Source organism: Hevea brasiliensis, unplaced genomic scaffold, assembly GCF_030052815.1.
Source record: "Hevea brasiliensis isolate MT/VB/25A 57/8 unplaced genomic scaffold, ASM3005281v1 Scaf11, whole genome shotgun sequence".
NCBI lineage: Eukaryota > Viridiplantae > Streptophyta > Magnoliopsida > Malpighiales > Euphorbiaceae > Hevea > Hevea brasiliensis.
Window position 1 is genome coordinate 357,385 of NW_026614597.1, and position 72,089 is coordinate 429,473.

Consider the following 72,089-nt stretch of genomic DNA (forward strand, 5'->3'; position numbering starts at 1 on the left):
CTTGCTTTGTTTGAAGTAATGTTGATTTTCTGTAGGGAAGTAAAAAATGTTTTTAATGAATTTTGAATTTTGTAAAAAAAAAAAAAAAAAAAAAAACTAAAGGTCCTGGTTCGGACAAAGGATACAGTGGCATTTGGGAGCCAAAATGAAATCTGCAGAAGGATAATCGCATCAATTTTATCATGGCATCGTTCGATAGTCTGACTGTGAATGACTGGATTGAATGCGCATCTATGATACCTGTCCATATGGCACATCCAATTTTTCACATAACCCTGGCGAGGGGGTTCCTACAGGAGTTATACTATTCATTCACAATTTTGCTAAACAATGGCTCAAAAATCATTCTATTAACTGAGTAATTTATACATAGCATTCTTTACATCGGCCTAGGCTCAGGGAGGTTCTTTATAATGAGATGACATTTTCTGAGATACTCATACAACCTTTCTTCTTGTCTGGAAGGGTCGAACACTTTCAGAGCATACTTGGATTCAGGTAGGAGTTCTTGTTTTCCCTATGCTATCATTCTCTCCAGCTGGTCAAAATTCTCTTCACTCTGATGAGAGCGACTTGCCTTTCTTTTTCCTTCCTTTCTTTAGCACATTCTTTCAGAATATCGTTGATAAGCAGTGCTTGTTCCTTCAGTTCAAGCTTCTTCTTTTTGCTTTCTTGTTTATATTCTTCCATGAGTATCTCCTGATATTTCATTTTCTCCTGAAGGTTGCTATTCTGCACTTCTGCTTCTTTTATTACAGCTTGGAGAGAGCTTTTTTCCTTTTCCCACCATATCTCTTGCTCTTTGAACCCCATCTTTTCGGCCCTTGTCTCTTCCCTGAGCCTTCTTACTTTTCTCTTGAGGATCTGCTGTTGGTCCTCCAACTGCTTTATTTGTTCTTGCAGTTGCGAGTTTTCAGTGTTTGCCTTTTGTAGGGAGTTGGCTAAACGATCACCATCTTCCTCTAAAAGGACGTTTCGGCGAGGGTTGCTGTCTTCAAATTTTGATGGATCTGCAGTCAGGTGTTCTTGATCCCTGTCAGCCCTCCATTTAAGATAATCGCCCGTGGCACTCGAGCCTTTAGGCGACCTCTCCATCAGAGTGATGTTTTCCCAAGATCTGCGAGCTATTTTCAACCCTTCCTCTTCCTTGAGCTCATGGTAGAAATGACCTTGGTGGTATTCTTTGACGTTGATTCTGAACTGAGTTGAGCCTAATTGTCTCATTACTAATGCCAGAGTGTAACTTGTGTATCCAGTCACTCTGATTAGGGATTCTGATTGATTATCCCCCGTGCTGACCAAAATGGATTGACTCGACGTCCACAACTTCCACCAGCAGTAGTCATGGCTATTGAAGCTCAAAATCCGTTCTTGCCACTGCGGCTCATCCTTCGAGCTGATTACTAATCGGGTCATTTTCTCGATGAGAGGCTGGTCAAGGTACAAAGTCAATCCCTTTGTCTCCACAGGACACATATGACTGATAATCCAGAGATGCAACAATTGAGAACAACACTTAATGGACCCCTTGCCTTCTTCTCTGCAGTAAGTAAGGGTTAAGAAAGTCTCGGCAAGAATTGCCGGTACTGGATTGACCTTCTATTTCTCCACTGCCCAGAACATTTCCACAACATCGCAGGTTATGATTCCGGAAGGTCCAGGGAACAAGATCAGGCCGTAGACTGCTAAAGCGAGCATCAATGAAGCTTGATCCCACTATTCATCTTGGATGCATTGATCTAACCCCTTCTTGAGATAAGTCCAATACCAACCATGTGTGTTCCCTTTGACAGTTTCCCTCACCTTTGCTTCTTCTGGTGGAATCCCCAGCATATGTGCGAACCGTTTCCAGGTCTGCCTATGCTCGAGGTGTAGGTAAATCCAATTCTGCGCCGCATAAGGGATTTCTAGCAATGCTTAATATTCTTCCATAGTGGGAGCAATATCGATGTCATTGAAAGAGAACACCCCAAACTTAGGATTCCAAACTGGCAACATGGCCTTTAGTGCCGGGACTTGAACTTTAACTCGCATCAAGGTTGCAATCCTCCCATATTTCTTCTCAAATTGTGCTTTGACTTGATCGAGAAATGACTTCCAACCATTGGCCAGACCCTCGAGACTGTTCATTCTGACTTCAATCTTGCTCAGGTCCAATGGAGGTAATGAGCTAGTATCACTTTGTAGGGGCACTGAACTATTTTTGGGCCATGGTTTAGCATTCTGTTCTGATTTAAGAACTTCTTCTGCTGACTGACTCGAGGATGCCATATAAAAAATGATGCTTATCCTTTTACAGACCTTATTTTGGTGATGCCTATAGGAAAAACTTGTTAGCAGGATAAATTCAGGTAATCTTAAATTATACTGTTGGCAGAGTGACACCTACACATTTATCAAAGTAGGAAAGTGTGTAGGTTTTCTTAACAGTATGATTCAAGATTACCCTCAAAAATAAAGACTAAATAAAACACAAACAGAATAGAGTAAGAGTAAGTATGCCCCTTTTGTCCTAAAATAAGGAGAGTCCTAGTACCGGCTAGGTACTACATAATTGGATAGTTCTATCTTATAAGGTAGCTTGCTACGGCTTTCAACTATCATGACAGTTTAGCTCAAGGTCTAATCTTCTAAAAGCCACAGGTTCCCAAATTGCCCTCATCAGAAGTGAGAGCCCCATTCTATCCCCCATGATACTGTCGGGAAAGTTCCACGGGTATCACAGTGAATAGAACGAGTTTCAATTTGAGCAGAAGCCTTCACGGATACTAATGGGGTAAAACCCACGGGTACCGCTACATGACTCCCTCCTACTTTCCTAAAAGGGTAAGAAAGCCCGGGTATAGGGCTGAAGTGTGTGAGGACATCGTGTGAGTGTTCAGTTTGTGAAGGGACACCTTTACCTCTTCCCAGTATGGGGAAATTTTCTCTTTTTTTATTTTATACGAAGAGCGTTGTAGGAAGTAAAACAAGCAAGACAAGCAAAACAGTTAGCAGGAATAACAATAATTAACGCATAAAATTTTACGGAGTGAGCCCACCTAACTATGATTTGATCGCAAAATTAAATCTACTTTTGGACCTCTGGACTGGGGTTAGGTCAAAATGGTCCCCAGTGGAGTCGCAAGGTGTTTTGCGGTCGCTTGGACGAACACTCACCGAAGTGGGAAAGAGTGAGGAGTCGCCACTTTAATTTTGAGGGAAATTAAAGAAAACCATTTGCGAAAACAAATTAAAATGAAACCACTTCAAAAACAGATATTCTAGGTTCGAGGTCCGTAAACGGGTGGGGAAGGTGTTAGGCACCCCACCTCGTCCCTCAATGAGGGTAAGCAGATTTAACTTTACGTTCTTTATAAATTAGAATTGATAGTTAGGAGGGTTTGAATGGAAATGTTAATCCTTTTGACAAAAAGGAATATTTGATTTTTCACTAATTCGGATTACCCAGATACATAAGTAAATGAGACAACCTTAGTGAGTTGCTGTTGCGTATTAGTTTTATTTTAGGGGATCATTTTATGTATTTATTAAAATTTAATTTGGGAATCGGATAAGAACTCTCCTCGGATCTCCTTTAAATATTTATGAAAATTTTGGTTGAGAATCGGATAAGAACTCTCCTTCGATCTCTTTAAAATATTTATTAAAATTTTTAGGTCAGAATCGGATAAGAACTCTCCTCCGATCTCCTTAAAATATTTATTAAAATTTTTAGGCTTGAGAATCGGATAAGAACTCTCCTCCGATCTCTTTAAAATATTTATTAAAATTTTTAGGTGAGAATCGGATAAGAACTCTCCTTCGATCACTTTAAAATATTTATTAAAATTTTTAGGCTTGAGAATCGGATAAGAACTCTCCTCCGATCTTATTAAAATATTTATTAAAATTTTTAGGCTTGAGAATCGGATAAGAACTCTCCTCTAATCTCTTTAAAATATTTATTAAAATTTTTAGGTGAGAATCGGATAAGAACTCTCCTCCGATCTCCTTAAAATATTTATTAAAATTTTTAGGCTTGAGAATTAGATAAGAACTCTCCTCCGATCTCTTTAAAATATTTATTAAAATTTTTAGGTGAGAATCGGATAAGAACTCTCCTCCGATCTCTTTAAAATATTTATTAAAATTTTTAGGCTTGAGAATCGGATAAGAACTCTCCTCCGATCTCTTTAAAATATTTATTAAAATTTTTAGGTGAGAATCGGATAAGAACTCTCCTCCGATCTCTTTAAAATATTTATTAAAATTTTTAGGCTTGAGAATCGGATAAGAACTCTCCTCCGATCTCTTTAAAATATTTATTAAAATTTTTAGGTGAGAATCGGATAAGAACTCTCATCCGATCTCTTTTATTTTAATGGGAGTCGGATAAGGACTTTTCCGACCTCTCGAAGTTTGATTACAGTTACACCTCGTAAGAGCCTAAAACTAAGGGTTCTGGCATTCAAAGATGCTGGGGATCGGAATAAGGCTTCTTTTAACTCATTTGTACCTTGTGACTAGACAGGGGATATCAAACTGAATTTTCCGACCTTCCTATGTGGTCGCCTTACCAGTACCTTTTGATACCCGATCTATTCCATTTATTTATCTAAGGTTTGGTTTTACTCTGCCTTGTGACGTCTTACCCAATTGTCTTTTATGTTATTCTAGTGATGCGGCCTTACTATTGTAACATCCCCGCTGTACGTATTCTGTACGTTCAATTGCTCCAGTAGTCAAATAATAGTCCAGGTAAGTCAGTATGTCTGGAACTACACTTCGGTGATAGTGAACAGACATATAATGATCAAATAAATAAAAAGAAAATACAAGAAAAATCAAACAAAAATGAAAGAGAGAAAATGAAGCTAAGTTAAACGAGCTTAGATCAGTAGCGATGGGTGACAGACCGGAAGGCGTTTGACCCGAGGAACGCTGAAACCCTCTGAATTTAATTTTGAGACACAGATAAAGGTTTATTGAAATGTAATTGACACTAGAAATATCAAAGAAAAATTAATAAATTAGTACAAAGAAAAACGAAAAATCGAGAAACAGACAAAAATTAGTGTTACCGAAAAATCGAGAATGTAACCCGAAGTGGGGTATTTTGGTCATTTGACACCTAATGTTGCCTTTTGACCTCAATGTCCATTAAAAATAAATGATATTACACCTTAGAAATGACATGAAAAATTAAATTATGATACATTATGTAAATTGTGAAAGAAAAGAGGTAAATGTGTAAATAAAGGAATCTTAACCTAATTAAACATTAAACAACTCATAAGTGCTCCACTAACTAAATTATAAACTACATAAAATAAGCATTAGTGGGCAGAATTGGGTCATCTTCAACCTTGAGAAAACCTTGCCGAATTGCTCCTCCCAAAAACCTCCATGGCCACCATGCATGAAGCTCTCTCTCTCCACCATCAAGCCATCCTTTCCACTTCTTTCCTTCATTAAAGCTTGCCTATTCACCTTGGGGAAGATATTGGCAACAAGAAAAACTAGATTTGGTGAAGTTTTGATAAGCATCAAAAATTGTAAGTGTCCAAAATCCCTCCCTTGCTTTAGTAAAGCTTGTGTTTAGGTTGAGGTGAGTGTTTTGGTGAAGAGAAATAAAAGAAATAGTGAGAAATGGACTTGTCCATTTTCAGCAGCCAGGAACCCTTGTTGAGCTTGAGTTATTTTTACTTCTAATGAATGAAAATGAAGCTTGATTGATTCAAATGAAAGTTAGAGTAAGTTTGTGCATAAGTATGTACATGTAGTGTTTAGATTTAAGGTGTGAAATGGAACCTTGAAGCCTTGAGCAAACTGCCATGTTTGGCAGCCCCTAATAGCATGAATTTGTGTGTGAATATATGGTTATTAATGATATATGTTGATTTCAATTTGTGGGCAGCAAGTGTAAGTGATGTTGAAGTATGAATATGTTGAAGTATATGTGTAATATTAACATTGAAGTATGTTGAATTTTGGTGGAAGTGAATGTTGAACTTAATGATGGATAGTGTACATTGAGCACTTGAACATTCTGCCCAGAATTGTTGCTGAAATTGTGTACAATATATGTATAGAAGTGTTGTTGATTGAATATTATAGTAATGAGGAGGAGGAGGAACATTAAATTGGAAGTGTATGAGCTTTGTGCAGGTTGTGTATTGAAGGCAGCACCTAAATGAGGCCATAAGTGCCAAACTATGAACCCAATTGGTATGAGGCCAATATGAGGTGAAACTAGACACCAAATAGGCCAACTTTCATGTAGAAAGGTTGCCAAAATTCTGCCTAGAAACTGACCTTAATAAGTGACCAAATCCAGATTAGTGCATTTGAGGCCTGAAAACTGACCATTTGGGCAGCAGTTAGTGTTTAGGCCATAACTCACTCAAAACAGGTCCAATTGACCTGAAATTTTGACCATGAATAGTTAAGACCTATATCTACATGTCTTATGAAGACACCAAAGCCCAGAAATGACCAGAACCAAGTCAAATGGCTTGCACAATTTCGGGCACAAAAACTGCCGAACCAAAAGTGACCTAAAAATTGACCAAATTGTGCACTAAAATTGCAATCTGTCCAGCTTTAGCAAATTGACCATATCTCGGTCTACACAATTCGGAATGACCTAAAATTTTGCCCCGCGTGCCATAAGACATAGAGCTACAATTTTTCTTCTTTGACCAGAAGCTAAAAACCAAAGGAAATAGAACTTTAAGCTAGACCAATCTAGCACACAAAAATTGAGAATTTGACATTTTGCATACAATGATGCTTGAAGCATTTTGGCAATGAATGCCAACTTGTAAAAATGGTAAATTGCACTATATTAGCAGCATATTGAGATTTAAATTGTGACATATTGATGCTAGAAACAACTTATCTATATTACCTAAAAAGGTCAACACATGCATTGACTTGTGAATTATATAATAGTTAGTAAACTCCAAAGATTGAAGAATTAAACAATTAAATTATAATGTGCCCTAGTTTGCCTAGTTGACTAGTATGGATAGGTTGGCTTGCCAATAGGATTCGACATTGCTCAGAAATGGTTTCATGCCATACGTGTTTTTACGGCTTATTATGCCGCACTGTGACTTTAATAACCTACGGCTATACATATTGTGTATTTATTTTTGGCTTATCGCCAGATTGACTATATGGCTTTTTAGCCACGCTATTTGCACACCGGGAGACACTTTGTGACCGATGGTGTGACGCCCGAGGTACTAGGTACCCGGTGCTAGTATATCCGCTTATCCATCACCGTGATATAGGCTACACGGCAAGAATTCAAGTACTATTAAAAATCCAAATACATAAATTCAGTCTTCTGACATACAACACTACCAAAATTAGCAGATATTGAAATGTTAGCAAATAAAGGTAGAATCGGCAATTGTGAAGAACACTGATGCCATAAATTTATTTACTTTATTTTAGTGTATATTTCTTTATATTTGGCACCACTAAGCAAAATTGCTTAACGCGTTGCTTTTGTAACGCGTCGGTATTGGAGACACAGCTGGGGAGCCCAGCAGACCTACTACCGGGTGAGACATCATATCTGCACAGAAGTCCAGAGTTATCTGCACTGCATTGCATACATGGTAGGACTTAGGATATCTTGTATTTTGTATTTTTGTTGTATATTTGAAATTCAGCCCTGTATTTTGTAATGTTATGAAAGTTCTAAAGTTTATAATATTTTGTACATATTAAATAACATGGAGATTTTCTGTATATATTTAAATTATTATGAACTGTATTATGGAACCGTTTAATGACTGTAAAAGTCTATTGACCTTACTGAGAAATAGATACTGTGAAATATTTGAGATTTTGATATCATAATATTAAATTGTTTTCAACAGGATTGGAAGGACAGTTTGTCCTAAATATAAACGGCACCTTGCCAAATTTTTATTACCAGTCTTGAAACACTGATTTTAACAAAGTATGACAATAGTATCAACATGATATGAATATTACATAAATGACTTCTTAAAATCAAATTGAGTTCAAGAAATGAGATAATCACAGACTAGGTGTTTCGGCATGCCGTGTAGCATGCCTTACTCGGCTATACTGTAGACGGGTGAGGGGTGTTACATTTAGTGGTATCAGAGCACGGTTTATGCATTTCTGGACCTAGATAGATTGCACATCATGCATTGCATTGTAAGTGTTAAGATGACTCTAATGCAGATCTTTTGATTTGTTTTGTTATTTTGATCAGAATATGGACTCCACATCGCAGAGAGCGGTCGATGAGGAAGTGGAAAGTCATGTTCCATCTATGACTGAACCAGGAGACAGGAGGGAACCTATTCCACCAGTACCAAATGCATCAGCCACATTTCAAAGAAATGGTGAGTTCTTTAGACAGATGGCGGGAGTTATGCCACCACCACCACCTCCACATCAAAAATCTCATATGGAGAGACTCAGAAGTTTGGAGCAGAGACTTTACGGGCAAAAGAGAAGATGATTCACAAATGAAAACTGGTTGGACAGAATCGAAGAGTCTTGAAACAACTTCATTGTACTCGAGCAGAATTTGGAAGTCAGATTATCACTGCAAGATGATGCATACCGGTGGTGGGATACAGAACTAGTGAAGTGCCACGAGCAGATAACTTGGGATTTCTTTCTCACCGAGTTCAAAAGAAGTATGTGGGCGTGTATATTTGGAAGAGAAGAGAAGGGAGTTTATTACCCTACACTGCAGACAATGACATGGCTGAATATGAAAGAGAATTTGTCGATCGAGTGCTATGGGCGGGAAATAGTCCCTAATGAGGCAGATGCAAGAGATTTGAGGAAGGACTCAATGATAACATTAAAGTAATGATTACAGCCTTGGGATTACTGAGTTTGCCAAGTTAGTGGAAGTCGATCAAGGTTGAAAAAGTTAGAATGAATGAGCGAGAAAAGAAGGGACAGATACAGAAAGAGGTCGTGGTCAAAGCAGACATCTTACGCCCTAGTAACAAATTCAGAGGTTCGCCTACTCGAGTTTTAGTAGAGCACCAAGTCGGTTAGTCACAGAGGCCCAAATCTCAGTTTGCACCAAGGAGAGGCCAGTCCACCCCTTCAATGGCTAGCTCTCCAGGGACAGGGTACAGGGGACCAGCCCCAACGATATCTATTGCTTGCCCACATTGCCAAAAATGGCATAAGAGTGAATGTTGGAGGATGATAGGTGCATGTTTACGGTGTGGATCTACAGACCACCTAGTCCGAGATTGTCCTCGCAGAACTGCTACATCCACTCAAGATCAATCGATAGGCTGCCCTCCGGCTCCAAGGGGTAGAAGGTAAGGCCGAGGCAGCGGTACTTCACGTAAACTCGTGTCGAGTGCGTGGAGAGAGCAGATGCGTAAAACCAGCCAAAGCCTATGCTATAAGGGCACAGGAGGAACAGGATGCTCGGATGTCATCAAGTACGTTCCTCCTTTATAATACTTGCATGCATTAGTGGATCCTGGATCTACTCATTCATATATTTGTATCAAACCGCCGTAGAAAAGGGAATACCAGTGGAGGAAAGTGACCAAGACATCCTGGTCACAAATCCGCTAGGCCACAGTGTGGTAGTAAACAAGGTGTATAAGGGCTGTCCATTGAAGATTCAAGGGAAAGAGTTCTTAGCAGACTTAATCGAACTGCCTTTCCATGAGTTTGATGTGATTTTGGGAATGGACTGGTTATCCCATCATCAGGCAATAGTAGATTATAAATTGAAGAGAATCTCTCTAAAAACTGCTGAGAACGAAGAAATAATAGTTGTGGGTGAAAGGACAGATTTCTTGTCCAATGTCATCTCAGCTACAGTTGCAAGGAGATGGTTGAGAAAAGGGTGTGAAGCCTATCTGGCACACGTGGTTGACACTAGGTAGGGTAAACTTAACTTATCTGACATACCCACAGTAAGGGATTTCTCTGAGGTGTTTCCAGAGGAATTGCCTAGTTTACCACCAGAAAGGGAAGTTGAATTTGCTATTGAGATTATGCAGTGCATACCCAATTTCAATTGCTCCATATAGGATGGCACCGCTAAATTGAAAGAGTTAAAAATCCATATTCAATAATTACTAGACAAGGGGTTCATACAGCCCGAGGTGTCACCGTGGGGAGCTCCAGATCGTTTGTAAAGAAGAAAGATGGGACACTAAGGTTATGTGTTGACTCTGGCGGTTAAACAGCAGTAATGATGAAGAACAAGTATTCGTTGCCTAGAATTGACGATCCGTTTGATCGGTTGAAGGAGCCGGTGTGTTTTCTAAGATTGATCTCGCATCGTATCATCACTAAGGGTTAAGGATGCAGATGTGCCTAAGATCGCATTTAGAACCCGGTATGGGCATTATGAATTCTGGTGATGCCATTTGGGTTAACAAACGCGCTCAGAAAGATTCATGGACCTTATGAACCGTATCTTCCATCCATATTTAGATCGGTTCGTAGTGGTCTTCATTGATGACATCCTGGTGTATTCCAAGGATAAAGCAGAACATGATGAGCATTTGAGAATTATTCTGCAGACTCTAAAAGAGAAGAAACTGTATGCTAAATTGTCCAAGTGTGAGTTCTGGTTGAATGAGATTGCATTCCTTGGACATGTAGTATCAGCTGAAGGGATTAGAGTGGATCCCAAAAAGATTGAAGCAGTGATGGAATGGAAGCCTCCCAGAAATACAACTGAGATCAGAAGTTTCTTGGGGTTAGCTGGATATTATAAAAGATTGGTAAAGGGATTTTCCCTAATAGCTACTCCAATGACCAAATTACTGCACAAGAATATGAAATTTGACTGGAATGACAAGTGTCAAGCCAGTTTTGAGAGGCTGAAGGCTATGTTGACAGAGGCACCAGTGTTAACACAGCCAATGTCTGGAAAAGACTTTGTAGTCTATAGTGATGCCTCACACAATGGGTTAGGGTGTGTACTCATACAAGAAGGGAAAGTGGTCGCATATGCTTCTAGGCAGTTAAGGCCACATGAAAAGAATTACCCTACTCATGATTTGAAGTTAGCAGCAATTATCTTCGCATTGAAGATATGGAGGCATTACCTGTATGGAGAAAAATGCTACATATACACAGACCATAAGAGTCTGAAGTATCTGCCAACCCAGAAGGAACTTAATTTGAGACAGAGGCGATGGATTGAATTCCTGAAAGATTATGATTGTGTGATTGACTACCACCCTGGGAAGGCAAATGTAGTCGCTGATGCTTTAAGCAGAAAATCTATTGTAGCATTAAGATCTCTGAATGCCCAACTATCCTTAACTCATGATGGAGTTATTTTGGCTGAGTTGCAAGTGAAGCCGAATCATGTATACAGGATGGGCGTAAGACGGATGAGAAATTAATGGTCATATGGGCAAAATCACCGAGGAAGGAAGCGAATATGAAGTGAAGGAAAATGGGTGCCTGATTTATAAAGAAAGAGTATGTGTACGGATGATAAAGAGTTGAAAACCAGTATTCTGAAAGAAGCACATAATAGTGTGTATGCTATGCACCCAAGAAGCACAAAAATGTACCATGACCTGAAACTCCAATACTGGTGGCCAGGTATGAAAAATGACATAGTTGACTATGTAACTAGATGCTTGACATGTCAGCAAGTCAAAGCAGAACATCAAGTTCCATCAGGTTTGTTACAACCCATAAACATACCTGAATGGAAGTGGGACCGAGTCACTATGGACTTTGTCAGTGGTCTACCTCTCACTCGTAAGAAGCATGATGCGATGGGTGATTATGGATAGGTTGACCAAATCGACATTTTCTACCAATCAGAACTGACTACTCGCTGGAAAAGCTAGCAGAATTGTACATCAGTGAGATAGTTAGACTATATGGAATTCCACTTTCCATTATATCTGATAGAGACCCGAGGTTTACATCGAGATTTTGGAAGAAATTACAAGAATCCTTGGGCACACAACTCCATTTTAGTACGGCTTTTCATCCTCAGACGGATAAACAGTTAGAAAGAATAATCCAGGTAAATTTTGAAACTCATTAAGTTATTGCAAACAATAAACTGATAATAATGATAGTAATAACTGAATATCTGTGATAGGTCCTCGAGGATATGCTGAGAAGTTGTGTTATTGAGTTTGAGGGAAGTTGGGACAGATACCTTCCACTGGCAGAATTTGCATATAATAATAGCTATCAAGCTAGCATACAAAGGGCACCCTATGAAGCACTGTATGGGAGAAAATGCACAACACCTGTATGTTGGACTAAGTTGGGTGAAGATAAGCTAGTGGGGCCAACCCTGATAAAACAGACAGAGGAAAAGGTGAAACTGATAAAGGCCAATTTGAAAATCGCCTCAGACTGACAGAAATCTTATGCTGACTTGAGGAGAAAAGACATTGAGTATGAAGCTGGCGAGAAGGTATTTCTCAAAGTATCACCGTGGAAGAAAGTGTTGAGATTCGGGAAAAAGGGAAAATTAAGCCCTAGGTTCATTGGCCCATATGAAGTTATTGAACGTGTGGGACCAGTAGCCTACAGATTAGCCTTACCACCGGAGCTAGACAAGATACATAATGTGTTCCATGTCTCGATGTTCAGAAGATATAGATTAGATCCTTCACATGTTATCTCAGCAGAAGAAATTATGGTACAACCTGACTTGACATATGAAGAAGAACCAATTAAAATCTTGGCACGAGAGATAAAAGAGCTCAGAAACAAGACAATTCCACTAGTGAAAATCCTATGGAGACACCACAACACGGAGGAGGCAACATGGGAGAGCGAGGAGACAATGAGACAACAATTCCCTCAGCTCTTCACATCAGGTAAATTTCGAGGACGAAATTTTTATTTAGAGGGGAAGAGTTGTAACATCCCCGCTGTACATATTCTGTACGTTCAATTGCTCCAGTAATCAAATAACAGTCCAGGCAAGTCAGTATGTCTGGAACTACACTTCGGTGATAGTGAATAGACATATAATGATGAAATAAATAAAAAGAAAATACAAGAAAAATCAAACAAAAATGAAAGAGAGAAAATGAAGCTAAGTTAAACGAGTCTAAGAGTAGCGATGGGTGACCGCAACCGAAGGCCGTTCTTGACCCGAGACCGCGGGGAACCCTCTGAATTTAATTTTGAGACACAGATAAAGGTTTATTGAAATGTAATTGACACTAGAAATATCAAAGAAAAATTAATAAATTAGTACAAAGAAAAACGAAAAATCGAGAAACAGACAAAAATTGGTGTTACCGAAAAATCGGGAATATAACCCGAAGTGGGGTATTTTGGTCATTTGACACCTAATGTTGCCTTTTGACCTCAATGTCCATTAAAAATAAATGATATTACACCTTAGAAATGACATGAGAAATTAAATTATAATACATTATGTAAATTGTGAAAGAAAAGAGGTAAATGTGTAAATAAAGGAACCTTAACCTAATTAAACATTAAACAACTCATAAGTGCTCCACTAACTAAATTATAAACTACATAAAATAAGCATTAGTGGGCAGAATTGGGTCATCTTCAACCTTGAGAAAACCTTGCCGAATTGCTCCTCCCAAAAACCTCCATGGCCACCATGCATGAAGCTCTCTCTCTCCACCATCAAGCCATCCTTTCCACTTCTTTCCTTCATTAAAGCTTGCCTATTCACCTTGGGGAAGATATTGGCAACAAAAAAAACTAGATTTGGTGAAGTTTTGATAAGCATCAAAAATTGTAAGTGTCCAAAATCCCTCCCTTGCTTTAGTAAAGCTTGTGTTTAGGTTGAGGTGAGTGTTTTGGTGAAGAGAAATAAAAGAAATAGTGAGAAATGGACTTGTCCATTTTCAGCAGCCAGGAACCCTTATTGAGCTTGAGTTATTTTTACTTCTAATGAATGAAAATGAAGGTTGATTGATTCAAATGAAAGTTAGAGTAAGTTTGAGCATAAGTATGTACATGTAGTGTTTAGATTTAAGGTGTGAAATGGAACCTTGAAGCCTTGAGCAAACTGCCATGTTTGGCAGCCCCTAATAGCATGAATTTGTGTGTGAATATATGGTTATTAATGATATATGTTGATTTCAATTTGTGGGCAGCAAGTGTAAGTGATGTTGAAGTATGAATATGTTGAAGTATATGTGTAATATTAACATTGAAGTATGTTGAATTTTGGTGGAAGTGAATGTTGAACTTAATGATGGATAGTGTACATTGAGCACTTGAACATTCTGCCCAGAATTGTTGCTGAAATTGTGTACAATATATGTATAGAAGTGTTGTTGATTGAATATTATAGTAATGAGGAGGAGGAGGAACATTAAATTGGAAGTGCATGAGCTTTGTGCAGGTTGTGTATTGAAGGCAGCACCTAAATGAGGCCATAAGTGCCAAACTATGAACCCAATTGGTATGAGGCCAATATGAGGTGAAACTAGACACCAATATGAGCTTTTTGCAGTTTGTAACGCGTCGGTATTGGAGACACAGTTGGGGAGCCCAGCAAACCTACTACCGGGTGAAACATCAGATCTGCACAGGAGTCTAGAGTCATCTTCACTGCATTGCATACATGGTAGGACTTAGGATATCTTGTATTTTGTATTTTTGTTGTATATTTGAAATTCAGCCCTGTATTTTGTAATGTTATGAAAGCTCTAAAGTTTGTAATATTTTGTACATATTAAATAACATGGAGATTTTCTGTATATATTTAAATTATTATGAACTGTATTATGGAACCGTTTAATGACTATAAAAGTCTATTGACCTTACTGAGAAATAGAGACTGTGAAATATTTGAGATTTTGATATCATAATATTAAACTGTTTTCAACAGGTTTGGAAGGACAGTTTGTCCTAAATATAGACGGCACCTTGCCAAATTTTTATTACCAGTCTTGAAACACTGATTTTAACAAAGTATGACAATAGTATCAACATGATATGAATATTACATAAATGACTTCTTAAAATCAAATTGAGTTCAAGAAATGAGATAATCACAGACTAGGTGTTTCGGCACGCCGTGTAGCATGCCTTGCTCGGCTATACTGTAGACGGGTGAGGGGTGTCACATTTAGTGATATCAGAGCATGGTTTAGGCGTTTCTGGACCTAGATAGATTGCACATCATGCATTGCATTGTAAGTGTTAAGATGACTCTAATGCAGATCTTTTGATTTGTTTTGTTATTTTGATCAGAATATGGACTCCACATCGCAGAGAGCGGTCGATGAGGAAGTGGAAAGTCATGCTCCATCTATGACTGAACCAGGAGACAGGAGGGAACCTGCTCCACCAGTACCAAATGCACCAGCCACATTTCAAAGAAATGGTGAGTTCTTTAGACAGATGGCGTGAGTTATGCCACCACCACCACCTCCACATCAAAATTCTCTTTTGGAGATTCTCAGTAAGTTTGGAGCAAGGACTTTCTGGGCAAAAGAGAAGATGATTCTGTCACAGCTGAAAACTGGTTGGACAGAACTGGAAGAGTCTTGAAACAACTTCATTGTACTCCAGAGCAGAATTTGGAAGCTGCTGTATCACTACTGCAAGATGATGCATACCAGTGGTGGGATATAGTAACTAGTGAAGTGCCACCAGAACAGATAACTTGGGATTTCTTTCTCACTGAGTTCAGAAAGAAGTATGTGGGCAGTGTATATTTGGAAGAGTAGAGAAGGGAGTTTATTACCCTACGCCAGAGACAGCTGACAGTGGCTGAATATGAAAGAAATTTGTCAGACTGAGCTGCTATGGGCGGGAAATAGTCCCTAATGAGGCAGACAGATGCAAGAGATTTGAGGAAGGACTCAATGATAACATTAAAGTAATGATTACAACCTTGGGGATTACAGAGTTTGCCAAGTTAGTGGAAGCTGCGGTGACAAGGGAGGTCGGCGCTTATGTAAATGCTCATAGGGATCTCTTGGCCGAGCTCAAGAAGCGTTACCCCAAGGAGGACTTCTCCTGGATGGTCGACCTGGCTCCCCAAGACGAAGAGGAAAGCAAGGAGGAGGCCGAGGGTGAGAGAGGGAGCGAACAAAATGTAGATCAGGCTGGGGGTGATCCTCCAGCCGAATGACTTGTACAAATTTTAATATGAAATGAAATTCCCTTTTGTTTAATGAATGATCGTGATCGGAAAATCTCTAAATTGCATAATCACTTGATTGTCTGAGTATATTAGAACAACATCTAAAAGTGATTATTAATCTAAGTGTAAGAGGTCGGAAAACACAATAAGCATGAGATCGGCTGGGAACCAACGCTAAACGGGACTTGATTAAAATTGGAAATTTGACTTGAACACTTAAGATCGGGATCACCATTGAACCGAATCGAAACCTTAACTTTATTATTCCCAAACTTTTAAATGAGAGATCGGCAACAAGACTGGTGTCACGAAGGCCTAACTTTGGTTCAATCTCGTTTGACATGAAAGATCGGAAATATAATTGACTGATCAGGGGACTTGACACTTAGCTTGAGAGATCGGTGAGGCTTTAAATGATATGGGAACTTAGTATTTGATTAGATTCCTTTTGAGGAGAGATCGGAAATGTGGTTATTTGGCAAAGGGAGACTGTGTTGGGGATCGGCTTTAAAGTTTATAGATTTCAGGGATCGGCCAAAATATGGTGTCGACAGTGAGCACTATTTACAGATGTTAAAAAATTTTTAACTGAAGTTAAACCAGATAACACATTCAAAGTATTAATAATTTTTGTAAAAATTTTGGCAGAGTGCCATCTGTATTTTGAATAAAATAGTTCTTCAAAAACCTGTAAAAAGCACTTCCAATAATTTGTTCAATCCCCAAACTCCAATATCCAATCAACACAATAAGTTTCTCAACATTTGCCAACTCAAATCCACAACAATTTTTTAGTGTTTTCAAAAGCTGAGATAAAAGAAATATATCACAATATTTACAAGCCAAAATAATTTAAAATTTTAGTTTACAACTTTAATGTATCACTTTAATGTACAATTTTAATTTACAACTGCTCAAAACCAAGAACAATATATACATACAGTAAACATACATTATAGCACAAAATACAAAATATGGTATACTCAATATACCCGGTGAAATCTCAAAATATAGTACAAGCAGCCTAGTCTGCTGCCCTGTCAGTCTGTCTACCTGCGAGAGCAATGAAAAGCTATCGCTGAGTAAAATTTACTCAGTGGTGCACAATAACAATTTGAAATGCGATATCTAAAACTTTTATTGACAATTTACAAATCAAATAAATCTCAATTCCATCTCACAATTTACAAAGTTCATATAACACAAATTTGATCAAATAATTGAATAACACAGTTTTGCCAATCAATGACACCATTTGATCAAATAATTGAATAACACAGTTTTTCCAATCAATAACACAATTTGATCAAATAACTAAATAACACGGTGTTGCCAATCAATAACACAATTTGATCAAATAACTAAATAACACAACTTAGGTAATGACACAAACTTTTCCGAACATGCCGTGTGTACATCACGGCAAGGCACACTCACCCCAATAATCGAAATCAATAAGGGAGGAAGCTAGCTAGATAATGAGAACTCATCCATACTCACCTTAGACTGGCAAGTCAAAGAGGGAGGAATATAATCACAGTCACCCCATAAATGGAGGAGGAACATAGTAATATTATCTTGGCAAGTGTAAATCAAAACAATACCAAATCACAATATTTCATACAAACCACAAATCACATTTTATCTCAAAATTTCCATTTGCAAAGTAGGCAACACAATAATTTTCAAATAATATTCCCAAAGCCAAAACAATCAAAAATTATTCATAACTCATTTCTCCAAATAAATTTTCTGGTAAAAGTAGTGAATATAAAAAGTATTGTGCACAGACCTTTGATATATGCCTCTTGGCCATGACTCAGTGTTCCTTACACTTCTCAATATCCTTTTTAACTGAAACACACAATTTAAAGTGTTTCAATACTCAATGAATTTATTTCGAACAATAAAATCTAATATTTAAATTTTCTTGGCACTATTCTCTTCGATTCATTTCATTGGTCAACCTATAATGTTGATCCTTGATGCACTCTAAGTGAGTCAATTCTAATGTTACCAATATGTTACATTTTATAGCCCTTTAGTGTTGGTATATGTTACCAATTTCATTTCCAAGAGTATTGCAGTTTATTGCAATTTATCGGATTTCGATGTACTATTTTGACCTAGCCGGACGACCTAGTTCCATAAGTTTTCGGGTTCTGGTCCAGACTACAAACTTGTAGGTCTATGTCTTATTGTACGTGGGGCTAAATTTCAGGTCATTCTGAGTTGTGTAGACCAAGATATGATCAATTTACCAATGCTGGACAGAATGCACCAAAATGGTAACTTTAGCTCATTTTTAGGTACCTTTTCGTTCGGCCAGTTTTGGTACCTGAACTTGTGCAAGCTATTTGGCTTGGTTCTGGCCATTTCTGGGCTTTGGTGTCTTCATAAGAATTGTAGATATATGTCTAAATTATTCATGATAAAAATTTCAGGTCAATTGGACTTGTTCTGAATAAGTTATGATCAAAAAACTAACTACTACCCAAATGGTCAATTTTCAGGCTTTCAAGTCACTAATCCAGATTTGGTCATTTTTCAAGTCACCTTCTAGGCAGAATTTTGGTAAGCTTTCTTCATAAAAGTTGGCACATTTTGTGCCTAGTTTCACCTCCAATTGGTCTCATACTAATTGGAGTCACACACTTAAGGTTCTAAGCCAAAACACACACTGCCCTACTATACACTTCTCATCACTTACCAATTACATATTCAACACTTACCAAACTACTTCCTTCATGCCAATTCTGGTTTATACCTTACCATTAACACATTTAGCAACACATTTTAGTCATTTTGGACAGCTTGTAACCATTCTCAATATGCACACTATAACACAGAATTTTCCAAAGTCCATTTACACCATTTAACCACATGAACATACGCCATTTACATACCCAATTCCAAACCATTATACACATATCCATGCTGCCATCAATAACATCTTAAACAACTATAAACAAGTAAAAACAAGCTACATATACTGAATTTCCATGGCTGCCAAAATGTACATCTCCATTAAAAATCAAACTTCAAAAATTCTTCCATAAATCAACTACCCACAACCTTGGTTACACTTTTAATAAAACAAGAATTGAAAACACTCACCTACCACTTTTAAAGCTTGATCAAAACCTCACTAAACTTCTTAAAATTGCTATCAAACTCTTCCTTGCAAGGTAAGGATTAACTTTAAAGAAGAGACTTAGTGGAAAGGAGGGCTCCCAGTGTGTTGCATGGAGCTTCACTCAACGGCCATGGAGGTTTCTCTCCCAAAGGTTTTGGCTGGTTTGATAAATGGAGAAGATGAAGGAATATTCTTGCCCAAATCTGCTGAATAGTCCACTTTGAAGATGTTAGTGGAGCACTAAAATCAATTATAAGGTTTGTTTATTCTAAGTTTCCAATTTCCCACATTTTCCTCCTATCTTTTGCTATTTAGATTATGTACCACCATTTTAATTTTTCATGACATTTTTCTAGAGTAATATCATTTATTTTTAATGGAAATTTAGGTCAAAATTCAACTCGGGATGTCAAATGACCACAATGCCCCTATTCGGGTTGCATTCCGGATTTTTCGGTAACACCGAGTTTTGTCATTTTCTCGATTTCTCTTTTTTCATTGTACTAATTAATTAATTAATTTTTCTTTGATATTTCTAAGGACATTTATACTTTAGTAAGTCTTTAATTATGTTTCGAAACTAAATTTCGAGGGTTCCCTGCAGTCCTGGGGTCGGCTATTGCTTGCACCGTAACTTCCCCGTGCGGTTACCCATCGCTGCGATGCTGGCTCGTTTAACTTAGTTTTATTTAATTGCTATTATTTTTCCTTTGTTTTTCCTGTATTTTCCTTTCTTGTATTTCATTATTTTATGTCTCCTTACTAACATTTAAATATAATTCCTAGCATCCTAGCTCTCCGGACATACACTGTCACCGGAACAGTAGAACGCACTACTGAACATAGGGCTGTTACAATTCTCCCCCCCTTAAAATAAATTTCGTCCGCGAAATTTTACCCAATAGCCATCTTACAATAGTCATACGTTTATTTTCTTCTTTCTATATGATCGTACAATCTTCTTTCCTTTGAATTTGTATAATACTTTTAACAATCTAATACAACATTTAATTTGTTTGTATAACACCAATCTTCTCTTACTATTGTTCTGTCTAATATTTCGGTTCATGTTTCCTTATTAGATGACCCTTGAGGTTATGTTAGAATTATTTATCTAGTCACGGGTCCTTTGACCATTCTAGTCAACAATCTTACTCACATTCGTAACATTTCTTTATTATATCTGAACCAACTGTTCAAATTTTTACTTCCACAACTCTTTTTATCTATTAATGTTCTATAACTTACTTTCTTTTGTACTAAACTATAACCTTTCGATATTCTAACTTTTGAGTTTTAAATCCCTAAGTAGGATTTTCAAACTTATTTCCAACAATAAAATTCTGTCCTGGCATAACTATACCAAAATAGAGGCAGTTAGCAACTATTCTCATCTTAGTGTACTATCGAGTAGTACGTAGCTCTACACAATAATCTGAAGTCAGTACTATAATCTGCAGCTTACAGTACAAACATCAAGAATATTGCATAGTTGATACAGTACATTCCAATAGATCAAACTTTCCTATCTTTTATCTTTTTCGAATTCACTAATATCCGAAACTTATTCTTATTACAATATCCACTGACAATTACTAACTGTAACATCTTTGCCCTCATCTAGAGCAATTCCACTATTATAACTTACTTTTAGGTGACTAACAAAATTTTTTATATGAGGGACAGCAGGAAGGCAAAAAAATACTGGCACTAACATAAAAGTATGCAGACCCCAGGTCAAACAATACATATATATATATATATATATATATATATATATATATATATATATATATATATATATATATATATATATTAGTTACTAATTTAGAAAGTACTAGCAACGATGTCAAAAGTCTCAGCCTCTTCCCTCTGTTGTATAGCGTATACTCTAGCTGAAGCATCACCCTGTTCTGGCTAATTCACAGTACTCTGACTTCTAGATGTACTACCCCTACCTCTACCTCTGCCTCTACTAACTAATGGTGAACTCTTTGGGGTAGAAACTTGGGTTGATTCCTCTGGTGTAATAAATAATCCAAAAAGACGTGGATTTATGCAATCCCTAGCAAAATGACCAGTCTCTCCACAATTAAAACATGCTCCTATGGCTCTATAACATACCCCACTATGTGGTTTACCACAAGTTTCACAAAGTCGATCAGACAGCGCATTTCTGGGTTTTTGCTGAGTTTGCTGATCCGATCGAGATGGTTTCTGTCTAGAAAATCTATCTCTACCTGATTTGCGTGAGCTAGATCCTCCAAAGTGCTTCCTCTTTCCTGACCCATTATCAGGAACTTGATTAGTAGTCTTTCTAATTTTCTCTTTTTCTTCTGTACCCTTTTTAATTGTTTCTTCATTCTCAATTCTTTCTAGTTCAAGGGCTTGCGATATTAGCTCTGAGAAATTTTAGTATCGGAACCCCACAACTTGCATTCTTAGACTAGGCCTTAACCTGGTCTCAAAGTGTTTACATCTGTCTCTAGGAGTGGTAAGCAAGCTTCCTGCATAATGACTCAATCGAGAGAAATTTCTCTCATATTCTGCCACTGTTCTGTTCCTTTGCTTCAGGCTTAAGAACTCCTATAGCTTCTAGTCCACATAAGCATCTGGGACATATTTTTGTTTGAACTCTCTGAGAAAGTAGTCCCATGTCAGCACTGGGGGTTCCACCAAACTATAGGGGATGGTTTTCCACCAGTCATATGCATCTCCTTGTAGAAGTGAGACTGAGTATTCAAACTTCAGCTCATAGGTGCAGTTCAGCTTCCTAAAAACTCTTCCCATCCTTTCCAACCATTGTTCTGCCTCTAGCGGATCCACTGTCCCCTTGAACTCAGTAGCCCCTTACTTAATCAGCTTGTCGTACTGCCTAGCTAAAGGCTGTGGTTGAACCATTGGTGTCTGCAGTGGGGCTTGAGTAGGCATGTTACCAACCATTTGTTGGAACATCGCACCCATTTGCTGAGCAAATTGAGCAGGGAACTGTGGTACTGAGGGGATTGGTGTAGCTGATCCACTCACATTTTGAAGGGCTAGGGCATCCCCTTGTACCTCAGCCTCTATTGATTTATCGACTGAACGATCCCCTTCTTCCATAGTCAATTAGAGGGTATTATACCTCCTGAACAAATAACATAAGGAGATTTTCTCTCGTTAGTGCATATTTATAATGTAATATACTGTATGTATCAAATAATGACAATGAGCAGTTGTACTATGAAGAAAAAATATTCAAATTACAGGTCAAAACAGAATTTAAAAACTTTGCTCTGATACCACTAAAGCACGTCACGCCCTACCCCTCCGTAAGGAGTAACATGATCCCGTAGTATACCTAATAAATTACCAAACTCTGTCTACTGATAACCCATTAAAAACACTATAAGGGATTTTAAATCTTTTCTTACTTCTTTTTACAGTGGTGAGCACTATTTACAGGTGTTAAAAAATTTTTAACTGAAGTGAAACCAGATAACACATTTAAAGTATTAATAATTTTTGTAAAAATTTTGGCAGAGTGCCATCTATATTTTGAATAAAATAGTTCTTCAAAAACCTGTAAAAAGCACTTCCAATATTTTGATCAATCCCCAAACTCCAATATCCAATCAACACATTAAGTTTCTCAATATTTGCCAACTCAAATCCACAATAATTTTTCAGTGTTTTCAAAAGCTGAGATAAAAGAAATATATCACAATATTTACAAGCCAAAATAATTTACAAATTTAGTTTACAACTTTAATGTACAACTTTAATGTACAATTTTAATTTACAACTACTCAAAACCAAGAACAATATATACATATAGTGAACATACATTACAGCACAAAATACAAAATATGGTATACTCAATACACTCGGTGAAATCTCAAAATGTAGTACAAGCAGCCTAATCTGCTGCCCTGTCAGTCTGTCTACCTGCGACAGTAATGAAAAGCTATCACTGAGTAAAATTTACTCAGTGGTGCACAATAACAATTTGAAATGCGATATATAAAACTTTTATTAACAATTTACAAATCAAATAATTCTCAATTCCATCTCACAATTTACAAAGTTCATATAACACAAATTTGATCAAACAATTGAATAACATAGTTTTGCCAATCAATGACACCATTTGATCAAATAACTGAATAACACAGTTTTGCTAATTAATAACACAATTTGATCAAATAACTGAATAACACGGTGTTGCCAATCAATAACACAATTTGATCAAATAACTGAATAACACAACTTAGGTCATGACACAAACTTTTCCGAACATGCCGTGTGTACATCACAGCAAGGCACACTCACCCCAATAATTGAAATCAATGAGGGAGGAAGCGAGCTAGATAATGAAAACTCATCCACACTCACCTCAGACTGCCAAGTCAAAGAGGGAGGAATATAATCACAGTTACCCCATAAATGGAGGAGGAACATAGTAATATTATCTTGCCAAGTGTGAATCAAAACAATTCCAAATCACAATATTTCATACAAACCACAAATCACATTTTATCTCAAAATTTCCATTTGCAAAGTAGGCAACACAATAATTTTCAAATAATATTCCCAAATCCAAAGCAATAAAAAATTATTCATAACTCATTTCTCCAAATAAATTTATGGTAAAAGTAGTTGTCGCAATGGGATTTTGCGGTCGCCCGGACGATCACTCACCGAAGTGGGAAAGAGTGAGGAGTCGCCACCTTAGTTTTGAGGGAAACTAAAGAAAACCATTTGAGAAGTTAAATTAAAAAATGAAACCACTTGAAAACAGAGATTCTAAGTTCGGGTCCGTAACGGTGGGGAAGGTGTTAGGCACCCCACCTCGTCCCTTAATAAGGGTAAGTAGATTTAATTCGTCCTTTACAAATTAGTTAGAGGGCTTAGGCGGCAATGTTAATCCTTTTGGTGGAAGGAATGTTTGATTTTTCACTAAATTTGGATCACCCGGATACATAAGTAAATGAGACAACCTTAGTGAGCAGGGTGTGAGAATCGGATAAGAACTCTCCTCCGATCTTTTTTAAGTTGTTCATTAAAATTTTGAGGGGAGACCGGATAAGAACCCTCCTCCGGTCTCTTTTAAGTTATTTATTTGAAGTTTTGAGGATGAGACCGGATAAGAACTCTCCTCCGATCTCTTTCAGATGTTTATTAAAATTTGAGGTTGAGACCGGATAAGAACTCTCCTCCGATCCCTATTTAATGTTTATTAAAATTTTGAAGGGAGACCGGATAAGAATCCTCCTCCGATCTCTTTTAAGTTATTTATTAAAATTTTGGGAGGAGACCGGATAAGAACCTCCTCCGATCTCCTTTAGAGTTATTTATTAAAATTTTGAGAGGAGACCGGATAAGAACCCTCCTCCGATCTCCTTTAGAGTTATTCGTTAATGTTTTGAGTTGAGACCGGATAAGAACTCTCTTCCGATCCCTACTTAATGTTTATCAAAATTTTGAAGGGAGACCGGATAAGAACCCTCCTCCGATCTCCTTTAAGAGTTGACTTAAAACTTTTAGGCAAGGATAGGATAAGGACTCTTCCGACCCCTTCTATGAGACTCGGACAAAGACTTTTCCGACCTTTAAAAATTTAACCACAGCTACGGGTCTTAAGAACCTAAAACTAAGAATTCTGACCTTCAAAAATGCCGGGGATAAGGTTTATGGATATCCTGTGGCTGAACGGGGAACACTAGACTTGATTCACTGACCTTTTCATGTAGTCATTTTACCAATATCTATTAATGACCGATCCACTCTGTTTCGTTTACTTTGGTCTTATTCCATTTCATGACATCTTTGTCGAATTGCTGTTTACGTTGGCCTAATAATTCGGCTATCTTCCTGACGCGTTATTTAGGTCCTCTTTTTAAAGGAGACCTCTAAGTTGCAGCTACCTACGTTTACCAAACCATTTACATACTACAAAGAGTTAGAAAACTGGTTTTCAGAAATGACGGAGATCAATAAAATGAACTGATCACTAAAAAATGATTTGAGAGTGACTTTCTTTGGGATTGCTTGTGCAGAAATGGTCTAGATGTAAGAAGAACAAGGAAAATGCGGGAAATAAACGTAGACACTTAATAAAACAGTAACATGAACTCTTATAACAATATTTTCTCTTGGGTTCTCTTGTACAAAATAACCTTGAAGAAAGTTGCAGATGTATGAAGAACAAATGAAGTGCGGGAAACAAGCGTAAATGATGAGTGTGAACTCTTACCGTGAGGAGCCAAATATATTGAAATAAGCGTGAAGTGGTAAAGTGATGAAGATGGCGGATTGATCAGCCGAGAGTTGATGTCTGTCGTGAAACCGAGAGATGCTTTAGCTAAAAGGTAGCAGGTAAGAACCGGTGAAAGGAAGTTGAGCTTGAACAGAGGAAAGGAAAGCGAGAGATGATGAGAGTATGACCGGATAATGAACAAACTGGAAATGTAGAGTTCCAATATTCAAAATCTTTTTCAAGAAAACACTCCCGAAAACTATTTTCAAAAGTCTTTTTAATCACTACAAAACAGCAGAGTAACAAAATGAATGAAGTTTCAGAGTTCCTCCACGATAATAGCGACCTCTTGCCTATATTTTTTCCGTCCTTGAACAGTTTTTCATGTGTATTTATAGGAATCGGTGCTCCCATGAAGGGTCGGGATTTATTTTGAGGAAGATGGAGGGTCAAGATTTTGAAGTACATGATCGGATGTTCAGAATTAAAGAGAATCAAAACGAATGGTGAGATCGCTTCGGAATATTTGTCCTTTTCCTCTTTTAATCCGACGGTCTTGAATCCTCTTGTCCGGAACGATCTGAGGGCTAAGAGTGAAAAACGCTGGTATTGTCGTCTTCTCTTTTGATCCAAGGGTTCCGGATTCATCCTTACAAGTGAGATCAACGGTGGAGATTGGGATGTACAGGACTGTCATGACATACCCCGCACTGTCAACATTGCGGCGATTCTTAGGCGTGCGGTGGAGATCTCGCCACGCTTTAACTACCTCGGCTCCGATTCTCGACGACGGTTATTGGAATTTGTCTTATTCTTTTTGTCTTCCGATCCTCCCTAGCTCCTATTCCGATCTCTCATGCTGATCTCCTATCTCCCGATCTCTTTTATCCCTTGATCAGTCTGGATTCGGTCCAAGCATTAATTACATCTCGATTTTCGAAGCGTCCGCTTCGTTTTCCGCTCAGCATTAAATGCTCATTTTCCCCTATATATACCCCTGTTGATAGTGGCATTTCCTTCATTCGATTTTTCTCTCTTTCTCCTTGTTTCTCGGTTCTAGCTGTTCCGGGGAAAGTTCCGGCTACAACTGTGGTTTTGATCCTCTTCCGATGGAATTCCCTATTCCTCGACTGAAAATTTACGACCCCGGTGATTGCTTCCTCAAGTTCATTCGGCTTTTCTCCACATTGAGTGTTCCGACAGCGGTTTTCTCCCACATTGGGTGTTCCGACAGCGGATTAAGCTTCCGGTCGGCAATATCCTTGGGATCAGTTATAAACTGATCCTTAGATCACCTAGGAGTATCCTTGGGATCAGTTATAAACTGATCCTTAGATCACCTGGGAGTATCCTTGGGATCAGTTATAAACTGATCCTTAGATCGGCCCCTTCAGATAGGATTTTTCACCGGTCTCTAGAGATCGTCCAAATGATGTAATTTTTCAATGTAATCAGATCTCTAGAGATCGGCCACATGATGTAGCTAGACCTTTATTGTAATCCGATCCCTAGAGATCGCCCAAATGATGTAATCCGATCTTTTGAGAATAAAGACTTTATTTTGTGCTATCATCTTATTTTTGCATTGATTATTTTCCGATCTCTAATGTGTTTATCCGACCGGTTCTTTACGAATGACACTTAATCGATCCTTTATTCAAAATATTTAACTTATTATGCCGATCTCCAATTAACCGATCTCGAACATTCGGATATTTGAGAGAAGTGTCGAACACCGCCGAGTCTCACCAATCGATGCGCCGCCTAGAACCTCGCGAGCATTAAATGCTCGGACTAGTATAAATAGGGGAGGGTTAGCCGCTTGTTCTCTCATTCCATTTTCAATCCCTGCTCACAACTTCAAGTTCTCTCATTTTCTCAGTTTCTCGACGCCGATCGGACTCGGTAAGGGCTTTAATCCTCTTTTTAGTTTAAGTTCTTTGTTTTTCTTGAAAATGAGCGGTGCAGAAGGTCGAGAGCGGCGAGCCCTCCTTCCATTCAGTTCTCATGGTCATCGCCCGATGAAGAAGAGCGCCCGGGCCGTGCAACCTAAACCCCTAGGGTCTCTCGCTCAGTCGGTCGGGTCATACCGTCAAGGCTTGCACCACCTTCAAGGAGAGAGACCCTTCCTATAGACGAGCTTCCATCGGTTCTTCGAATCCGATCTGCAATCGCTTGTTCAAGAATACAACATTTGTCCCGATTCATATGAGTGATCAAGTGCCATGGCGATCTTCGTGTCGATCATTCTTTTGAAGAGGATGACATGGTCATGGTGTCTGAAGAACGATTAAAGGCGATCCGAGGTTCCCTCTAGCCGATTTCTATAAGGAGGTCCTAAAATTTCACCAAATATCCATTGTTCAAATCCACCCTAACTCGTGGCGGATCTTGGTTGCTTTCCGAGGTCTATGCCGAGCTAAGGGAATCGGACCTACGGCTAAGGTGTTCGCCGAGCTACACGCACTAACTCACAAAGGATGACGAACACTGGTTCTTTCAGCGAAGCCTCGTTGCGGACTCTTTTCCGATCTGCCCTCATCCCTTAAGAATTGGAAGAACCGGTTCTTCATTCCGAGGAGTAAAGATCCGAGTGCTTTGAGGACTTTCCTCGTATTTGGTGGTACCAAGGGCCCCTCGCAAGCACTTTACCCTGAGTCAAGAGGAAAGCGATAGTGATGGAGCTGAAAAGTCGGCCACCACTCTAAAATATTCTGTCCAAATGCGGTGATCGCCAATCGCACCATTGGACCATGCAATCGATCACCGACCGAGATCGCGAACTTCCGCTCTCGACCTCGGCATTGGTATTTTTATATCTCGTCCTCGGGACCTTAGCGATCTCACTAACCTCTTTTACTGCGGTATGGCGGGTGGTGAGGGTTCTAGGAAGCGGAAGAAGGACAAAGAGATCTTCGGAAAGTAAAGGAGATGAAGCGTTGAACGTCTTCAAACACCCGGCCACGAACACAGGAGATGCAAAGAGACCCGTCTCAACCTTGGTCCACGACCATTGAGGCTGTCAGATCTCCTCCTAGATCGGAAGAACAGCCCCCGCCTATCTCAGTTATTCCAAGCACGGAAAGGGAGCCTTCTCAATCTTCTGGGAGGACCTCTTCTCGTGGCGCTCAGATACTAACCGATTGCTTGAAGAATAACCGGATCGTTAGGGAGAACCCGATTTTGCCAAAGTCACAGGATCTACCATCTTTTTCAAGAGGATCGGGACGGGCTATCCTGAATGGTCTCGATGATATCTTGACTCGAACCATGAGCTTGAATGTGGAGTGTCCGTGAACCGGACCATGATTGAGAAAAGATTCAGCGTCAGGTAAGGAGGTTGGGAAGAAAAATCAGAATTGACTTCCCTCCGATCCCAACTCTCATCCGCTCGGGATTATATAGCTCAAGTCGAGGGACGGGCGAAGTACCATGAAGACCGGTGGCGAAAGGTCTCGTGACACTGGTGAAGAGAACGGGCTCTCGAGAGGTCCGGGCACTTCGTGCCAATGAAGCGCTCAGTCGCCCAACTCGTCGAAGAGCTTAAGGAGAAAGACGAGGAACTTAAGGCGAAAGATGAAGAGATGGTGACAGGATAGCCGGAGCCTATGTGAATGCTCACAAGGACCTCTTGGCCGAACTCCAGCGCTACGAGGAGGACTTCTCTGGATGGACGACTGGCTCCGGGGCGATGGTGAAGATAGTGAGGAGGAGGCGAGGAGAGAGAGAGAGAGTGGAATGTAAATCAGTGGGGTGATCCCCACCAATAACTTGTACAAATTATGAAATGAAATGGAATATCTCTTTTGTTCAATGAATGGATGTGATTGGAAAATCTTGAATTTGACTAAGTATTTAATTGTATGAGCATAGCGAAACATGAACTAAATTCCATTATTAATCTAAGTATAAAAGATCGGAAAGCACAATAAGCATGAGATCGGTGGGGGAGAAATGCTGAACGGGACTTGGTTAAAATTGAAAATTTAACTTGAACACTTAAGATCGGAACCCTCGTTAAACCGAACCCAAACTTTAGCTCTTAATCTTCCGAAAAGGAGGTCGGCAATAAAACTGTTAGGAAAAGATCTAGTGCCAGTTCATTTTATTTATCAACAGAGATCAGAGATATACTTGACAGGTCCGGAAATTCGACAACGGGTTTGAGAGGTCGGTAAATGATTTGAGAGATCGGCGAGGCTTAATGAATATGAGGACTCAGTATTAATTCAATTTTTGTGAGGAGAGATCGGAAATGTGACCGCCTAAAGAGGGATCGGAAACGAGATTAGCTGTTCAAAGAAGAATTTTTATTGATTCTAGGGATCGGCTAAAATATGGTGTCGACAGTAGTTAATATAAAAAGTATTGTGCACAGACCTTTGATATATGCCTCTTGGCCCTGACTCAGTGTTCCTTACGCTTCTCAATATCCTTTTGAACTAAAACACACAATTTAAAGTGTTTCAGTACTCAATGAATTTGTTTTTAACAATAAAATCTAAAATTTTAATTTTCTTAGTACTATTCTCTTCAATTCATTTCATTAGTCAACTTATAATGTTGACCCTTGATGCACTCTGAGTCAATTCTAATGTTACCAATATGTCACATTTTATAGCCCTTTAGTGTTGGTATATGTTACCAATTTCATTTCCAAGTGTATTGCATTTTATTGCAATTTATCGGATTTCGGTGTACTATTTTGACCTAGCCGGACGACCTAGTTCCCTCAGTTTTCGGGTTCTGGTCCAAACTAAAAACTTGTAGGTCTATGTCTTATTACACGCGGGGCAAAATTTCAGGTCATTCTGAGTTGTGTAGACCAAGATATGGTCAATTTACCAATGCTGGACAGAATGCACCAAAATGGTAACTTTAGGTCATTTTTAGGTCACTTTTGGTTCGGCTAGTTTTGGTACATAAATTTGTGCAAGCTATTTGGCTTGGTTCTGGCCATTTTTGGGCTTTTGTTTCCTCATAAGAATTGTAGATATATGTCTAAACTATTCATGGTAAAAATTTCAGGTTAATTGGACCTATTTTAAGTAAGTTATGGTCAAAACACTAACTATTGTCCAAATGGTCAATTTTCAACCTTTTAAGTCACTAATCTAGATGTGATCATTTTTCAAGTCACCTTCTAGGCAGAATTTTGGTAAGTTTCCTTCATGAAAGTTGGCATATTTTGTGCTTAGTTTCACCTCCAATTAGTCTCATACCAATTGGAGTCACACACTTAAGGTTTTAAGCCAAAACACACACTGCCCTACTACACACTTCTCATCACTTACCAATTACATATTCAACACTTACCAAACTACTTCCTTCATGCCAATTCTGGTTTGTACCTTACCATTAACACATTTAATAACACATTTTGGTCATTTTGGACAGCTTGTAACCATTCTCAATATGCACACTATAACACAGAATTTTCCAAAGTCCATTTACACCATTTAACCACATGAACATACCCCATTTACATACCCAATTCCAAACCATTATACACATATCCATGCTGCCATCAATAACAACATCTTAAACAACTATAAACAAGTAAAAACAAGCTACATATATTGAATTTCCATGGCTGCCAAAATGTACATCTCCATTAAAACATCAAACTTTAAAAATTCTTTCATAAATCAACTACCCACAATTGTAGTTACACTTTTAATGAAACAAGAATTGAAAACACTAACCTACCACTTTTGAAGCTTGATCAAAACCTCACTAAACTTCTTAAAATTGCTATCAAACTCTTCCTTGCAAGGTAAAGATTAACTTTAAAGAAGAGACTTAGTGGAAAGGAGGGCCCTAAGTGTGTTGCATGGAGCTTCACTCAACGGCCATGGAGGTTTCTCTCCTAAAGGTTTTGGATCGTTTGATAAATGGAGAAGATGAAGGAATATTCTTGCCCAAATCTACTTAATGGTCCACTTTGAAGATGTTAGTGGAGCACTAAAATCAATTATAAGGTTTGTTTATTCCAAGTTTCCAATTTTCCACATTTCCCTCCTATCTTTTGCTATTTAGATTATGTACCACCATTTTAATTTTTCATGATATTTTCCGAGTGTAATATCATGTATTTTTAATGGACATTTAGGTCACAAGGCAACTCGGGATGTCAAATGACCACAATACCCCTATTTGGGTTGCATTCCCAATTTTTCGATAACACCGAGTTTTGTCATTTTCTCGATTTCTCATTTTTCTTTGTACTAATTAATTAATTTTTCTTTGATATTTCTAAGGACATTTATACTTAAATGAGTATTTAATTATGTCTCGAAACTAAATTCCGAGGGTTCCCTGCAGTCCTGGGGTCGGCTATTGCTTGCGCCGTAACTTCCCCGTGCAGTCACCCATCTCTGCGATGCTAGCTCGTTTAACTTAGTTTCATTTCATTGCTATTATTTTTTCTTTGTTTTTTTTTTTTGTATTTTCCTTTCTTGTATTTCATTATTTTATGTCTCCTCACTAACATTTAAATATAATTCCAATCATCCTAGCTGGCCAGACAGACATTGTCACCGAAACAGTAGAACGCACTATCGAACATAGGGGTGTTACATGAGTGTACTACTTACTTCTTCAAGCCTTAGCAACAAAAAGTTACACGACTTGTGTACTTTGGCTTTTCTACTCTTTTTCAAGTTTCACCAAGTAGGAAGTTACACGAGTCTAAGTCTGAGTTTACATGACCCGTGTAAGGTACTTCAGCAGCTTGCCTTGCTCCTTCCAAGATTCTTCCTTTGCTCTTATGCCTTAAATTTCCTTCAGAACACCTAAAAACATGCAAAAAAACATAAATTTTAGTATGAATTAATGAATTCTATGAAAACTAATAAAATTACTAAATAATCATGCAATTACCTATCTAAATGCTATGAAATGGTGTACAATTATACTTAAAAACATTTATATAATACAAGTGTATCAGTAACCCTAAAATAAAGTTCATGGCCACATTTTCCCATTTTCACTCTGTAATAGGTAGGGGGCTGAGTATTCCCATTAGCTTCTAATGCTCCAACTTCACTCTCTAACAGACCTCACAAGCAGACACAAACTATGAAATCTCTTTCTTCATGGAAGACCACCAATATATCTTTTTTAAATCTTGATACATTTTGGTGGCTATAGGATGCACACTATACTTAGCATTATGAGCTTCTCTCATAATTTCTCCCTTGAGTTCGATGTCATTTGGTACACAACTTTTTGCCATACCTTAACACTCACTTTCCATTAAAACAAAACCTATTAATCTTACCTTTTTGTACTGCTTTTACTATCTTTACCAACTCAAGGTCTTCATGCTGTTCTCTGCTATTTGCCTTAGGTACACTGGTATCACCTTCATCTACACTATCCAGGTACCCTTAACTGATAACTCCAGCTGTAACCCTTCTCCAATCAGTTGGTGAAACTCCTCTAAGATCGCCTTTCTATGGATATATGAGCCAAACTATCAAATGATTTCCTGTTGAGTGCATTTACAACAACATTTGCCTTTGCTAGATGGTACTTAATTGTACGGTCATAATCACTGAGTAGTTCTACCTATCTCCTTTATCTAAGATTCACCTCTTTCTTCTTAAAGATGTACTGAAGACTCTTGTGGTCTGTGAAGATCTCACATTTTGCTCCATAAAGATAATACCTCCATGTCTTTAGGGCAAAGACTATGGCTGTCATCTCTAAGTCATGAGAGGGATAATTAGATTCATGTTTCTTCAACTATCTTTAAACATAAGCTATTACTCTTCCATTTTGCATAAGAACACACCCCAAACCCACTCTAGAGGCATAGTAGTAAATTGTGAAATCTTCATTGCTCGTAGGAAAAGCCAGCACTAGTGCTAAAATCAAACACTCCTTAAGCTTTTAAAAGCTCTCCTCACATTCATCACTCCATTCAAATTTCTTATTTTTCTAAGTTAACCTAGTCATTGGGGTAGCTATCATGGAGAAATCAGGTATAAATCTCCTATAATAGCCATCCAAACCTAGGAAACTCTTGATTTTAGTCACTGTAGTTGGCCTCGGCCAATCTACCATTGCTTCAACCTTCTTAGGATCTACTTTTATTCCATTGTTTGTCACTACACGTCCTAAGAAGGATATACTCTTTAGCCAGAATTCATGCTTAGAGAACTTAGCATATAACTGATGCTTCCTTAATGTCTAAAGAACTATTCTTAAATGCTGTGCATGGTCTTCAGGACTTCTAGAGGACACTAGTATGTCATCAATAAAGATGATCACAAAGTGATATAGATAAGGCCTAAACACCTGTTCATGAGATCCATGAATGCAGCTAGGGCATTGGTAACCCAAACGACATCACAAGAAACTCATAATACACGTATCTGTTCTAAAAGGCAGCCTTCAGAATGTCTGTCTCTTTAATCCTCAATTGGTGATATTCGGACCTCAAATCTATCTTCGAAAAATAACTAGCTTCAACTAGTTGATCAAACAAGTCATCAATACAGGGCAGAGGGTACTTATTCTGCATAGTAACCTAATTCAATTATCTATAATCAATGCACAGCCTTAAAGATCCATCATTCTTCTTCACCAATAATACTGGACCATTGGAAGGAGAGGTACTCGATCAGATGAATCCCTTATCCACTAATTCCTATAACTGTTCATTTAACTCTTTCAACTTTATAGGAGCCATCCTATAAGGTGGAATAGATATGGGCCTAGTACCAGGCACTAAATCAATTTCAAAATCTATCTCCCTCTTAGGTGGCAACCTAGGTAGTTCCTCTAGAAATATATTAGGAAACTTTTTTATCATAGGAGTTTATCTCGGTCTACTTATATTCTCCACATCCTCTCTAACATGGGCCAGAAACCCTCTACATCCTTTTTGGCTTGCATCGCAAAGATTATCCCCTTCACAGATGATGTATGATCTCTCTAAGAACTACCTCTGATCCATCCTATCTTCTGAAACTTACTACTTTATTCCTATAGTCTATGGTAGCATAATTGGCTGAGAGCTAATCCATCCTTAGAATGACACAAAAATTCGTTAATTTTAGAACCATCAAGTCAGCCGAAAAGAATTTATCCTCCACCATCACTAGATAGGCATAATAGATTATCTCCATGACTAAATGATCACACTTGGGCCCACTAATAGGTAACGGACATTGTAGACTCAAGACTATTAAACCCAATCTTAGAACTGCTTTGGAGGTAACAAAAGAATGAGATGCACCAGGATCAATCAAAACATGAACATTAAAACTTTCCATAAGAAAGTTACCTGACACCACTGTGTTGGAAGTGTTGGTTTCTTATTGTGTCATGGGGAAGATCTAAGGTGGTGTCATCGAACCCCTCCATTGTGAGCCTGCCAAAGAGGAAAAAGATCCTCGTCCTCTCTCTTGTCCTTTTTTTGAAGAGGAAACCATAGGAGTTTGTCTCCTTGCCTATTGAGCCACACTAGCTAACCCTGTCTTTGTCTCGTTGCCTGTTGATGCACACTAGCTAACCCTGTCTTCTCCTATGAAGCCACCCTATCCATGTTAGGACACTCTCTTGACATATGTCCCTCTTGACCACACTAACAGCACTGTGAGGTGCCAAACCTATAAGGTCCCTGATGGGTCTTCCCCTATCTAACACAACCAGAGGTATTTGATCCTGAACTAAATCCATTTGTAACATCCTCATTTTAGTTAGTCCATACAGTCTACTGTTCCGGTGACCAGTGTCAGTCCGGACAGCTAGAACGTTCGAAAAAATATTTAAACTAAAGTGAGGAACCAAAAATTAACTCAAATATTAATAAGAAAAAAAATTTAGGAAAAATTATAAAATAATTTTTGGGACTCCAGAGAAGGGTCACTGAGATTCTTATGGCATTAGAATGCCAAGAAAATACTTAGAAAAATTTTTCAATCGGTAAAATTTTGGCCCATTAAGCCAAACATAGGGCATTTTGGTCATTTTATCTTCAGAAATGATTTTTAGGCCAACTTGTCAAGTTAAATAAATAATTTATATAAAATAAAATATAAATAAATACTTTCAAAAATTTAATTGCAATAAAATAGATAAGAAATGGAGAGAAAATGAAAGAAAATGGATTTATGACATCATCATGATGTCATTAAAACTCTCCTACCCAATCTAACATTGACACATGGCATAACTCTATTTAAAAGAGATAGAATGGGCTAGAAAAGGAAACAAAAATCAGAACCTCCTCTCTCCTTCTTCTTCATGCTACCACCCTCCCACCATGGTCACCCATTAGCAAGCTTTTGAAAGCTTGATTTCCCCCACTTTTACCCAACTAAACCCTAACCTAGCAACACAAAAACTTGCTCTTACACCTTGGTGATTCTTTTGGGAGCAAAAAGAAGAGGAAAACAAGAGCTTTAGCAAGTGGGAAAATCTCACTCCATAGAGGTTAGTGACCTAACCATGAATTTTACTTTAAATTCATGTTAAAGACTTTGAATGAGTGTAAATTACAAAGAAAAATTATTGAATGTCATTTTTATGTAAACCCTAGATTTTGGGCAGCCATGGTTAGGGTTTGTTTGTGATGATTTTAATGAAGTTAAAAGGTTATTTGGCTGCCCTTAATGTGCATCTTGTGAGTGGATTGAAGAAATGCAATGAAAATGCATGAATGGTAATGTGTGAGTTAGGGTTTGGGGTGGAAAAATGGGACTTTGACTATGTGATGATGAAAATAGGTATTAATGGTAGTGACCATTTAGTTCTATTTAAATAAAAAATAAAGTGTGTTGAGTGATGGGATTTGGGTTTGGTGTGGCTGCCATTAGAGTGACCTGCAGAATTGGAGTGACCTGCAAAATTGGACTTGAGTCCAGCAGGTTTGGGCAGTCATAACTTGAGTTGTAGAGGTTCAATTGGTGCAAGGCCAATTGGACATGAAACTAGACACATAATGGCACAACTTTGGTGAAGAAACCATGCCCATAAAACCAAACCAAGAGGACCAAAAGTTTGCCCTAATCCAGGTGATCTGCAGTCTGCCTGGGCAAAATGACCAAATGAACAATATTTGGTCATTTGGCCATAACTCAGTGTAAAAAGGTCCAATTGACCTGAAATTTTACCAGCAACAAGCTGAGATATAGACCAACAACTTTCATGAAGAATCCTAACCCAAATTATGATCAGAACATATTCAAAAGGTGAGTTACAGTCACTATTCATTACACTATATATATGGTCCGTCCAGAAATTCTGGACAGAATTTCAATCCGGCCAGTTATGGTTTTTGGACCATAACTTAAGCTACAAAAATCCAAATGGAGTGATTCAAAAATGTAAATGCAACTAGACAAAATAAGGAACAACTTTCATGTTGATCAGTTTGCCAAATTCCTACTGTAAAATTGACCAGTGGAACAGTAAATACAAGGCATAAAAAGTGAAAATTCTGCCCAACTAACATTAAGCTTAGAAATGGTATTGGCAACCAATACCAACAAATTTTGAATGCAAAATATGGTATGTTGATAATATTAAAACCAATGTACCTATTGCCTATGCAAAAGTCAATATTTTTGTTGACCAATGAATGGAATAGTAACACTAAAACTTAAATTCCAAAAATTATGAAACTTAAAAGTGTGAAATGCTCTAGTATACCAAACAAGATTGGTTTGGATAGCTTGGCATGCCAATAGGGTTCTGTTAGTAGTACTGCATATGGCTTCATGCCATTCTGTGTTTCATGACTTCCCCTGCCATCCTGTGACATAATAGCCTTTGGCTATGTTATTTGAATTATTACACTTAGGTTTTAACCCTGATAATTATTACCGCTTATTAGCTGTTCTGTTACACACCGGGAGACACAATGTGACCGATGGTGTAATGGTCCGAGGTACTTGGTACCTAGTGCCAGTTTACCTATTTATCCAGTCCAGTCAATTAGTATGGGTTACTCGGGCAATGATAATAAACCTTACCAAATTTTAATCGAATAATAATGCAAATGATATTTGAAGTTAAGTCTACCAAAAATGTAAACACACATTCTGCATATTCTTTTTATTTTATTTTATTTTATTTTATTTTATATTATTTTATATTATTTTATATTGTCACCACTAAGCAGAATTGCTTAGCGCATCGCTTTTGCCACGCGCAGGTACTGGAGACCTAGCTGGGGAGCCCAGCAGACATCAAACGGGGTGAGCCTTCAGAGCTGCATCCGGGGTCGAGAGTCACCTCACATCTGCACTGCATATGGTAGGACATTAGGTCTATAGGTGGCCCTTTTGTATGTTTGCATTTTGTATTAGTTTGGATTGTAACTATAAACTCCTGTAATTATGTATTAATGTAAATATATGAAATTTCGTATTATTGAGATTTTCTGCATAATGTATGTTGATAAATGAAATGTTGAGAATTATTTGTGAATATGCTTCAAGTGATGAAGTGAACAGAAAGGTTTTGAAAATAGTATTGTGATTTGAGATTGAGATTTTGAGATTGACTTGAATGTGTATAATGGAGTTTGGATTTGGAAATTATTTAGAAGCGTTTTTAAATAGGTTCAGAAGAACTATTTTTCCAATTTACAGCCGGCATTTTACCGGATTTTCTCTAAAATTTATGAAAAAATTCAGATTTATCAAAATTAACAATAAATGAATAAAAAGGGATAAATTATAATAGAAACATAAATTGGTGCTCCGACACACTGAGTGGCATAACTTACTCGGCTACACTGTAGACGAGTAAGGGGTATCACATTTAGTGGTATCAGAGCATCAGTTTAGGCGTTTCTGGGCCTAGATAGAATACATACCATTGCATTGCATTTGTAAGTGTTGAGGTGACACTGATGCAGATCTGTTTGTTTTCTTATTTTGAATAGGATATGGATTATGCTTCGCAAAGAGCAGTTGAGGAAGAGGTGGAGAGTCGTGCTCCACCAAGGGCTGAATCTGGGGGCAGGGTAGAATCTACTCCACCAACAGCCGAGGCGCCTGCCCAACCTCAGTTTGCTCTATTTCAACAAATGACTAAATTCTATCGGCAAATGATGGGGGCAATTCCACCACCACAACCATAGCCACAACCACCACTAGCACCACAAAAATCTCATTTGGAGAAATTGAGAAAGCATGGGGTTGTGGACTTCTTTGGAAAGAGGGAGGATGATCCCATGGCCACAGAAAACTGGTTGGATAGAACTATCAGAGTGCTGAAATAGCTAAATTGCACCCCCGAGCAGAACCTGGTGGGTGTTGTGTCCCTACTTCAGGATGAAGCATATCAGTGGTGGGACACAGTAACCAGTGAGGTGCAACCTGAACGGATCACCTGGGAATTTTTCCTCACAGAGGTCAGGAAGAAATATATTAGCAAAGTGTATTTAGAAGAATGAAGAAGGGAATTTATCAGTTTGAGACAGAGACAGTTATTAGTGGCTGAGTATGAGCGTGAGTTTGTCAGACTGAGCCGGTATGGGAGGGAGATAGTCCCTACAGAGGCAGAGAGGTGCAAACGGTTTGAAGAAGGGCTCAATGACAACATCAAAGTCATGATCACAGCACTGGAGATCATGGATTTTTCTAAACTGGTAGATGCAGCATCAAAAGTGGAAAGGGTCAGAATCAATGAAACAAATAGAAGGGAAAGACAGCAGAAGAGGGGTCCAGGTCAGTCCAGTACATTTTTTGCTCCCAGCAAGAAGAGTAAGGATCCTCCTGCTCAGAGTTAAGGACCACCACAGGGTCAGGGCCAGTCTCAAGGGCCCAGACCACAGTTCACACCTAGGAGAGGCCAGTCCACACCATCAATGGGCAGTTCTCCAAGGACGGTGTTTAGGGGACCCTGCCCCTGCATCTTCTGCTTGTCAATACTGTCAGAAGTGGCATAAGGGGGAATGTTGGTGAGTGACCGGTGCATGCTTACGGTGTGGATCGATAGAACATCAGATCAAGAATTGTCCGAAGAGGACTACTATAGTTGCTCTAACACAAACTGACAGACCTGCTCCTGCACCACAAAGGGGTAGGAAGCACTGTAAACTGAGGCGGTGGTCCATCATCGAGGCACATCCGAGTCAGCTGAGAGGCCAGACACTAGAATACCAGCCAGGGCCTATGCCATCAGAGCTCAGGAGCAGCAAGATGCCCCGGATGTCATCAAGGGTACGTTTTCCCTCTACAATACTTCTGTACATGCATTAGTGGATCAGGATCCACTCATTCCTACATTTGCATCAAACTACCCATAGAGAGGGGAGTTCCAGTAGAGGAGAGTGATCAAGATATTCTGGTCACAAATCCACTAGGCCATAGTGTGGTAGTGAATAAAGTGTATAAAGATTGCCCGTTGAGGATTTAGGGGTATGAATTCTCGGCAGACCTAATTGAGTTGCCCTTCCACAAGTTTGAGATGATTTTGGGTATGGACTGGTTGTCACGTCATCAGGCAATAGTTGATTGCAAATTGAAGAGGATTTCTCTGAAAACTTCTGAGGGTAATGAGATTACTATTGTGGGTGAAAGGACAGATTTCCTGTCTAATGTTATCTCAGCCACAGTTGTAAAAAGATTGATGAGAAAAGGCTGTGAAGCTAACCTAGCACACGTGGTTGATACTAGGCAAGCTAAGCCAAAACTGTGTAATATACCCACAGTAAAAGACTTCCCAGATGTATTCCTGAAGAGTTGCCTGGTTTACCACCAGAAAGGAAAGTCGAGTTTGCTATTGAGGTAATGCCTGGTACAGCACCCATTTCTATTGTTCCTTATAGGATGGCACCCACTGAATTGAAGGAGTTGAAAATTCAGTTGCAGGAGTTACTCGATAAGGGGTTCATACGCCCCAGTGTGTCACCATGGGGAGCTCCAGTGCTGTTTGTGAAGAAAAAGGATGGAACTTTGAGATTGTGTATTGATTACCGGCAATTGAACAAAGTAACTATGAAGAATAAATATCCATTGCCCAGAATTGACAATTTGTTTGATCAGTTGAAGGGAGCCAGTGTATTTTCAAAAATTGATCTCAGATCAGGGTATCATCAGTTGAGGGTAAAGGATGCAGATGTGTCAAAAACTGCATTCAGAACCCGGTATGGGCACTATGAATTTCTAGTGATGCCATTTGGGTTAACAAATGCACTAGCAGCATTTATGGACCTTATGAACCATATCTTCCATCCATATCTAGATCGATTTATAGTGGTCTTTATTGATGATATTCTGGTGTATTCCAAGACTAGGGAAGAACATGATGAACATTTGAGGATTGTTCTGCAAACCCTGCGAGAAAAGAAGCTGTATGCTAAGCTGTCCAAGTGTGACTTCTAGATGAGTGAAATCTCCTTTCTTAGACACATAGTATCAGCTGAGGGGATCCCAAAAAGATAGAAGCAGTGATGGAATGGAATCCTCCCAGAAATACAACTGAGGTCAGAAGTTTATTGGGGCTAGCTGGGTATTACAAAAGATTTGTGAATGGTTTCTCTCTTATAGTTGCTCCAATGACCAAGTTGTTGTATAAGAATGTGAAATTTGGCTGGAACGACAAGTGCCAAGCCAGTTTTGAAAGGCTAAAGGCTATGTTGACAGAAGCACCAGTGTTAACATAGCCAGTGTCGGGAAAAGACTTTGTGGTCTACAGTGATGCCTCGCATAATGGGCTAGGGTGTGTATTAATGCAAGAGGGGAAAGTGGTCGCCTATGCTTCCAGGCAGTTAAGGCCACATGAACAGAACTACCCTACCCATGATCTAGCGCTTGCAGCAATTATCTTCGCACTGAAGATATGGAGGCATTATTTATATGGTGAAAAATGCTACATTTACACAGACCACAAAAGTCTGAAATACTTATCAACCCAGAAGGAGCTCAATCTCAGACAGAGGCGATGGATTGAGTTCCTAAAGGACTATGATTGTGTGAGAGATTATCGTCCTGGGAAGGCAAATGTAGTTGCTGATGCCTTGAGCAGGAAGTCCATCACAGCTTTAAGATCACTAAATGCCTGTCTATCCTTAGCTCAAGATGGAGCTATTTTGGCTGAGTTGCAAGTGAGGCCAACCCTGCTACAGTAGATACAAGATGGGCAGAGGGTAGATAAAAAATTAATGGCCATTGTGGGCAAAATTCCAAAGGGAAAGGAAAATGATTATGAGGTGTGAAAGTAGATGGGCGTCTGTACTATAGAGGAAGAGTGTGTGTACCAGATGATGGGGAATTGAAGACTAGTATTCTGAAAGAAGTACACACTAGTGTTTATGCTATGCACCCGGGAAGCACGAAAATGTATAATGATTTGAAGCCTCATTATTGGTGGCCTGGTATGAAGAGGGATATAGCTGACTATGTGACTAATTGTTTGACATGTCAGCAAGTTAAAGCAGAACATCAAGTTCCATCAGGATTGCTACAGCCTATAAGCATACCTGAATGGAAATGGGACCGGGTCACTATGGATTTTGTTAGTGGTCTACCTCTCACCCAAAAGAAGCATGATGCAGTGTGGGTGATAGTGGATAGATTGACGAAGTTAGCACATTTTCTGCCAGTTAGGACTGACTACTCACTGGAGAAGCTAGCAGAATTGTATATTAGTGAGATAGTTAGACTGCATGGAATCCCACTTTCCATCATATCTGACTGAGACCCAAGGTTTACATCGAGATTCTGGAAAAAAGTTGCAAGAAGCCTTGGGCACACAACTCCGTTTTAGCATGACTTTTCATCCCCAGACGGATGGACAGTCAGAACGAGTGGTAAACTTAAGAACTAATTGAATTTTCGCAATTAATAAATTGAAATGATAGTAACAATGTGAATTATGTGATAGATCCTAGAGGATATGCTAAGGAGTTGTGTCATTGAGTTTGAGGGAAGTTGGGATAGATACCTCCCACTGGCAAAATTCGCATATAACAATAGCTACCAAGCTAGCATTCAAATGGCTCCGTATGAGACACTATATGGGAGGAAATGTAGAACCCCAATGTGTTGGACTGAACTGGGCGAAGATAAGCTGGTAGGACCAGACCTGGTGAAACAGACTGAGGAAAAAGTAAAGATAATCAAAGCTAACCTGAAGGTTACCTCAGATAGACAGAAATCTTATGCCGACTTGAAGAGAAAAGAGATAGAGTATGCAGTTGGCGATAAAGTATTTCTCAAAGTCTCACCATGAAAGAAAGTACTGAGGTTTGGGAGAAAGGGTAAGTTAAGCCCTAGGTTCATTCGCCCATATGAAGTCATTAAACGTGTGGGACCAATGGCCTATCGGCTAGCTTTACCACAAGAACTGGATAAAATTCATAATGTATTCCATGTTTCCATGCTGAGAAGATATCGCTCAGACCCTTCACATGTCATTTCCATGGAAGAGATTGAAATCCAACCGGACTTGACATATACAGAAGAACCTATACAGATCCTAGCTCGGGAAGTGAAGGAACTGAGAAATAAACAAATTCCACTGGTGAAAGTGCTTTGGAGGCACCACAACACTGAAGAGGCAACTTGAGAAAGTGAAGAGATAATGAGGCAACAGTTCTCTTAACTGTTTGCATCAGGTAAATTTCGAGGACGAAATTTTTATTAGAGGGGAAGAGTTGCAACATCCTCATTTTAGCTAGTGCATGCGATCTCTTATTCGGTGACGATGTCGATCCGGACAGCTAGAACGTTCGGAAAAATATTTAAACTAAAGTGAGGAACCAAAAATTAATAAGAAAAAAAAATTTAGTAATTTTTAGGACTCCAAAGAAGGGTCATTGAGGTTCCTATGGCATTAGAATGCCAAGAAAATACTTGGAAAAATTTTTCAATCGGCATAGAAAATTTTAGCCCGTTAAGCCAAACGGAGGGTATTTTGGTCATTTTGTCTTCAGAGATGATTTTTGGGCCAATTTGTCTAGTTAAATAAATAATTTATATAACATAAAATATAAATAAATATTTTCAAAAATTTAATTGCAATTAAATAGATAAGAAATGGAGAGAAAATGAAAGAAAATAGATTTATGACATCATCATGATGTCATTAAAACTCTCCTACCCAATCTAACATTGACACAGGGCATAACTCTATTTAAAAGAGATAGAATGGGCTGGAAAAGGAAACAAAAATCAGAACCTCCTCTCTCCTTCTTCTTCATGCTACCACCCTCCCACCATGGTCACCCATTCGCAAGCTTTTGAAAGCTTGATTTCCCCCACTTTTACCCAACTAAACCCTAACCTAGCAACACAAAAACTTGCTCTTACACCTTGGTGATTCTTTTGGGAGCAAAAAGAAGAGGAAAACAAGAGCTTTAGCAAGTGGGAAAATCTCACTCCATAGAGGTTAGTGACCTAACCATGAATTTTACTTTAAATTCATGTTAAAGACTTTGAATGAGTGTAAATTACAAAGAAAAATTATTGAATGTCATTTTTATGTAAACCCTAGATTTTGGGCAGCCATGGTTAGGGTTTGTTTGTGATGATTTTAATGAAGTTAAAAGGTTATTTGGCGGCCCTTAATGTGCATCTTGTAAGTGGATTGAAGAAATGCAATGAAAATGCATGAATGGTAATGTGTGAGTTAGGGTTTGGGGTGGAAAAATGGGACTTTGACCATGTAATGATGAAAATAGGTATTAATGGTCAATTAGTGACCATTTAGTTCTGTTTAAATCAAAAATGAAGTGTGTTGAGTGATGGGATTTGGGTTTGGTGTGGCTGCCATTAGAGTGACCTGCAGAATTGGAGTGACCTGCAGAATTAGACTTGAGTCCAACAGGTTTGGGCAGCCATAACTTGAATTGTAGAGGTTCAATTGGTGCAAGGCCAATTGGACATGAAACTAGACACATAATTGCACAACTTTGGTGAAGAAACCATGCCCATAAAACCAAACCAAGTGGACCAAAAGCTTGCCCTAATCCTTGCGATCTGCAGTCTGCCTGGGCAAAATGACCAAATGAACAGTATTTGGTCATTTGGCCATAACTCAGTGTAGAAAGGTCCAATTGACCTGAATTTTACCAGCAACAAGCTGAGATATAGACCATCAACTTTCATGAAGAAACCTAACCCAAATTATGACCAGAACATATTCAAAAGGTGAGTTGCAGTCACTGTTTATTACACTGTAGATATGGTCAGTCTAGAAATTCAGATGAAATTTCAATCCGCCAGCGATTGTGGTTTTGGACCATAAATTGAGCTATAAAACTCCAAATTGAGTGATTCAAAAAAGAAAATGCAACTAGACAAAATAAGGAACAACTTTCATGTTGATCAGTTTGCCAAATTCTCACTGCAAAATTGACCAATGAAACAGTAAAGACAAGGCATAAAAAGTGAAAATTCTGCCCAACTAACATTAAGCTTAGAAATGGTATTGGCAACCAATACCAACAAATTTTGAATGCAAAATGTGGTATGTTGATGATATTAAAACCAATGTACCTATTGCCTATGCAAAAATCAACATTTTTGTTGACTAATAAATGGAATAGTAACACTAAAACTTAAATTTCAAAAATTGTGAAACTTAAAAGTGTGAAATGCCCTAGTATACCTAACAAGATTGGTTTGGATAGCTTGGCATGCCAATAGGGTTCTGTTAGCAGTACTGCATATGGCTTCATGCCATTATGTGTTTCATGGCTTCCCATGCCATTCTATGACATAATAGCCTTTGGCTATGTTATTTGAATTATTATACTTGGGTTTTAACCCTGAAAATTATTACCGCTTATTAGCTGTTCTGTTGCACACCGAGAGACACAATGTGACCGATGGTGTGATGGTCCGAGTTACTTAATACCCAGTGCCAGTTTATCCATTTATCCAGTTCACTCAATTAGTATGGGTTACTCGGGCAATGATAATAAACCTTACCAAATTCTAATCGAATAATAATGCAAATAATATCCGAAGTTAAGTCTACTAAAAATATAAACACACATTCTGCATATTTTTTTTATTTTATTTTATTTTAGTTTATTTTATATTATTTTATATTGTCACCACTAAGCAGAATTGCTTAGCGCGTCACTTTTGCCACGCGCAGGTACTGGAGACCTAGCTGGGGAGCCTAGCAGACATCAGACGGGGTGAGCCTTCAGAGCTGCATCCAGGGTCCAGAGTCACCTCACATTTGCACTGCATATGGTAGGACATTAGGACTATAGGTGGCTCTTTTGTATTTTTTGCATTTTGTATTAGTTTGGATTGTAACTATAAACTCCTGTAATTATGTATTAATGTAAATATATAAAATTTCGTATTATTGAGATTTTCTGCATAATGTATGTTGATAAATGAAATGTTAAGAATTATTTGTGAATATGCTTCAAGTGATGAAGTGAACAGAAATGTTTTGAAAATAGTATTGTGATTTGAGATTGAGATTTTAAGATTGACTTGAATGTGTATAATGGAGTTTGGATTTGGAAATTATTTTGGAAGTGTTTTTAAACAGGTTCAGAAGAACTGTTTTTCCAATTTACAGCCGACATTTTGTTGGATTTTCTATAAAATTTACGGAAAAATTCAGATTTATCAAAATTGAAAATAAATGAATAAAAAGGGATAAATTGTAATAGAAACATAAATTGGTGCTCCGGCACACTGAGTGGCATAACTTACTAGGCTACACTGTAGACGGGTAAGGGGTGTCATACCATTTCCCTCTCTAAGGCCTGACTTAATTCTACTCTAGAACTTATGCTTCTTTTACTTCTTATCAAACTTTCTTCCTTTATCCTTCTTATCTCTGAATGACGAAATAATCTTAGTCAAGTGACTGAACCTCCCTACATCTATAGCCTTAGGAATTATGGATTGCTTAGCTTTTATACTTTTCAGCTCTAGACTCCCTTCAATGATAGCCCATGCTTCCATCTTCCTTGTAACATCTACTATTGAATAGAAACTGTGGGTTTTTGCAGCCAAAATTAATGAGTATCTAGAGTGCAATCTTTGAGTGTATCTGTTCGTTCTTCTTATCAGTATCATACTCCTTCCCCACATACTGCAAAAGATTAACAAACTTATCTGTATACTCATCAACACTTATATCTGCAGTTTGTCTCAACTGCTCAAACTGCACCACTTTCAATTCCCTAGAGCTTTCTAGGAAAGCCAAATTGGTAAACTCTGCCACAAACTAAGACTAGGTCATACTGTTGACCCTGTCAATAACATAAGACTTATACCATTCCTTTGCCTTTTTACATTTCAAGGTAAAGTCAGCCATTTGAATGGCCCTATTGTCACTGGCGTTCAATTTATCGGCTATCATTTTAACCTCTATAATGCACTCAAAAGGATCATCTCCTTCCTTGTACTTGGCTGCATCTAGCTTTAAGTAGTCTATCATCTTTGCTTTATCTTTACTAGTTGTTTCAGTCTCTTATGTAAGAAATGTAGGGGCTACAGGGATGGTAGTGGTACATGCTCTCTTGTAACTCCTTCCATGAGATTTTTAGTTCCCATGTTGGTTAAAAAACTTTGGGGGTGCTGCTGTAGAGGGTACATGGGATATGGGTTGAACGGTAGGAAGTAAGGTGGGTAGGGCATGAAAGGAAAATATTGGAAATAGCCCATAAAACTAGGGTTTCCAAAACTTCTCTATTGAGGATATTGATACACGAACCCATACTTTGGTCCTAGCCACGAAGGAGATACAAATTCTTACTCATCTCCTCCCTCTATAAAATTATCTTCTCCCACTCTTCCCATACCTACAGACTTAGGATTCTCATGTTATTGGGAAAAGCCATGAGAACTCCTTCATGCATCTATAGACATTCTGGGTGCATTTACAGTCTCCCTACTGACTTCAAAGGACCTTCTAGAACCTCTTGAAGATGCTCCCCTTCCACTTCTTCTTACTCTCTCCCTAACTATAGGGTTGACAAGTAGTGCTCCAATACACTCATTCTCATGTGAAGTGCCAGTCAACCTAGCAGCCTCACATTTCTGAAAGAAAAAAAGAAGTGTTAAGCACATAAAAAGTTCATGTGGAGCCACATGAACACGCAACATATCATCAAATATAGCATGAAACGTAACATACACATAACATTCATCATATAACATATAGGGACTCAACTCTAATGGACATGTTTCTTCCTAACTATGTTATTTATCATACCTCCTTTCACCTCTTATAGCCTATCAATCTCCTATCTTGAACGGTAGCTATCCTCGGATCCTTAACCTTTCGATTCCTTTAAGCTTAAACTTATAAATTAGACCTTAGAAAGCTATATAAGGTCTAAAACTCTATACACATAATAAACATCTTATTCTAGGCCCTTAGGAACCATGAAACCATATTTTAAAACCTTAAAAAAAAAGGGCGAAGAAGTCAAGCAGAACCTATTTCGGCTATTGAAATCCTAAACTTTGGCTGCTGAAGTTTCAGGCTTTAGATGGCCTTTTAGTCTAGTGCTGACTATGGCTATCGAAGCCTTGGACTTCGACTGTCGAGAAACTGCATGCTTTAACTGCCGAAACCATGATTTTCAGTAGCTGAATCTAGAAATTTTCATAATTTTCAAGTCAAAAACCTGTAGATTCAAACTCCTCAAAAGCCCTAAACTCATTCCAAAGTTCCAAAACATAAACCAAACACATATACACATCTCTAGAGCCTAAAACAACTTCAAATCATACTTAATTCTCAAATACATTAACCAAAAATTAAAATCTTAGGTTTTTCCCAAACCTAACATAACATATATAAGGATTCCCTCAAATCCATTAAGAGGAACTAGCCATTTAAGTCCCATAACACTTAAACATGACTAAACTAATGATAAAAACATGAAATTTCAACATAAATCACAAAACTCTAATCCTAACATGCATAAACTTCCCAAATCTCATCTTAGAAACAACTTTACATGAAATTGATGTTGTAGAAACCTAATTTCTCATCAACGTGCTTGGATCTACCTATTAAATCAAGAAGAAAAGAAAGTTACCTCTTTTCTTAGAGCTTGGAGGTGAGAGAACTAAAGGTCCAAAGCGTGATCTACTCTCCCATGCTTCCATATGGAAGAATTAACCTCCAGATCTTGAAGAACCCAAGGAAATCTCTTCAAAGAGCTCCTTGTAGGCTCTAGCAGTTGAGGGAGAGGGAAGAAAAGAAACACACAAGTGTTTTAGTAAAAAAAATGAGCTTTGGTCCCTTTTTATACCCTCACTATTAAGGGACTTTCGATTGTTGGAAGCCTCAATTCTAGCTGCCGGAGTCCATTATGTCCAAAAAGGGATTTAAATTGGAAAAGGGACTTTGGCTATTAAAAGTCCATCCTTTAATTGCCGAAAGTCCATCCTTTGGCTATTAAAGTTCCTTCTGCTCAAAACACGCACTTAAAAATTTTTAGCAAAGAAAACCTTTAAAAAATTTTCATTTTTAAATACTTTTTGAACACGTCAAACACACATATACACCTTCTACCACCCTTTCCTTCATTGTCGAAATCTTCCAATTTGCCAGAATATTCCATCTGTGATAGAAATTTAGATGTCGGGAAATGGTGGGTGTTACACTTGAAAAAGTATTCCAAAAATCCACCTCAAAATGGTACTGAATTATTTAATCTCCGATATGCTTCTTTACAAAATGCAATTGAACGTGCATTTGGAGTATTTAAGAAGTGATTTCCTATAACTGAAAGTTCAACAAAGCCTAACTATGGTGTTTCAACTCAAAAGCTCATAATTTTCCATGTTGCATTTTGCATAATTACATAAGAGGTGTTGATGCATATGATGAATTACTTGCACAAGTTGATGCTGAACTTATCATTCATAATGATGATTCAGAGGAGTATCATGGTACTAGGGAAAATAATGAAGAAACTAGGAAAGGAGAGTTGATTAGAGATTCCATAGTAGTTGATATGTGGGCTGCTTATAACGAATGATTTTCATTTATGATACGTGTGCTATAATGACTTGATTGTATTATTGTTGATTATTTCTTTATGTTTAAATCTAACTTTGAGTTTGTAAAAGATATTGTTTGAATGTTGTTCTTAAATTTGTTGTATATATTTTCTATCATTATTATTTAGTTATCAACATGGGAAAATGAGCAAATGCTTTGGATGGAAATGGCACATGTGTTTGGACAAATGCAATGGATGATGCTTTAATTGATACTTTTATGAATCAACATGCACTTGGAAATAAGGTTAGGGGAACTTTTACCACACATGCAATAGATAATATTGTGACTGACATGAAAGATAAATTTGTCGACAAGCCATTAAATAAGGAAACTATCCACAATCGTATGAAAAATTTAAAGAGATAATTTGCTAGATGCTATGATGTTTTTCAAAATGGAATGAGTGGTTTCGCTTGGGATCCAATTGAAGAAATGTAGAATGAGGAATTTGAAGTGTGGGAATATTTAATTCAGGTAAATATTCATAGTTTTCTTTGTCTTTTCTTATTTTTTTTAATTTATTCATGTTCAATCTTGATATAATTTGTGTGATTTTACATTTATTGTCCAAGCCTGATGCTACTGAATGGAGGAATAAATGCCTTCATAATTATGTGAAGTTGGTTGTGCTTTATGGAAAAGACAGGACTACAGGAAATAAAGCTAAGACCGCAACAGAGATGAGAAGAAGAATTACCCGCAATAGAAGAAAAAACTAAGGTGGGCCTAGTGCAATGACCATTAATGATATAGATATTGGAGTTTCTCAAAATAATATGAATTTGGAAAATTTTGATGAATGTGAGTATGATGATCAACATAAAAGAACTCCTGAAACACCTACATCCAATGCACAATTTGAAGCTCCAACAAATGCACCATCTGAAGCTTTAACAAAGAAGTCTAAAAAATCCGAAAGTGATGAAGTTTTAGATGTCTTGAAAGAGGGGATAAAAAAAATTGGCTACTACAATTGATAAGCTCACAAATCCTATTCTAATTTTAGAGAATGAAATTTGGCAATTAGTTAAAGACATGGATTTAGAACGAGGCATGATTGAGAATTTTGATTGAATGCCCATGGGAAGAACGCAAAAGTGTTTTGATGATGATGATGTTTGTTGATAATTGAGGACAAGATTAACTTTTCAACCTGTATGGACTTTTTATATATTATGGTTGTATGATTTAATATTTGGCAATATTGACGTTTTATATATTATGGGTTGTATGAATTTAATATTTATTAGTATGAAATTTCTAGATATTATGTGTTTATATGAATATTAATTTTATTAAGGAAATGAAGATAATATTATATTATTAGCTAGTTTTTTTTAACATATTAAAAGAATGAATTTGTTGATTTTGTATGGATATATTGGATACCATTTTCAGGTGGTTGAGTTATAGCAAGTGAAAAATTATATAAAAGGAAATAAAAAATATCCATTCATATTTGTTTTGAAATAAAAATATGTATATATATGTGTGTATGTTTAGTAGGTTAATTGTAACGAAAATTTTGGACCGAAAATAAGTTAAAGTGTGAGTTAAGTAAATTGACAGGTTTTCTATAGCTACTTTTTTTTTTTTTTTTTCTAATTTTCAGGCTTTAAGTTTTAGCCTAGGATTTTGCCTTATATCTTCCAAAAAAAAAACCCTAGCTTACCTAGATTAGACATTAACAACTATACTCTGATTTTTCCTTTTAATTTAAATATTTAAAATTTAAATCTTTTTTTATTAGTAATTTGACTCCGTGAATGTTGGAACTCATAATTTTAATTTGATACCCTTACAAGCATTCAATATGTGGAACTTTCAAATTAACACTATACTCATATTATAAATGAATTAAGATTTATAAATTTAAAACAGTTAAATGATATTTTGATATTTTAGTAATTTTTCTGTTTTATTTTAATATTCCATGCCATCTGACTAAATAACAAAAGAAAAAATTACTGTACACCGTACAATGCCGTTAAATTTCCAAACGGAGGGTTAATTCCTAATCAATTCCACGCTCTCTTGCTAAACCCCGTTGGGCTCTTCAGTTAGAGCGATTCACTGAAGCTATCCTTATCTACTATTTGGAGTGATGTGAGTGTTTCAGTTCAAAATTCTCCCTTTTGGTGCCGATTCATCCTAGTGTTTCGCTGGTTGCTGTTCAATTTATTCATGCATTTATTTGTTGTTGTTTTTTCATCTTTTTGCATTTTATTTTTAGCGTTTCTCCAAAGTTATAGTAATTTGTCGCTTGAGAAGGTTCCTATAATGTTATACCCTCTGCTTGCAGTATCAGCGTTGATCCTGTGTACATTTCTTCTTCAATCGCTGGACGTTTAATCTATTATTTATTTTTGTTTGCATTTGAAGCCGAATTGCATGGCTTTGTCTAGGTTTATCTCTATAATTTCACATTTTATGCACCCAAATTTTAGAATTTTTTAATCTGGGTTTGGATGTTTAGTTTATGGGCTTCTTAGGTTTTTTGATATATGTAAGATGACAAGTAACTTCGTTTCCCTATGGTGAGAACTCTGCATTGAAAATTCAGGAGATGTTCCATTTGACAAACCAATTTGGGTATTTAGATCTTAGCTATTGAAGCTGCACGAGCAATACCTTATAAGTGATGAGAATTGAGATATGATTTTCTTTCTTTTTCTCTTTATTTTTGTAGTGAGTTTGTTCTTGTTTCCTATTGGAAAGATGAGTTGTTTGCACATTCTTTTGTTCGTTTCTTTTCTCTTTTTGATGTGGGATTTTGAGTTTCACGTGTCAAGTTTTGTTTTTCAGGGTTCAAGGAAAGTCTTTGATTTTGGAGATTGTTTTTTAAAGGTTGGTGATTAAATAGTTGTGAATTTGTTTTCCCACTGCCCCTCCTATGCATATGTAATCTTAAGATTTGTTATCTTTATTGATAAATGATGACAATTAATAACAATGGTGAATGATATGTTTTATGAGTTTCTTTTACGATTTATTCCATGAATTAGTGTGTGAGAAATTGTATCTATAATTTATTTATTTATTTTGTTGTTTTTATAATCTTGAATTTTCTTAGTTCTTACAGATTTTTAAAATATTTTTGGATCTGATTTGGGGTATCCAACCCATTTGAGCTATTTTTTTATTAAATTTCCAGCAGATAAAAACAAAAGGGTATGGAATAGCATGTGGATAGTGGTAATCAGATTTAATATATACAGGTAATAAGAAATAAATTATAATAGGGTTTGGGTTTGCCTAGTTCAAATTCATGGGTAGCCTACCGAGTGTCATTCTGTGCCCACTCAGTACTCTCGTGTGTGTCTCACCAGTCATCCCTCTCAGCTATCTCTACCTCACTCGTTCAGCCTCTCACCGCTATAAGTATCAACCCAATTGCAGTCTTGCCTGTCTGTCCGGTATGTCACTTGATTCTATTTTTCTTTTTCTTTTCAATTTAATTCTAATTTCCTGATGTTTCTTTTATGTTGATTCAATGGGTATGTGCCTTTTATTTTTAATTAAGCTCCAGGGGGGAAATGGATTTTCCATATTTCAATATTGCTTTTGATTGAAGCTTATTCAACCTTATTGTGCCTACTTGATCATTATAAAAAATCTGTCCAAAGAGCTCATAGAGGCTGCTCTTGAACTGAGTTTTGGTTCATTTTGTTATTGAATTTTTCAATTTTATTTACACTACATACTTGCATGTATGAACGAAATGAAACTTACTATAATTGGTTAAATATAAACTACTAAACTTGTTTGGCTGTATAACCATTGGCAGAGCGCTAAAACCCTCACTCAGAAATATCTGACTCATCAGATAGGAACCAATGGCTCTATGGAGAGCTCGTGCAGCTTCATCACCTCTCTTGAAGAGGCTTTTGCAACCTGCTTCTTTCCCTTCTATCAACAACGCTTTTTGCAGTTTCTCCACTGGTATGCTTACTTTGTTTCGCACTGTTCTTAATTTCCGCTTACAATTTCTATAATATCTTCTTATTAATTTGAATTGTACGGAAAATTTGTGTTTGTCAAAAAGGGAAACCTGGATCTGTTTGATCAACTTTCTACGATCATTTTAGTGATGAAAAGGGTTTTGGATTGGGGAGTTTCTTATTTGTCAGTAGAGGAAACAGAGATAATGCATGAAAAAGGCAAAAAAAAAAAAAAAAAAAAATCAATAATACAAGTTGGTTAACCACAAATGTAATTGATATAATGTAATGAAAAATGCAAGAATGATAAATAAGAATTATATTCCGTTATTCTCTGTTACAGTATACGTTTTACTACAGATTCACTAATGTTTCTTTTATTTTAGAATGAGTAGTTTAATGTCGAATTCATTTGCTGTTTAATTGCTGGAAAACTAAGGAAAAAAAATTTTGAAGCTTGTTATTTTTTTATGTTTTCTTAATGAGTTAGTAGTTAGAAAAGTATTAAACTTTGCATGTTTTTTCTACCGTGATCTATTCCTTTAACTTTATCAATTTGTTTAATAAATGAGATTAAGTTTTCAATAGTGTCTACCAAATCTCAAGGCAAATATTGACATAAATAGCTAATTTGAGTATGCCTCTCTGAGCCATAAGAACTATGAAACCATGATTTTTGCAAAATTCTTTCCCTCATAGAGTTCTTTAAAATGCCTTCTGGAATTCATATTTTGCAAAATGTTATCATCTGGTGGCACTTTTAAATATAGGAACCCAGTTCATTCAACCTAGAGAAGTCAATCTCAGTGCGACATTAACACAAGCACAGGCTGTTCATTTGACGCGAGTGGAACAAAATCAATAAAATGTGAATGGAAATTGATAAAATTAAAGTATATGATACAATTGAAAAAAACAAGTATAGTTCATGGCCTTATTTGAAAAAGGAGAAGAAATTTACCAATTTCTTTTTTTTTTTTGGGAGAAGAGAAAAAAGGGAAGAGCGGGGGTGGGGCGGGGGTTGAGTTTGAATATTGAGAGATGATAGCAAGTGATTAAGAGCAGTTTATTGTTTAAAATAAGTTTGCTGTAAAGTTGAAAGCTTGATTTTTGTTTTCTTGAGATGCTTTCATAGCAGAAAATAAGAACATTTTGTTCTCTCTCTCTCTCTCTCTCCTTTTTTTTTTTTAAATTAATTTTGACAGATGTAGCTCATACTTCATTGCGGGACAAGATGACGAAACAAATGGTTCACCTTGATATCAATTTACAAGTAGGGACTTGCATGCCTCTGGCTTCTATGCGTATAGGAACATTAATCCACAACGTTGAGATGAACCCAGGTCAAGGTGGAAAATTGGTTCGAGCTGCAGGAACTTGTGCCAAGATCTTGAAAGAGCCGACATCAAAATACTGTTTGGTGAAACTGCCTTCAGGAGCAGAAAAATTGATTGATTCTCGGTGCCGGGCCACAATTGGCAGAGTCTCAAACCCTAGCCATAATACTCGAACACTTAAAAAGGCTGGGCAGAGCAGATGGTTGGGTCGAAGACCAGTGGTTCGAGGGGTGGCAATGAATCCAGTTGATCATCCTCATGGTGGAGGTGAGGGTCGCAGCAAAAGTAGTGGCTCCTTTGGAAGGGTGTCACAAACACCATGGGGCAAGCCAACTAAATGTGGCAGGAATCAAGAACGCAAGCGCAAAGGCAAATTTAAATGATCTTTTTTGTTTGGTTCCTAGATTTTGACAGGTGTCTTTAATACAGTTATATGTATGTAGCACCTGTGGTTTCGCATCAAGAAAATTTTCAGCTTTATTTCATTAGGTGAGGGCTATCATTTTACATTTGGTATGCAGATGCTCTTGAAATTTCAATAGGAGAATCACTTGGGCAAAGTAAAAAAGAATTGTTTCTCAATGGATGTTTGCGTATATTTGTATGAATCTTTGGTTATTTTAGCGAGCTATTATCTTCACAATCTTTAGCTTATGTATATTTCTCAAGACAAAGGGATTGTTTGGATTTTATCATACAAAAAATTATACAATAAAATATATATATATATATATATATATATATATATATATATATATATATAGTTAATTAATTAACTACTACAATTTATTTCCATATTGATTAGTAATAAATATCTCATTTGCAACCTCACGTCATTAGTAAATCTTTTATCTATATATAATGAATGTATAATTTATTTAAGGGAGAATTTATTTTTGCAACCTAATTTATTAGAGTCATAATCTAGGGTTATGCACAGTTCTTTGGGACCAAATCAAATTATTGAATTGAAGTTATTTTGATATTTTGATTTGGTTTTAGTTCATCACTGAGAACCTAATCAAAATCATATCGAAATCAAATTGAAAATCGAATTTACACGTATATTTGTCTTTTTATAATTATATTTATATCTTATAATTAAATATTATATAATTAATAAATAATTAAAATGTATATTATATGATATATTTAAATTAATATATTATATAATATACTTAATCCTAAATTATATATGTATTTTATAGTTAAAGATTATATAATTTAAAAATAATTAAAATATATGTTATATAATATTTTACGTATAAATAACACAATTCAAAACTTAAATATTGATTCAAATATGATTTTTTTAAGAAAATAATTACATAAAATGTTTTAAGAATCAAGAATCGAGCTAGAATTATATCGTATAAAATCAGAATCAAAGAATCAAAAATCGTATCAAATTGAAAACGAAATAATAAAGAATCAAATCAAAATCATACCAAAATTTCAATTCGATCTGATACCTAAACAGAACCCGAACCAAACAGAAACCGCACACTTCTATAATCAATTTAGTAAATAATTTATAAAAAGACTAAAACACCCTTAATTAAATTTTTTTATAAATAAAAAATTTTAATTCAATTTAAGATAGCTCTTTATATTACTATCCTGTATTATATCTTGTTACTGTACTTAGACAAAAGAAAAAAATAAAAATAATAATTTCCTCATTATTTAAATTTTCAAATTAATAATTTTCTCCTTTATGCAATTCTATCCTATTTTCTTAAAAAAAAAGTTTTTTAAACATTCTGCACATTAAAATCTTTTAAAAGCAATTTTTTTAATTAATATATACCATTTCATATTCAAAATTCATAAAGCATATCTGTCTCTACTTACATAAACATGAAAAGTTAATGTGAATATGATATTTTTATAAAAATTGTTTTTTTTTTAAGGATTATTATAAAATTTTGCCTACTAATAATTAGATTTTTATTAATATTAGTAATTTATTTAACAAATTGTGGTAATTTAAACAAAAAGTTTGATTTGTTTCAAAATTATTAATTTATCAAGAGGTGAAAAATTATAGGCTGCAATTTTTTTATATATATATATATCCACGGTGCTGGTTAGGTTTAGAATCAGATCGGAATCAGCTCCATCAAAATCAATAATAGAATCAATTACCAATTCATTATCTTGGGCTGGCCTCTAATTAGTATTTTAGGGGCCCATTATGAACCTCCTCATTTCTTAAACTGAACCAGATTGAAATCAATAATTCAATCTAAATTAATTTATTTTTTATGTATTAGAATCTTAACGCACCACGTGTTGCGCAAATTAGACACTTTTCTGGCTCTCTTTCCAATATGATCGCGGCCAGCAACAGTTAAACTATCATTGTTAGACAATTTTTTTTTTTTTTTTACCTTCTAGTTTTCCTTTTTTTTTTTCATATTTTAAAATGCAAATTTACAAATATCATTTTAAAAAATGCAAATTTACAAATATCATTTTAACTCCTTCCAATAGTCATTTAATGGTTACATTCAGAGGGTGTTTGGAGAAGTCAAAAAATTGATATTTACCAATAGATACCTTTATATTTTGCTAGCTAAATACTTGTACTATGCACAAGTTTAGGTATAAATTAATACTTTTATATTTAATATTTCACTTTTTTATTAAAAATATTTTAAATATTCTTTATATAATTTGATTATTAAAATTTATAGTATGTAGCTATAATATTCTCATTTTAATATTTTATTTTTAATTCTTACATATCTAATTTAGATGTTTCAAAAAAATTACATTTTTTACACTTTTTTACAATCTATTTTCTATAAAAAAAATAAATTAATTAACATAAAAAATTAAAATAAATGAAAAAGATTAAAAAAAAATATAGAAGTGTCATTACCAAGATTAGTAAATAAATGATCCTGAAAATATTCAAATTTAATTGAATAAATATAGTTACATATTTTGTAAATTTTAGCTATAGTTGTAATATTAAACTAAATCATCATATTTCTTGGTTGATAAATCATGGATTTGATGATGTGGACGCGGAGGTTGATTCTCATAATGTTGTCTTATCTATGAGATCTTCTGATGAGAATCAAACTGAGTTTGGTAGTGTTATCTTGGATTGCAAATCTCTTTTACAACAAGGAAGCAATTATTGCATAAGTTGGGTTAGTCGGCAAGTCAATAGAACAACTCATGCTATTTTTAAAGGTGCCTTAGCTTTTGATAGCCATTTTCTTTAGATTAAGCCCCCAAGCTCATGTGTTTGTATTATTGAGAAAGATTGTGATGAATAATGTTGTACTTTTCTTTAAAAAAACCTGCATTATACTTTTTAATTTAATTGATAACAACAATTATGATAATCGATTAGCAATCAATATTATGAGAAAAACAATAACTTTTTTTTATTAATTAATTATATAGGCTACAACATGTATTAATCTTAAGAGTGTGAACTTTCTGACAAAGGAAATAATTTTGCAAAGTCAAGTACAATAATAAAGAATTAAATAAGGCAATTTTTATTAATTAGGCCATAAATTAATTAGATGGCTATAATTAAATATAAATTGAAGAAAATTCTGTTAAAAGAGGTGAAAATTATTCAAATTAAATTAATTAAATTATAATACTAAATCAAATTATTTTTTATTTTAAATAATAATAATTGCAACATCCACTACTTTCCAATGTTAGAATTCCTGTCATAGATGGGAAATTCTCATGAAACTTAGGATTTTTATGGACAAAGAAAATAGTGGTGAGTTTCATATGTGTGCTAAGATGTGTTTAAGAATGTATATGCTTTGTTTGTTGTAGCCAAGTTAAGAGTTTTAATAGTGTTTGGGGTAGAAGTAACTTTAAAAGTTGAAAGTTGGACTTTCGACCGGCGAAGTCCTTTTTTACTATTGAAAAAGCCCATTTCAGTTTGAATTTCAAAGGAAATTGGTTCTCTCTCTCTCTCTCTCTCTCTCTATTGCATATAAAGGATCTTTTGGTGTGAATTCTCTTTGAATTGAGGTTTTGAGAACTTGAAGGCTTGATTTTGTTAGGAAGCTCAAAGATTTCAAGAGTTTTGAAGTTTTCTCCAACTTCCCGGTCAATCTTGATTCCAAGGGAGAAAGGTACTTTCTTCTTTTAAATTGATTTTTCAATGTGGTTTTAAGTATGTGTACATGGATAAGAGTAAGTTTTTGGGCTTGCAATTAAGAAAAGATTGTTTTTCCTTTTTAGTCTTATTTAAGGATGTTACATCTTAGTGTTTGAGGAAACCTTTGAATGCATGTGAGTTTAGGATGTATATATATGATGGAAGCTTGGTTTTGATCTTGGTTATAGGTGTTCTGGTTAGATTTTGAAGAAGATTATGTTTTTGGAATTCAATTGATGTTTTGGAACTTTGATGTTTTGAGTGAAGTTGAGAGAAAACTTGAATTTTCACTCTTTGTTGGATGCATGTGTGATTCTTTAACGTTTTTAAGTTGATTGAGGCCCTAAGCATGTGTTTTTAGGTTGGATCATATTTTGGAGCTTTGAGACATGTGTTTGGGTGATTCGGGAGTGAGGTTTTGTGTATTTTCGACTTGAAAATTCTGGAAATTCCTAGGTTTAGCTGTCGAAAATCATTATTTTGGCAACTAGAGTGAATACAGTTCTCTAGAGATTTCCAGGTTCGACTGTCGAATTCCAAGACTTCGACAATCGCAATCGCCACTGCCCAAATAGGGTATTTCAGGTTCAGGACTTTAGCAGCTGAAGTCCCATGCTTCAGCAGCCACAGTTGGTTCTGCTAGGCTTAATTTTCTTTTTGTTCTAAGGCTTCAAAACTTATTTTTATGATCTAAACGGACCTAGAATAAGATGTTTAGCATATGCATAGAGTTTTTGATTTCTGAATAACTCTTTAGGGTCTGATGTTTATAGGATCAGACTTAAGAGACTAGAGAAACTAAGGATCTAAGGATAGGGACCATTCGGGTCAGGTGGTTGATAGGTTACAAGAGGTGAGTAACACTAAACCTAATGAATAAAACTTATTTAATTGAAATCATAATCATCCACATGATACAGTTTGTGCATAATTACTATTAATGCTGATGAACATTGAATAACCCACTGGTTTCCCCCATGATACAGTTATCTTATATTTTTATGATCATGTATGATATGATGTGGCAAGACCAAGTGAGGTCTAATAAGCCCCTGGCTCACTATGTTTTTAAACAGAAGTCCTAAGGAGTCGAGTACATTAGAATTGTTATGTATTTAAACAGAACTCCTTAGGAATCTTTGTATGAGCCAAGCACATTGGATATGGGAAATCACTGGTGACAAGTCCATCTTATATAAAATGTTTGTGATGTAAAAAAAAACTCCTGTGATGCATTGCATGCGTATGGAATTAATACTTTATATTTGGTTAGTTTACTCACTGAGCTCTTTGACACTTACCACCTTTCCCTTAACCCTAGATGCAGAGTTGCAAGGACAGGAGAAGATTTAGCAAGTTTTATATATGATGAGTTTATAGAATGGACATATAAATTATAATGGTTAGATACTGTGCTTGGTTGTAAAGAAATGTACTATGTATTTTTTAAAGTTAAAATATGTTTGTAAGTTCACCAATACCTTTTAAGCACTTTCTTTGAGTATTTATGAATGTATGAAGCAATTATACTTTAGTATTTATGAAAGAAAATGAGAAGGTTTAAATTCTAAACTATTTTTAAAGGAAAATGAATTATGTTCTAATATAAATGCTAAAGTGTGATTGGTTATGAGTTGCATAGATCTTGGTGTATATGGAATGAGCTTATGTTTTATAGACTTTAGGTTTGCTACCGATTCTGACAACTTTAAGCTAACCCGATCCCTAGTGCAAGTAACGGCTCCTAATTGAGTCGTTACAATAACAAGAAGAATAACAACAACAAACATAGCGATGAGTGTGATAGCGATAATAATAATAATAATAACAAAAAAAATGACCATCAATATATTAAAATAATTATTTTTTATTAATTAATTACGTAGGTTACAATATATATTAGTCTTAAATATAACTTAAATTATGAAAGAAAAATATAAAACATTCACGTAATAATATTAAAAAAATATATAATAATTACTAAAATAGGTCACAATTATTCAAATTAAGTTAATTAATTAATTTTTATTTTAAATAATAATAATAATAATTATGATAATTGAATGACAATCATAATATAACAAAAATAATTACTTTTTTTTATTAATTAAACATATATTACTATATGTATTAGCTTTAAATATGACTTAAATTATTAAAAAATAAACCATTAATATTATTATTATTATTATTATAACAAATATAATTACTTTTTTATTAATTAATTACATAGGTTCCAATATATGTGTTAATCTTAAATATAACTTGTAAAAATTGAAACATTGATATAATAACATTTAAGAAAAAGGAAATAATTAATAATAAGCAAATCAAGCTCTTTTTGAGCCACGCGAGAGATAATTACTTGTTTTTTAATTAATTAACTAGCTACATACCTGTGATTTACACATAAATTTATTAATTTTTATTATTTAAAATTTTAATATATTTATATTTGAAATTAATATTAAACGATTATAATAGAAAATATAAATTTAATATTACATAAATTATTAAAAGTAATATATAATATATTAACCAAATAATAATTAGCATAAATTTATATTAATATTTTAAATAGTAATAAAAAATATATAAATAAAAAGCAAAATAAAATAAAAAATATATATACTTTCATTTAAAAAATTGGAATCATTTCATTTTGAACACTATATTATCAATTAATATATTTTACGATGATTAATAAGTAAATAATTCTGAAAAAAAAACAAATTTAATTAAATAAACATCGTTGCATATTTTATAAATTTTAGCAATAATTTATAAAACTAAATTATATTATCTCTTGATTGATGGATTATGGAATTGATGATGTGGACATGGAGGTTGATGAGAATCAACCTCCATGTCCACATCAAACTAAATTTGGTAGTGTTATATGGGATTGCAAATCTCTTTTACAGCAAGGAAGTAATTGCTGCATAAACTGGGTTAGTCAGCAAGTCAATAGAGCAACTCATACTGTTGCTAGAGGTGTCTTAACTTTTGACAGCCATTTTCTTTGGATTGAGCTCCTAAGCTCATGTATTTGTATTAATGATAAAGATTGTGCTGAATAAAGATGTATTTTTCCTCTAAAAAAAACTAAATTACATTTTTTAATTTAAATGATAACAACACATATCATAATTGAATGACAATTAATATTATAACAAAATCAATAACTTTCTTTAATTAATAAATTATATAGGCTACAACATGTATTAATCTTAAAAATGTGAGCTTCAGACAAAGGAAATAATTTTGCACAATCAAATACAACGATTATTAAGTATAAAAAGAATTAAATAAGGTAGTTTTTATTAATTAGGTCATAAATTAAATAGATGGCTGCAATTAAATATAAATAAAAGAAAATTCTATTAATAGAGTGATAATTATTCAAATTAAATTAATTAAATTATAGTATTAAATTAAATTATTTTAAATAATAATAATAATAAAATAAAAAATAATAATTTTTTTTAATTAATTACATATGTTACAGTATATATTAGTCTTAAATATAACTTCATTGATCAAAGAAAAACATAAAACATTAATGTAATAACATTAAAGACAAATATAATAATTACTGAAAGGGTTCACAATTATTCAATTTAAATTAATTAATTAATTAATTTTTTTATTTTAAATATTAATAATAATAATTATGATAATTGAATGACAATCAATAATATAATAAAAATAATTATTTTTTTATTAATTAATTACATATGTTACAATATGTATTAGTTTTAAATATGACTTAAATTATTAAAAAAATAAAAAAATTAATATAATTACATTAAAGAAAATTATAATAATTAATAATTAATAATTAATGAGCCAAGTTCAAACTATATTGTTCTTCTATTTTAAATAATAATAATAATAATAATAATAATAATAATAATAATAATAATAATAATTATTATTATTATTATTATTATTATTATTATTGAATAATCAATATTTTAATAAATACAATTACTTTTTTATTAATTAATTACATAGGTTACAATATATGTTAACTTAAATATAACTTATAAAAACTGAAAATTAATATAATAATATTTAAAAAAATATAATAATTAATAATAAGCAAATCAACCTCTTTTATCATCCCGTAGTAGATAATTACATTTTTTTATTTGTTAAATAGCTAAATACATGTCCTTTGTACGTAAATTTATTAATCTTTAGTACTCAAATTTTTAATGTATTTATATTTGAAAATAGAAAATATAAATTTAATATTACATAAATTATTAAAAGGTATATAAAAAAATTAACCAAATAATTATTAGCATAAATTTACATTAATATTTAAATAATTATAGAAAATATATAAATGAAAAGGAAAATAAAATAGAAAAATTACACTTTCATTTAAAAAAATTGAATTCATTTCATTTTGAATATGATACTATCAATTAATACATTTTATTATTTTTTCATTTGCATATTTAAAGCTAATTTTAAAAATTTTTAGAATTCAATATCTAATTCAATTATATTTTTGAGTAAAATAATATTATGTACATTAATTATATGTAAATATGTTTAATAAATGAGATATTTAAGGAGGTAATATTATAATAATGAAGCAAATTTCTCTTTAAAAGTCAAGGCACATTTGAAGTGTTAACAATGATATAAAGTATAAATTTATTATTTAATCAATATAAAATAAATTATAATAATTATTTTTTTTATGAAAATAGAAAGATATTTCATTAAATGGAAATAAAATATAAAAATAAAATATAAATCAACATAATTTTTTTTTATAAATAAAATGATTAAAAACCAATAAAATAAAATTTTTAAATAATATATTCAATCGCAAAGTTTTTAAATTTTGATAATCAATTGTTAAAGAAAGTAATCATTTAAATAATAAAAATTAATATAGTAATGACAAAAATAATAATATTTAAGATAAAATTAAAGAGAGAATTAATTATTTATCATAAAAAAGAATTAAATACTCATTATTCAGATAGTGATATGTGACAGTACCATAAAAAAGTCATACTCGCTCTTATAGGAAATTGCTAATGCTTTGCACATAACTATTAATAATATTAATATATACATAGTATATAAATAATTTTAGTTTTAATATACAAAAATAAAAATAATATTTTAATTTTTTTAGTTACTCTATATTCTATTTTTATTAATTTTTATGTAGACTAAACTTTTTATTTAATTTTTTTTAGTGAGGATTTCATAATCTTATAAAAACAAAAATATTTTAAATAAAAACAATAATAAAATATCAGTACAAATTTAAAATATAGAATAATTTGAGATTAGTTAAATCATATCATCATTTTAAAATATATAAATAAAATTATATCCTCTTAATATATTAAAAATGTTTAAACATTAGCTTTATTATTAATTTTAATATTATTCTAAAAAAATATTAATAATATGAAGAGTATAATGATAATAAAAAAAAATAAAAAGAAGATACATGTTTGTATTATATAAAATTTAGGTTTATACAATATATGTTAATATGTATTAATAGTATTGAAGCTAAAAATTAAGTTAGCTACCATTATATCTATAACTATTTCAATCAACTAGGATTTATATATCTTTACTGAATAAATGTAATTAAAATAATAAAATAAATGAAATTACTTATTTTTTTTAATTTCAAATAGATATTATTTTTATGAGAATCATAATAAATGTACGAGCATAAACTATAAAAATAAATATTGGTACTAATTATTTAAATTATATATTTATTATTATTTATTAAATAATTATTAATTAGCATATTAATTTTTTTATTAATTATTATTTTTTTCATAAAAAATGCCATATGGCAACATTTGAGAAAAACATTTTTATAAAAAATACCATGTGTCAACACTTTGGGAAACCACACTTATTTTACATCATGCCAGGGAATTCTACGTGCTTTTGCACATGGCAAAATTATTTTCAAAATACAAATAAATAATTTTAATTTATATACTTTTAACTTTAATATATGAAAATATATTAGAGTTTTATATTCATTGTTAATTACTCTATATTTTATTTTTATTACTTTTTATGTAGACTAAATATTTATGTCTCAAATTTTTTTTAATGAAGATTTTTATAATAAAAATAACACAAATATAGCAATATAATAAAAATATTGATTAAAAATATGAAAAAATTTGAATTTGGTTAAATCATATCATCATTTTTATCACTTTAAACTATCAATATTTTTTATATTCACTTAATATATTAAAGAAATTAAATATATTCAAATATTATCTTTATTAATGATGCTAATAATATTCTAAAAAATAATTTCAATGATCTGAAAAGTATAAAGATAGAGCAAAAGAAAAAAAAAAACAAACTTATATTTATATACTATATAAAATTATAAATATATAGAATAAATACATGTTAATATGTTACAACTTAACTAATAATGATGGTTACTTGTTATGGTATTAAGAGGGTAATTATTAAATTACTAAAAAAAAGGTAATTATTAAATAGTTTATAATTTATATATCCCTTATTGGAGAATTAATAAGTTATTTATAATTTAAATCAATTGATTAACTAATTAATAAAAGATAAAATTTAGTCACATGGCAAGCTCTTGAAAACTTTAGCCTACTTTAAAAGTATAGATAAATTACCTATGTTACAATATGTATTAGACTTAAATACGACTTAAATTATTAAAAAAATTAAACATTAATATAATAATATTGAAGAAAATTATAATAATTAATAATAAGTAAGCCAAACTCTTGTTGTGCCATATGGCAATTTCAACAGAAAACTTGCCACGTGGTTGCTTGAGGAAAATTTGGCTAGCTTTACGAAGATAGATAGATTTCCAAGCCACTCCCAACTCTCTCAATAATTTTTCATATACTTGATTTTTTTTTGTACAAGAAAAAAAAAATGCCATGTGAAAATTCTTTAAGACATCCAATAAATGGAAGATAAATAGAAAAATTATGAAAAATCAATATATTGTTTTTAATGTAATTTCTAACCAATGATACTTATAGTCTCGATGAATCATTGGATAGTCAACTCTCTCTCTCTCTCTCTCTTTCTTTTTTTTTTTTTGCTAAAGATAAAAATTTATTACACGAGCATAAAAGGCTTGAGGCCATGACAACATAAATCAACTACAACAGGGCAAATCCAAACTCAACCTAACTAAACCAACCAAATAATCAAATTAAACTTACAATCCAAAATAGGTAAACCAAGGTTTGAAATACTAAAAAGGATCCTAACAAGTTGCCCAAAAACTAGAATCAAACTAAAGAAGACTTGAGGCCCAGAAAATCAAATCCTAGATTATAACTTGACCAGATGAAGGACTCATGTGCAGTAGATGAAGCCGTTGCCCACCATTTAATTCCCACCCTAGAGCCCACCTAGAGCACCATGAACTAGCTTGAGGGAATCAAAATCAGCAACCCACATTGATCTGAAAACAAAATCACCTCTAGAGGAAGAAGTAATCCATAGGACCTTTAAGCAAAGAACCAACACACAAAACCATGGAGAGGAGCAGATCTGAAGCCAAGGGGAACACTAGGCATGTGGCAGAGCTCTTTGTGCATCTTCGGCAATGGAGAGACTGGATGCCTAATGGAATAGCAACAGTAATGTCACTAAGAAGTACCCATGCATACTAAAAGGAGGAACCCTGTAACACCCCTGACCCGGTCTGTAGTGTAGCCGAGTAAGGCATGTCATACTCGGTGTCAGAGCACCTTATCTTATCTTACTTTATTCCCAAATAATCTTTATTGCCATTTTATTTAGTCATTTAATTTATTTTTAATGGAGAAACTGGTGGAGTTTCCCCTATCCTATTGTTGTTTGACGTGTTTCACTATTTACCTATTAAAATTTTCAACAATATCATCCCATGATAACAATCTCATCTATATTCATCATAACTAATTAATTTAATATCATTTTCATAACATTATCGTTACCATAATTTCAGATATCATCTATATATTTCAATTGCATTTTTTTTTTAATTTCCATACAAATCTAATCATACTCAGTTCATATACAAAAAAAAAAAAAAATTCTCAACTTCATTAATCTACATAATTTACAAACTAATTATATAAATTTATAATTTACATGATATACAAATTAATTACATATAAAAGAACTAATTTATTAATTTACATTACATACCTATTAAATACAATTTCATAATTTACATTACAATATAATAACTAAGTATATTATACAAAATACAAAATACAAAATATGACCTATATGGATTCTATCTACATGCATTGTTAAGAAGGTGACAACCTTAGACACTTCTGCAGATCCGGACTTCAAAGTTTCAGTCTAATATCCACTGGACTTTATCTTCGGTACTTGCACGAAGGAAACAATCCATCGCGCTAAGCATTTCTGCTTAGTGATGCAATAATATAACAAAGAAATACTATACAAATAACGATAGAAACGAAACGTAATTTGGATAATTAAAATTTAATTATATTTCATATGAAACATCTAATATTGACAATCTTTTATTCTAATTTGTTCCTCTTTGCAAGTGCTTAGTTCATAAATTTTACAGTAATAATATACAATATACAAATATTCTAAAAATATTTATTTTATGCTTATATTATTGTGAAAGATGCATTTGTAATATTTATTTAAGTTAAATTTCTTTTGCTAATCTTTTTATCACCTCACTAAATACTTTCTAGGTATCTTGGATCATTTCATAATAAATAAAAATTCCTAGAGTTATTTCATAATAATTGAATTTTAGAATTTATCTAGTTCATTTAAGGTCTTTCTAATAAATAAAATTTTAAAGCTAATCTAGTTTATTTCTGGTCTTTCTTACTCGTTTATTTAATTTTCATTATTCATAATAAATTTCACTGCTCAAGTAACCTATAACAGGTTGACTAAACTGAATAAGCGGGTCCTTGGCACTGGACACCGTGGTGTCTCAGGCCGTCATACCATGGGACGCAAAAATGTCAACCAAATATGCAATCAATAGAGCTGACACAGGGCATCACAGTGCCTCGGGCCGTCATACCATTGGACGTGAAAATGCAAAACATCAACCAATGGCTAAAAAGCTATGGTAACAAATACTCGGGCATACAAGCCATGAATGTGGGCATAAAGCCATAAATACAGGCATAAAGCCTTACGCAGTACTGCTCGAATAATCCTCTATTCGCATGCCAATCTATTCAATATGACACACGTGTCCAGGCAATAAATGGGCACATTAGTATCATTAAATGTTCATATGTTTTATTATTTTATTATATTTTTCTATTTATATTTTATAGTATTTTAATTCTAGTTATGATGGAAGCATAATTTTCAAATCATATTTCTACATAATATATGCATTCATTATATGATCTATATTGAACACAATTCACATCAATTATTTTCACATTTCATTATACTCAAATCATTCTTCCTTTCTCTCATGATGATAACTAATGTCCAATTCACACATTCATGTGATTCATTTATTCATTATAATATTTATATGAATTCATAATTCAAGAAGTATTTTACTTACTAAGTATTTATGATTCACTTTAATTCCTCTCATATACCATTTATTGTACACAATTTATTATCTTGTTTGTAATAGAAACATAAGTCTTAATTTTAACTTCATCTCATTTATACTTAACAATCCATTTAGGTTAATTTCATTTCATATTTCAAGTTGTATTGCTTATGTCCTATGAATTCTACTAGTGATGGGAATATAAATCCTAACTACCTATTTACATAACTTAAGTGTTCATTAAGTCATTTAAGTGAATTACCATTCCTATTCCAAGTAATCCATGAACATTTCATGGATTTCAAATTTCATACCTTAATTTTCTCTAGCAATTTAGTTCTTACATTTTGTGTCATTGTATTTACTGTTCACATTACTATTCATATAAATTTTGACTATTTAATAAATAATAGGATTACGAATTCTAATTTCATAATAATACCACATTTTTTGTTTTAAATTTGTTGGCATTAGTTACCAATTACAATTCAAGGCTCCCTAGGATTATTTCCAAATTTTCAGATTTTGTCACCTATGTTTACTGTTCCATTGGACCATTCTACAGTGGGATTTTGGCTAACCTTTCTTCATCAAAGTTGTTCCTTAATGTTTCTAATTTAATTTTCTTTTTGAATAACTCTATTTGGAGTTTTGTAACTCAAGTTATGGTCAAATTACCATAACTGGCCGGATTGGTAATTGTCTAGAATTTCTAGGCAATTTTGGGCCTAGCAGTTTTGATGAGCTAATTTTGGTTGGCAATTTGATTAGGTTATGGTCAGAATTTGGGTTTCTGTTCTTCATGAAAGTTGTTATACTATGTCTACGCTTTTCATGGGTTCAAAAATCATGTCATTTGGACTTCTCTATACAAAGTTATAGCTATTTGAACAATCACTGTTCATATGGTCATTTTTCCAGGTCCAGATTTTGGTTACCCGGATTCAGGCAAATTGTTGGTCACTCTACGTTAGTTTTCTAGGAAGGGTTTCTTCATGAAAAATGTGGCTTTGTGTCCCTAGTTTCACCTCGAATTGGCCTTATACCAATTGAAGCTACACAAGTCAAACTTATGACTACCCAAACTCACTAGACTCAAGGTCCAGAATTTTTAGCAAAAGGGCAGCTCACCCAATCCACAATTCATTACCACAATTAACTTCATTTTAAAGTCATACCATATCAAATGGTCACTAATTGACCATTAGAACTCCAATTAAACATCAAAGCACAAAATCTCCAATTTATTCACAAGACCTTAACCCTCACAATCCCTAATTGCATACTACACATGCAATTCCACATATAAATCTTATATGTCATCTTGCCAAAGTGAGGATTCAAATTTAAATTCAATTAAACACCTCAATTACTCTTCCTACCATGGCTGGCCAAAATTTCACTTCCTCACACACACTTCTTTTTCAACATTTCTCACATAATTTCACCTCAATTCATCTTAAATTTAAGAATTTAAGAAGAGAAAAACAAGATTAAGCACTAACCTTGAATTTATGAATTTCCCCACTTGTTCAACCTTCACTTCTCCTATTCTTTTTGCTCCCAAAGTGCTAAGCAAGGCTAAAAATAAAAGTTTTGTGCTGGGATTTATGGAAATTAAGGTGAAAACCTAAGGGAATTTGAGCTCAAAGAAGTAAAAATGGTAGTTTCCTTAAGAGCATGGTTCGACCATCATGTGTAGAGGAAGAAGAAGCTGATTTTTCTTGGTTTGATTTATCCCATTTGGCTTTTATACTTGTGTTTGTCTAATGATGATTGGCTAGGAATTTTAATTACATCATTTTGACATGGGCATGATGTCATAATTTGGATTTTTAACTTCATTTTTTTGTATTTCTTTTTCTTCTTTCTTTTATAATTTTTAATTAAATTTTTAGTAATATTTATTCATATTTTAGGACATGGATCTCACTTACTTAAATGGACAAGTTGGTCAAAAATAATCTCTGAAGGTGAAATGACCAAAATGCCCTTCGTTTTACTTAATAAACTAAAATTATATATGCCGATTAACTAAATTTTTCTTGCATTTTCTTAGCAATCTATTGTCATCTAAGCCTCCATAATCCTTTACTGGAGTCCCCAAAATTATTTCACTGGGCTTCCCCACGGGTCTAGGGTCACTAACTATCTTTACAGTAACTTCCCATTAGGGTTACCCATCGCTGGAGCTTCGGCTCATTTAACCTATCTCCATTTCATTTCTTTCATTTTTTCCTTAATCTTTCTTGTCATTATTTAAGTGATTTATGACTCCTCACTCTAGTTTAAATATAGTTTCAGACATTCTGGCTGTCTGGATAGACATTGGTCACCAGAACAGTAGAACGTATGGACTATCTAAAGTAAGGATGTCACAATTTTTTCCCTCTAACAAAAAATTTCGTCCTTGAAATTTAACTAATTTAGGTAACTGAGATAATTTCTTCACCTTTCCCATTGTTCCCTCTGTCCTACAGTTTTTCCATAGTATTTTCAAACTCATTTCTAATAATAGAATTATGTTATGGCATAACTATACCAAAATAGAGACCATATGCAAATATCCTCATCTCGATATACTACTGAGAAAATACGTAGCTCTATACAATAGTCTCAAGTTAGTACTATAATCTGCAGTTTACAGCACAAACATCGAGAATACTACATAATTACCACGGTATATCCCAATAGATAAGATTTTTTTTTTCTATACTATTCCTTTTCAAATCTATCATTATATACCTAGACTTATCATAAAGAAAGAATACATTACCTCAAATTACATCTGGAGCATCTTGCTCCTCTCTGGCTTGGGTAACATTTGCAAGTGGAGTTACTCTTGCATCTGGTCCATCCATAGTATCAAATGTAGGCCTCACAGTACTCCCAGTTGCCTCAAATCTCTCCAAACTGCTATCACTCTGTGCAGTGGAAGGTAATTTCTCTGTTTGGGTCCATGGTAAATTCCGCTTAGGACAATCTTTTAGATAGTGATCCATGGTCTCACATCTATAATAAGCTCCAGTCAACCCCCTACATTTACCTTTATGCCACTTTTTACAAGGGTCACATTTTCTTGAGTTAGAACTTCTCACTGTTAGCCCCGATGTACTCACTACTGGTGTCTCTGGTTGACTTCTTCTGGATATGGGTCTGGGCCTATGTCTCTTACTTTGATCAGATGTTTGACTTAATGATTCTCTACGTCTCTTGTTACTAAACTGGCCAAAATCTCTTTTCTATTGACCATCTATTCTATTATGTTCCTCTTCATAGGCACAAGTAATATATTTCTTTCTAAACTCTATTAGAAAGAAATCCCAAGTCACCTTGGCTGGTGGCACTACTTTGATTATAGCATCCCACCATCGATAGGTAGTTTCCTATAGCAGTGAAACTGCACACTCCAAACTCTGTTTTGGGGTATAATGAAGCTGCTACAGGACTCTTTCAGTCCTTTTTAACTAATACTTTGCAGCTGCAGAATCGTCTTCCTTTCTGCCTTTGAAATCTATAGCCCCAAACTTCCTTATTTTTCCCAAAGGTGACTTCTGCTGGGATTGGGGTTGCGGAACTGCCCCAGTAATCTGTCTAAAGTACTCAGTCATCTG

General features: G+C 34.8%; 1 protein-coding gene across 4 annotated transcripts; it reads left to right on the forward strand.

Moving 5' to 3' along the window:
- Positions 1-51,452: 51,452 nt before the first annotated feature.
- LOC131168739 (60S ribosomal protein L2, mitochondrial-like) lies at positions 51,453-55,370 on the forward strand. Of its 4 annotated transcripts, none has more exons than XM_058141491.1 (4): positions 51,453-51,555; positions 52,255-52,296; positions 53,237-53,391; positions 54,596-55,370. In XM_058141491.1, the coding sequence occupies exons 3-4, from the start codon at positions 53,286-53,288 to the stop codon at positions 55,108-55,110; spliced, it is 621 nt and encodes a 206-aa protein (XP_057997474.1). In that variant the 5' UTR covers positions 51,453-51,555; positions 52,255-52,296; positions 53,237-53,285; the 3' UTR covers positions 55,111-55,370. The 4 variants fall into 4 exon arrangements, with proteins under 4 accessions (XP_057997474.1, XP_057997475.1, XP_057997477.1 ...); XM_058141492.1 differs by having other exon boundaries at positions 51,527-51,614; XM_058141494.1 differs by lacking the exon at positions 51,453-51,555 and adding an exon at positions 52,792-52,865 and having other exon boundaries at positions 51,964-52,296.
- The last annotated feature ends 16,719 nt before the right edge of the window (positions 55,371-72,089 follow it).

Excerpts from the sequence above, each read along its gene's own strand:
- LOC131168739 (XM_058141491.1), top strand. The coding sequence starts at position 53,286 with ATGGCTCTATGGAGAGCTCGTGCAGCTTCATCACCTCTCTTGAAGAGG. Across the intron at positions 53,392-54,595 it reads TTTTTGCAGTTTCTCCACTG|ATGTAGCTCATACTTCATTG; the intron begins GTATGCTTACTT and ends TAATTTTGACAG.